A 72,089-nucleotide genomic window follows, 5' to 3' on the forward strand; every position below is an offset into this window, starting at 1 on the left:
ACTGTTAATTCTCATTTAATCATTGTATTTTTAAAGGAATGTGATTTCGTGGTTGAATTATGAGTAGTATTTGCTATAAATAGGTGTATTTTAATTCATGGTAGTTTAGATTAGTAACTAGAATTGTTAGTGGCTGTACTCTCAAAGGGGGTTGAAATATTGTAAAATTATTGTCCTCCTGAGAGGGTACGTAATTCCAAAAACATTCACTGTAAATTTAAGTCTACCAGGTTTTTAATCGTAGTATTCTTGTTGTTTTAATTTTGGCTAGCATTTTGTGCACTCACCAGCAGCTGAAGGGATGATGTAAATCCAGATAGGGTCCATGCAGGTAGCAAAGGTACTGTAAGTCCCAATGGTCCCATTTAAGTGTTCATTTAAGTGTTTTCGTCACGATATGGTTGAGATATTGCCGATGTGACGTTACATAGTAACTCACGCACTCACTTGACCCGAGTTAGGTGAGGGTAGAACAAGAACTCTCCATCGCAATCATTTGTTGCCGATAGTACATTTACATTCTCGTACAACAGGATAACCGGCCCCGTCCTACGCCTAGTGTAAATGGTGACACGTCAACGTTCAAGAGTGATTTGACTGAAACTGAAACCACCTGTCTGGAGGATGACCCTGTCCTTGTTGGTACAGTTCCTGTCTTGAGTACAGACTCAGCTGGATTACTTACAGTGTCCAGTGAAGTTGCACCTGAGTTTACAGTTGTCGATAAAGTTTAACGAGATGGTGACGATCATCTGACTGTTGGACAAGACCAGGGGCCCGTTTCACAAAGCCCTCTTATCGGACCGACCTCGTAGAGCAGGTCGTAGACCATCTCGTAATTTTCTACCCCGTTTCACAAAGGCCTCGTATATTTACACTGTGTCGTAAACAGCCCCAAATTTAGGACCCCGATTGACCTGTCGTAAATGCATTAAGATGTAGTAAATGGTACAGCATGTGATTAAAACCCGCTAACTAATAAGACCTGAGAAATTTTTAGATCATGATTCGAAGCATTATTTGGTATACAGTATAATTTCAAATGCAAAAACTCTGATGATTACTATGATTATTTGATTTAAAAATAACATGCTAACGATCACTGTATCACTGATATCAGTTTTTCATGTTATTTCCATTGATAAATCTGAAACGCAGCCGATGAAGCTTGAATCGGTTGTGATACTTTCGAAATTATACTCACGCGAACGCCTAAGTGCGCTTTCCGCCATATTGGATAGTGTTTACAAAAACTCGTTTCGCGAAGGCCGGTATTGAGATCCTACATCACGAATAGTCCACAGTCAGCTGCGACAAATGCATCACTGAATTACCGATACATGTTAACATGATATTACATCTGGTTTTTGCCACCAATACCAACAGAGACAAAATAAAACGAAACATACTTGGGTTGAAGACAAAGGCAGCGCTAATTTGAAACGTAAACAAATTCCGATTTTACAGAGTAGCACTTTATAAATAAATTCCGACATCCAACCGGCTCTCCATTTCTTTGAATGGCTCAATACCTATATGCATAAAAAGAATAGCATAGCAGGAAATTAAAAACAGATACAATTAAAAGATTTGATACTTCATAAGTAATTGTCAAAAGTTTTCCTGCAGCGTGACGCCATAACAGAAACAAAATTGCACAGAACACAGTGATTATCAGTGTTTCTGGCTTCTTCTCTTACTTACACTGAAAACGATGAAAACATATAACAACACACTGATAGTCAGAGTCATTCTGATTACTTACATATCATATTTATGCTCAAACGATCCCAGAAATGAGGAAAGACTCCTCGCAAACTTCTGTGTACCCTTGTCAGTGAAGCTGTCATTTTGTAAGAAATCGGTCATTAATTGTGATGTCATATGTCAACATTGTTGTACATATTAGGCCATTTCTTGGAGGTGAAGGTCGGATGGACAAGAGTAAAAAGTTTCCGATAACACTTTCAGTACTAGTGTATGTTTTGCGTATGGTCCAGATATGTTTTCATGAAACTAGTATCTACCTTTAGCCTTGTTCAATATCACATCATACGTGGATATAGGGTATACGGTTTTATTCTGTTAACATTTTTAATTCATTGAATAAAAGTTACGAAAGAAGTTGACACATTTAGTGTAACGGACCACGGTTAAACCTTTACACAAGTGAGTGAGTGAGTTAGTATTTCACGTCACATCGGCAGTATTGCAGCCATATCGTGACAAGAACGATTAATTATAAAAATACAAATGAATTACTAGCACGGACATTGTAAAACCCTGTCAACGAAGGACAGTAAAACTGACTAGAATATCACAGAATAGAATATAAAACTAGTCAATAGACCTAAAACAATGTATCTATAAAGGACAGTACAATATAAAAATGAGCTATAGGTTGCCAACAACTGAAGGTAGATCACCATACTAAGGACCATGGGGACTTACAGTACATTTGCTTCCTGCATGGACCCTAGCTGGATTTACATCATCCCTTCAGCTCTTAGCAATTTAGACAAATCTAGCCATAAAGTAAAAACACACTTATTCTACGATTAAAAACCCGCTGGACTTAAATTTACTGTGAATGTTTTTGGACTTACGTACCCTCTCAGGAGGACAATTATTTTACGGTACTTCAACCCCCTTTGAGAGTACAGCCACTAACGATTTGAGTTACTAATTGAATCTTCCAATTTTAAAATATTTATCTATTCACAGTTCGGTTAACAAATTTAATTCCTTTAAAAATGCAATAATTAAATGAGGACTAACACTGTTAAAAAGATCCTTCATAGTATGTGAATACTGATCCCTTGTGATGGAATACTCAACACAGTCAAGCAAGATGTGCTTGACTCTGATTCTTTCATCACAAGGGATGCAGAACGGAGGATCCTCACCTTTCAAAAGGTATTCATGTGTATATCTGGTGTGGCCAATACGACATCGCCGCATAATGACCTCTTCAAATCTGGACTGACAACCCAAGTAGGTGTAACCAATATAGGGTTTTATTGCATGTAATTTATTTATGCCCACTTGGATGTCCCACTTCTTCTGCATAAGATCACGGATGCAAGTTCTAATGCTGGCTTTATAATCAGAGTATGGAATAAGAAGTGGTGTCACAGATTTGTTGAGTGCTGCCTTGGCAGCAAGATCGGCCATTGCGTTACCGGAAATACCTTCGTGGCTGGGTAACCAACAAAAGACGATGTCGTATTGGCCGGTGGCAAGATTATTATACAATTCAATAATTTCTATTAAAAGTGGATGTTTACAAGAGATAGTTTTAATAGCCTGAAGGCAAGAAAGAGAGTCGGAATAGATTATATACTGTTTACGTTTAGGGTGTCTTTGAATATATTTGAGAGCTGTTAATATGGCGTTAGCTTCTGCGGTAAAAATAGAACTATTATCGGGTAATGGAGAAGATATTGTTCTGGATCCAATGACAGTGGCACAAGCAACTGCGCCACCGCCCTTGGACCCATCTGTAAATAAGGATTTATAATTGCTATATTTATGTTTCAGTTGATTATATTCTTGTTTATACTGTAATTCATTCGTTTCTGATTTTTTAAAAGTCGTTAATGTTAGGTCAACATGTGGCCTGACCAACTGCCAAGGAGGAGAAGAAAGAAGACGGGAAGGAGCTATGTTTTCCAGCTCAATGCTGGCAGCAGAAATAAGTGGTTTTATTCTTAAACCAAGAGGCGGAACAAGAGAAGATATCTTTTTGTGTAAATCCTCATACAGGGGATTGAAAACACAGTTATATGCAGGGTTGGACTCATTTGAATATAGTTTTGTTACATACTGTAAAGCTAATTTTATACGTCGCTGCTCAAGAGATGGTTCGTCAGACTCGACATACAGGCTGTCAACAGGTGAAGTTCTACAGGAGCCAAGACAAAGTCTTAGACCTTGATGATGGACTGAATCTAATAGTTTTAAGTTGCTTTTGCAGGCTCCACCATAGACGATGGAGCCATAATCGAGTTTCGAACGCACGAGAGATCGATATAGATGGAGAAGGGTAGCTTGATCCCCTCCCCATTTAGAATTTGAAACCACTTTCAACAAGTCAAGTGCTTTCAGGCATTTAGTCTTAAGTGATTTCATATGCGGTAAAAACGTTAAGTGTGAGTCAAAAATGAGACCCAAGAACTTAGCTTCCTTCACAACTTTGAGTAGTGTGCCATCAAGAGATAGTTCAGGGTCTTTATGTGGTTTATATTTACGACAAAAATGTATACAGTTAGTTTTCGATTTAGAAAACTTGAAGCCGTTTTCAAGACACCATTTATTAATTTTGTTTAAACACAACTGTAGTTGCCGTTCAATGGTATGCATATTTCTACCGCGACAAGAAATATTAAAATCATCCACAAATAACGATCCATCAATTGAATCGTTTAAAACTTTTGATAAACTGTTTATCTTTATACTAAAAAGTGTGACAGACAAAATACTGCCTTCTGGAACACCCTGATCCTGATTGTAAGGATCAGACAGGGTAGAACCTACGCGGACTTGAAATTGTCTGTTATTTATAAATTTGCCAATGAATTGAGGCAAACAACCTCGCAAACCGAAATCATGTAAATCTCTCAGAATGATATACTTCCAGGTTGTGTCATATGCCTTCTCAAGATAAAAAAAGATAGACACAGCATGTTGTTTATTGATCAGTGCATTTTTCACAAATGATTCTAAACGCACTAAGTGATCGACAGTACTTCTGTTTTTACTGAAACCACATTGTATATCTGTTATAAGGTTATTTGTTTCCAAGTACCAAACAAGTCGATTATTTATCATGCGTTCCATGGTCTTGCAAACACAGCTAGTTAATGAAATCGGACGATAATTAGATGGATCCGTATGATCACGTCCAGGTTTAGGTATGGGTACTACTATGGCATCACGCCATGAAGAAGGAAATTTACCGGAAGTCCAAATATCATCAAATATTGATAAGAGCGTCTCTAAACAGGATTCTGGTAAGTGCTTCAGGAGTTGATAATGTATGTTATCAGCTCCTGTAGCAGTGTCATGAGCTTGATCAAGAGCAGTATGGAGTTCATGAATAGAAAACGTTTCATTATAATCTTCCCCGTTATCAGAATTGAAATTAATAGTTTTCTTTTCTTGTTGTTTTTGATACTGCTGGAATTTAGGTAAATAATTAGAGGAGGAAGAGTGTTTAGCGAGGGTTTCGCCCAGTGTATTTGCAATATCTGATTTATCCGTAAGTAACTGATCTCCATGTTTAAGATGATGGACAGTAGATTTAGTACCTTTACCTTTAATTTTTTGGACCATGTTCCATACCTTGGAAATGGGTGTCCGAGAATTTATTTTAGATACATAATTTTGCCAAGATTGGCGTTTGTTCTGTTTAAAAGTACGCCGCGCTTAAGCATTTAAAATTTAAAATTTATTTAAATTATGCACCATAGGATGGCGACGGAAATAATGTTCAGCTTTTTTCCTTGTTTGCAGTCATCGTTGAACCATGGTTTTCTTATGTGTGGAACTGCAGAGGACTTTGGTATACACTCATCAGCTATGGAGTTCAATTCATCAGCAAAACATTTAATAGCATCGGGAACGTCAATAAAACGTTCGGGTTTAAGTTTTTCAGAACACAGTGTTTCATGTAAAGCCCAGTTAGCCTTTTTAAAATTTCGCCTTGATGATGGAGGAACATCAGATGGAGTAACAGCTTTTAATATAGTAGGAAAATGGTCACTTCCACACAGGTCATCGTGGACTGACCATTCGAATTCATTAAGTAGTTCTGAATTTGTGAGTGACAAGTCGAGAGCAGAATAAGTCCCTGTACCAGGGTGTAAATATGTGTTGGAACCATCATTATAAATACATAAATCATTGTCAGAACAAAAGTCCTCCAACAATTTACCTTTAGTGTTGGTATTTACACTACCCCAGAGTGGGTTGTGCCCATTTAAATCTCCCATTATAATACAGGGCTTCGGGAGTTGATCATATAGAGCTTGAAGATCGGTTTTGGCAAACGCCGAAGACGGCGAAATATAAAGAGAGCAAAGTGTAAACGCTACATGTAAAGTAATTATTACTGCAACAGCCTGCATATTAGTAACAAGCGAAACAGGGCTTTGAATAACATTTTGTCTGACAAGAATGGATGATCCGCCAGTGGCTCTATCACCCGGAGGCGAAAAAGAATCATATGCATTAAAATGACGAAGGTAAAATATATCTGTTTGTTTTAAATATGTCTCTTGGAGACATATCACTGAAGGTGTAAAATCGTGGACTAATAGCTGTAATTCATGTAAATTTGTCCTCAGTCCTCTGCAGTTCCACTGTACAATATTATTGGAATAAACTATCTTTTGGGGGGATTCATGGGGGATCTACCCCGCACTCTTTTGGAGGGCAACAAGCTATGTGCCCTAGAATGGACGTTTTCAGAAACGTCCATGTATTCAAGAGACCCGTATTTATTAAACAATTGAACTTTATTTTGTGACCCTTTAGGAGCTCTGCCACTTTGTTGTTTTGAAGCATCAGGCTTTGGCTTCGGTTTACTTTTCACCGTTTGTCGACTATCAGCTGTTGATTGAGACTTTGAATGTGACTGAGATGCTGATGATTTGTGATCAGAAGAAGACTTTGAGGTACTAGGAAATGATTCCTCAGTCTGTGATGATACAGCAGTGCACAAAGGCTGTGGAGAATCACAAATGACCCAAGTCAAGGTAGTTTGACAGCCTGTGGTTGATGTTGTTTTAGAGCTAGAACCCGATGATGTTTTTGCTATTGTAGCATAACTTTCTGGAAGATCAGATCTTTTTACCAGTTTTATGGCCTCAGAGAAAGATATATTTTGTGTAAATTTGATTTTATTTATCTCCATTTGTTCTTTCCAAATTGGACACTGTTTAGAAAATGAAGAATGGTCACCTGAGCAGTTGGTGCATTTTTTAAAGTCACTGTCACAATCTTCTTTTGTGTGTGTCTTCTCACCACAGTGAGCACACACAACAGACAATGTGCAAGTACTAACACCATGACCAAACTTCTGGCATTTAAAACACCTTAATGGATTGGGTATATAGGTGGCTACATTGATGTGACAATAGCCTGCCTTTACAGATCTGGGAGCTGTTGGAGAGGAAAATGAAAAGAGGTATGTATTAGTCTGAATGGTCTCCTGGTTTTTACGTGTTGTAAAACGCTTAACGTATGTGACCCCTTGATCTTTCATTTCTGAAACAATATCAAATTCAGACATGTCGGCAAATAATCCATCTCTATCCCTGATGATTCCTTAGTATTGTGTTAAGTGTCCTATGTGGAGATACTGATACTGGAATGCCGACGACTGTGGTGGTAGACATCAGGTTAGTTTGTTGTCTTCTGTTGCATTCAACGAGCAACGCACCTGAACGCAAACGTCTGATATTTTTGACGTCACCAGCAATTCCTTGTATGCCTTTCTGTATCGCAAAAGGGTTCAACTTCAGTCTGCTGTCATCCTGAGTCTCAATCACGACAAAACGTTGCCAGTAATCAATGGAAGTGGACAGTCTTTGGTCGTTATCATCTGGATCATTGTCAAGTGGACGTTTTTTCTTTGTAATGGGGATTTGAGAAGCCATGGTTATGGTTGAATAGTTCATCATCCGAGCTCCCCACCCACCACGGAGTATCACAAGGACAATGCTAAAAACAAGCGGGTCTCCGGCTTGCAGCACCAAGGATACTCGGATGATATACTCCAGCAGAAAAATTAAAAGATTAATGATTCCACCAGATTGGCCCATGAGCCACCGCCTTCTGGGATACGACTCTAGGCAATAATAAACAGTAACGTTTTCAAATTCTGTTTCGAAATTCGCCAAGGCTAGAAAATATAAACATACAATTCTCAAATTTTTGTGCAACACTACAGAGTTATAGCACAGGGCTTGGCCCTTTACACAAGACTAGAGTTAGTAGATCAAACGTAGACATAACGACAACATGGTTAATGAACAGCGATTAATTCAAACTTTATACTTAATATTAATGGAACCGATTTATGCATTTTATCTTGTAATTTTCAATGGAATTTAGTGAGAGGATAAAATTATTACGATAAGATAATCTGATAAGATAATTACAAACATGGCATTTGCACTGGTATTGAAACTGTGTTCCTATTTTGAAATACTTCGGGAATAACAGGATACGCAGCTGCATGTTTGGTCTCGCTGAATGCGTTGCTATACAACCAAGTACCTCTTAAACGATGTACGACATGGATGTAGGACCCCATGGTACGACATGGATACGACGCCTTTGTGAAACGGTCGTAAAGGAGGTCGGAAGAGGGTCGTAAAGAAGGTCGTATGGGCTACGACCTCGTAAATTTAGGAGGCTTTTGTGACACGCAGTCCAGGAACCCGATAAGGAGGGGGAGGGAATAGGGGAGACAGGATCGCAGATGACTGTCCTAGAAACGGTTGCTCCAACAGTAACGGAGACTGCAGTAACAGAGACACAGACACCTTTAGTAGAAGGTGTGGTTAGCAATGAGACACGAGAGGCAAGAGATTTGGAAGGAGAGGAGCACGTTTTACCCTATCGATCCACCAGGGACAGAAGGAAACCTAACCGGATGACAAGTGGACAGTGTGCAATGTCACGGAGTACAGGTGTTCCTGAGTGGATGGAAAAAGCTCAGTTTTTGGAATCATTGGTTTCAAGGGGTGTCTTCGCGAATCTTCCAGATAGGTTTTCTGATGCTCTTCTTAGAGTTATAACAAAGTCTTAAGTACAAATGGTTGCTACTCATCTATGCAGCTACCGTACATGACGAGGACGTCATTCCTGAAGAAGGGTGTAGCAGTGACATTTCATGTTGTATTTTATATTTCGTTTTATTTATACTGTCAATAAAGAAACATACAAAAACTTTTCCTGGTGTTATACAGTATTGTGGCCAACAGTATTTTCTGCTGGGTAGGCCAGGTTAATCTGCATTTCACGTGAGAATCTTTGCCCACACGGAAGAATGTGATTGGTTGAATGGGTGATCTGCTTTAATAGGATCATACCTCGTGTCTCGTGGTTTTCACTGCATTCGGAGAGCTGATGATGTGAGGTAGAGTTTGAGAAGTCACAGATTTTGTTGTGAAATACTTTCTACTAGTTTAGGTGTATTATTTCAGTAATAAATTTAAAATAAAGTTTTAGACTATAAACGTCTATTATATACAAGTTTGCAGTTAGAATATGTAATTATGTTGCACAAACACGGGTAAGGGTGTGCAATGTATATGCATTTCATAGCATTTGTTATTGTTATTTGTGGGTGTCGAGCGTGTATGCTGTGCGCTCCGTGGTGGTGAATGTTGACACTATGATATTCTTCTGCATGTGCTTAGGTTTTTCTGTTTAGTGATTGTGTTTCATTTTGTCATCTGACTACGGGTCACTCTCGGTCATCATACATCTAGGGGTAGCTTCGTCTTAGAGATGGGTGAGCATTTATTAATTATGAACGTATACGTGTGAAATATATTTTCTGCTACTAATTGTAACCAATAATGACGAGTTGATGTTTCAAGCGCTTTGTGTTCATATTTGTAAAAATAACATTATAAGAAAGTCCTGTTATCAATGCATTTATTATTTTATCATTGTACTGTGCATATTCATGTGACCATGGTTTACATATATTCAGCTGTATCCCTTTTTCTCACAAATGGTGTAGAGATGAATCTGTGATAATATATAGCCTTGTGATAATTAATTACGTATTGTGATCATATTCATACAATGTTTACAGGGTATTTGTCTGATGTCCTCTGAATAAACAAACAGATTCACACCCAACAGCTAGTCGGGAGTTGCATTTCACCGGCGCTAGTAGTTGTGACATCACTAACGTGAAATCATCTACAGTCAGTGGCAAAAATTGAGTTTGCACTTGCGCAATGTCAAGACAACTTGCTAAATATCAAAACACAAAAAAGAGATAATAACGTTTTCGAATTTTCAGTACTCTCAAAACCTGTCGTATTCGGACTGGTAGACTGCGATAAAGTCTTTTGAGATTTTCCCAACTATGCGTATGAGATAATCTGTGGTGTTAATGTCTTGCACTCGCCTCATTAGGCGATATTTTAACACTTTCCAGACATTTGCTATAATATTTAAGTCTGGACTTTGGCCTGGCCATGGAAATGTCATAAAAATACCAACATCCCTAACGTATTTTGTCCAGTATATAAGACATAAATCAAATCATAGAATTTTTGCCCTCTAAGGGAGAAACGACGTATAATGGAAACTAAGAAATGGTTGAAAAAACGACACTTTAGCCCCCCTCGAGGATACAACCAGTTACAAACTGAGTCACAAATTCAAACTTCGAAACATATTTATACTTCATAACATATTTATCTATTTACAGATCAGTTAACAAATCTAATTCCGTTAAAACTACAATAATAAAATGAGAACAGTTATTGGTAAACAGATCCTCCATAGTTCATTTGAATAATGAGTCGTCATATAGAGTACATGCAATAAATCAACGTAATATTCATAGTTAATAATAATAATATGACAAGTCTGTAAGATTATCGATGAGAGAAGCCAAATAGGTGCGGCCTAGATACAGTGATTAACATGGGACCGAGTATAGTGAAAACAGCAGCTAGGTATATACATGCTGATGATGCAGAGATGTGGCCCGGGCAGGTGGTGATGGCGGTATCCATAGTTACAAGAGCAACTAGCGCCTGACGATGGTGTTTTCATAGATGGGCTCTGCGAAGGAGAAAAATATGTAAGTCATTGATGATAGTTAATTAGTGACAATATCTTTTGTCTTAAACTGCCTACCAAACAGATGCGAGCAGTCAGAAAGTCTAATGTGATGCAGAATCCGCCGTTGTGTCAACAAGATAACTACCTTCCGAACTTCAGGGATATCACATACATTCCAGGTCAGCTTTAAAGTGAGCAATTGTAAATAATGTTTTTAAGACAATATGTCGATTGGCCATGGTACAATCTAATTCTACTAGTATTTAGTATTTAATATACTAAATTTAAACATGCTTGAATGAACTATTAATTTCGACTGAAAAAATGCATCTCACTGTACTACTTCCGCTTGATCACAAACATGGTTCAAACTTGAGCAGAACACACCTGATGGAAATGATGATGAAATACTTATTTAAACTCGAAAATACAACTATACGATTGTTTTTCCTTCACAGTTATTAGGGAACCTCACACTTATATTATCTTCTATTACAAGAATATCCCTTCTTAAGTACAATGTATATAGGCCCAGCCGTCTAAATCCACGTTTGTACAAAAATTAGATATTAATCATCCTGGTGTGTAAAAGGTATATTTGCTTTCTTTCAGAGAGTATCAGTTAGGTTTTACAGTCATAGATATATTTTCCCATCATATTAAGTTTGTACCAGGCACCCCTTGGGGAGCACCGAGTGATAGCTGAATTGTAGGATTTAAACAGTGCAGGGAGGTGGCAACAGACAACCTTAGACATTGCGATGTGGGATTTCGTTCATTGTGGGAATATTGTTGTCCGTCCCCGTTGTGTGTAATTCAGCTTCCAGTTCTAATACTGGACGTCAAGCACATGGAACATAGCACAAACATCTTTACAGAAAAGAGTTTGCTTTGTTTGATCGTCATTATTAGAAGTTGATGAGTAATAAGAAAGGAAGATTCGTAATGGTGAAATAACAACTTTTTAATTGCATATGATGCCATATGTAATAAAGAAGTTGCCATGAAGAATCTTACTTTCTTAGAAAAGAGTCCATTGAAAATAAACAACGTATCAAAACAGCATTTTACTAATTCACACTTACTTCCTACCTTTCTACTACTACCCGTTTATTTGCCAATCCCGACACACCTCTTTAATTCTTAAAGCTAAACCTATTGATTCTTAGAACTAATTGTCCCCCTTCCCAACCCAACAATAACTGGTCATAAATACTTAGTTTTCCCGCCCCACTCTAAATACAAAGTCCAGGTTACAAGGAGGGAGTCGTGATGTCAAGACCTGGGGGCCATATCTGTGTATTGTACCGGTACAAGACAACTGACACTGAAAGCCAGGTCACTTAAATAGTTATGCGGTGAACTGATCGTTGACGTGGGACGATGGGGATCGTCATGGAATGCCCGTGCCATTGGACATGCCAAGGCGATGGGCAAGCCAAGTGGCTCAGTCACATACCAGACCACCAGTATGGCCGCACAGACCATGTGGTATACGTATGTCAGACATCCTCTATATCCTTCCAAACGATGCAACTCCAAAATATCCCCGCATAAGTGAGGCAATGGATACCATCAGGTACAGATATATCTATTACGGTTAATTTTCCAAGCTGCCACACATGCTTTTTGCAGTAACAAATGAACCCATTTAAATCGAAATGGAGCCCAAGAAATTCAGAACCTGGTGAAATCTAGACTTGTTCAATGAAAGCATTTGAGGGAGGGCCAAGTAGAAAAGAATATAATGTGGTTCAGGAACTGTGAGACAGACTGGCGGATGCCAAGAAGTACCCCATTGGATCTAATGGTCAGAATTGGTCATGTCATTTATCTATCCGCCATCATCTCACTGGAATGTTTAGTGTGAGGCTGGAACAACGAATTCTATACCTGGATGTTTCTGAGGTATTGAAATAAAAACCACAAGTCAAAGCGTGTGCTTACCGTTATCGTGCGTCTGCGTTTTCGGCGATTGTACTTGTCGCTTTTTTGCTGGGGGAAGAATAGGATAAAACACATGAGAACATATGAAGCACGTTGATCCTGATAACCATGCACCACCGATAAAACAAATAAAAAAAACTGTAGTAGAACTCATAAACGGGACTTCAGTAGAACCTATACTGAGTCAAATAAGAAACTTCACATTCTTTCTTCAGGGCACTATAAAAGAACATGAGATGGTAAGATGGTTAAATTGTTATTATTTCATTGCTGGGATCTGTGCGATGTACTCGATACACTGACAGTGCCACAATCAGTTTCATATGGCTAAACCGTCGTCCCAAACATGGTTATACAGAATGTCAAGTCACAAGAATAAAAATTCGAAATTTCTCAATTCAATATTGTGTATGGCCGCCCCCAGCATTCACCACTGAAAACCACCGTCTCCTCATAGAGTGCCTGATGCTTGTGAACACGTGGTTTGGGATTCTGCGCCATTGCTCATGCAAGTCAGCGCCAAGGTCCTGCAAATTCTGAGGTTGGTTTCTAAGAACACGAAACCTTGTCCCAAGTGCATCCCACACGTGCTCTATTGCTTTACGGTCAGGTGACCTCGATGGCCAGTCCATGACGTTGATTCCAGCTCTTTGAGGACAATTTCGTGTCAAAGACGCGGTATGCGGCCGTGAATTATCATGCTGGAACTGTAGACCTGGGCCATGAGCCGCCATGAAAGGAACGAATTCAAGGGAGAGCACCTGGTCGCGATAAGCAGCAGCTGTGAAGTTTCCACGGATGACCAGAAGTCGGGAACGGTTGTTCCCACAGAAAGCACCCCGCACCATGCACTTCCGTCCCCGAATCTGTCGATTTCATGCACACAACATCGGGCATAACGTCGTCTCCAGACTCTATGTCTGCCGTCCGGTAAACCTGGATTCATCGCTAAAGACACTCGATTCCAGTCTCTCTGGGTCCATCAGAGGTGACGTTGGGCCCACAGCAGTCGCTGACGTTGATGACACGGCGTCAATATTGGCCCACGATATGGACGTCGAGAATGGAGACTGGCAGTCCGCAACCGATTTCGAATGGTCTGTGAGAACAGTCGTGTAGCCGATAGAAATCTGTCAGGTAGATGACGTAGGACGATTTGACGGTCTTCTGCCCGTAGCGTCACACGTGGACGACCCGACCTTGGGCTATCAGAAGAGGTGCCAGTTTGTTGTAGACGACCTCGCAAGTCATACACAGTACCACATGCAAATGAAGAAAACTTCGACGCGAAGATCACGTGATGAACTGCACGTTCCATACCTGATTTGTCGAAACATAGGGACCCCATTTCGAATACATATATATCAGAGAAAAATTATTCAGTACTTTTAAAAAATACATTTTATGAGTTTCTTTTTTGACTCAGTGTATAAACAAGACTTTTGCAGAAATTCCCGAACAGGACTTTAGAACTCATAAACAGGACCGTGTACCCGTGACAGAAAATAAATGCACCACAGTTACATAGGTCCATGTACCACTGGTAAACGGACACAAAGACTGAACCGCGCACTTACACACTATATACCACAGCTGACTGATAAGGATGACTACGTATCACTCATAAACAGTATCATGTACCACTGGTAGGTAGAACCACTTGCCACTGCTAACGAGGATTCGGTACTACTGAGTCCTGTAAACCACCAATAACATCAAAGTCTCATGAACAGCTACTACTGCAATTATTGTAAATAGTTACTGATCCACATGGCAATGGATCAAGTCAGTTCAAGAACAGCTGAGTTCCAAATCATCGCGCGCGGCGGCATCTGTGCCCACCTTGGTAAAACACACAACCCCAGCTGACAGGGTATCTAGATGCAGAGGATAACAAATGGGAGATATTTGCAACTCGACGGTTCGGCTGTTTCAATGCTGTACATCACTGAGCTCTAAATCACCATGGGCCAAGAACTGTGACTGTGCCAAGTTAGAACTCACAACCCGCTGACTGAGGCAGTTGAAGATGTTGCTCTTATGTTCTAATTCTCTTCGATCAAACGAACATAAAATATTTATTTATGTACAACAAAATACTTCGCATGGGTAATGCCTACCGCAGCTCACAGGCGAGCAGGTTTATTAACACAGAGTATACAAAGAGCCGGCAGAATATTAAAATACCATCTCGTCTGCACCTTCAACCTGTACCTGAAAAACAAGCAAATTCAAAACCAGAAGACACTGCTTACACATATATGAAGTATACAACAGACGTTCCTGCAATACTAACTTCATTTTATTAATATTATTAATATATTATTATCATTACTGTTATTATTCATTTGTTTGTGTTTAAATGCAAGACAAAACTAAAATACATATCTCCAATTCCTTACATCCTCAATTTTGGGTCAGGTCCCATCTCCAGGCCGCTCCATGTAATATAAAATCACATCAGGTCAGCCCTCTCCTCCTTACATCCGAACCTCAGTACCTCACTGCTAATACAGATCGCAATACTGCGTAGATGAACCATCCGGCTTGTAATCCAGAATTATCCATACGGATTGAAGGTTCAATACTGAAACCTTCATAACTTCAACAAGTTCCAATACACTCGATTTAAGAAAGCTGCTCGCCGTGTTGTGCGAAGACCTCGAATGACTCAACTCATGCTCAATCTCACCACGTCACCTTCGTCACGTGGCTTCAGCACAAATCTCACGTGCAAAACACCTTCGCTGCAGTAGGCAAGCTCTACCGTATTTAACCCAAAATAAATTCATTTATGTTCTAATTCTCTTCGATCAAACGAACATAAAATATTTATTTATGTACAACAAAATACTTCGCATGGGTAATGCCTACCGCAGCTCGAAATTAAAAGACAGGGCAAAGAAGTGAGAACTATTTATTACAGATCCAGGAAATTATAAGCCTAACATAGAAGTCACGCTCAGTAACTCTTTTATGTCATCTTTAACATATCCATCTTTTGCCGTGTCGGAAACCCAGCGACCATGTCTCTTAAACATACAATAAATCTACCATCTCTGTACACATCCGTCTTACTCTTTTCTATGAAAATACGAACATATCCTTCATGAAAAGAAATATCAGACCGCCTAATAGAGGAAACTTCAGAAAATCTGAAAAAAACAGCATATGAAAGAATGGACATTGTCAGAAACCTTAAATCTACAAGCGAACAATCCTCTCTGCCAAATCTAACAACTAACTTTTCCAAAATAGCAACATCTATAGGCTCTTTCTTCTTGAGAGGGTCACTGTAACATCTCCTTGCCGCTTCTGTAAAATTCTTAATCAGGTCATGTTGACATGGATCTGGTAAACCCGCTACTCTGTGTGCCCATCTTATACCGTAAACTGCATTCATAATAACAGGAGACCTTTTACCCGACTGAATCAATGACGTAAGGTACAAACCTACATGAAAAGAGTTTGCAGGCAAAACAGTTATTTCTTTAAACCTTGAGGCCCATTTTTTCCAACATGTAAAAGCTCTTCTGTATTTTACCACTGTAGCATCTGCTTTAGATTTTAAAACTATTCCAGGCATTTTTGTAGATAAGTCAACTAAATCCTGGTGCACCAGATCATCCTTGTCTCGCCATATACCAACGGAAAATATACCTGAAAAGATATATAATCAGTTGTCAAACCTGAGAGCAACCATGAACCCAGTGAAACTATTGAATATATTCTGCTTGCTCCCTCCTGAAACAGCGTTGCTGCCACTTAACTGAATCATGTCTGTAATGAATTTTCTGGGTTGCCCTTCCAGGAATAACAACGGCCAGTATGGAGCGGAAGGCCACATTGGCACCACCAATGTAGTAGAAGCATTGCATGCTAAGATGAAATGTACAGTTTTACACACCAAATACACAGGAGGAACTACCCAGTTGTTCTCCCCATACCACTGCTGAGTAAATGCATCAACTGCCTCTGTATCTGGTACCCATGACCTGGAATTAAACCTTTTTAACTTGGTGTTCAAATGGTTTGCAAAACGATCTACAGAATGTGGCCCCCATCTTCCATCTAAAAATTTGAAAACTTCATCTGTAACTCTCCAGTCATCCGAATCTTCAAATCTGCTCAGAGCATCGGCCTTTTCATTTTCTGATCTGGGAATCCAGCTGAACTTTAACCTTATGTTGTACTGATTGGCTATCACAAAGATGGAGGTGGCAACTTGTTGTAGATGTTGTTTAGAACTACCACATGAAGCTACATGACAACATGGTTTGCTGTCTGTGAACCACTTTACAGGTTTGCCCATTAGAACCCTGGTAAACGCAATGAGAACTAATTCTATGGCCTTCAATTCTCTCCACGTGGCACTACAAAGTTTCTCTTGAGAGTCCCAGACATATTGAAACACATGATCAGAATCCGCAACATAACCTCCACAACCTACATCACTTGCATCTGAAAACACCAATAGCATAGGTTTACTAACCGTAGACAGCGCTCTTGGTTTTAGATTGCGAAGGTTGTCTCTCCAAAACAGCAATTCATACACACAATGAGAATTATTTAACCTAAGAAATCTATCCCAGGAAGAAGCCTTTTGGACCTCGGAATACATATGCCTTGTGAAAAGTCTACAAACATCACCCAAAACAGGAGTAAGAGCTATGACTTTACCTGCTAAAGCAGCCAAACTCCTTGCTGTGAACCTGGGCAAAACAGATGTGAATGCTGAAAAACTAGACACTATATCTTCTGTTTTCTTGACAGGAATAGAAAGAACACTAGAATCTAAATTCCATGTGAATCCAAGCCACTCTAACTCTGTAACAGGATGCCATACTGACTTCTCAATATTAACAACAAAACCTGATTGTTCTAGAGTGTCTCTAACATTGTCCGAATGGCTAGAGCACAAATCCTTGGATCTAGCATAACCAAAGCCATCGTCAAGATACACAACAATATGAATAGATTGCCTTCGCCAATATGTAACTAGTGGACGTGGACGAATACACTTCGTAAAGATGTAAGATGCAGATGTTAACCCAAACGGCAAAACTGTGAAACAATAGTACCTAATAATGCCATTAGCATTCCAAGCAAAACCCAAGTACTGTTGTTGACTAGAGTGTATGTCGATGTGATGATAACCAGATTTTAAATCAAACTTAAACATGAAACCTGTGTCTCCAAGGCTGTTTTGTAGCCCTCAAAAACAATCTTTCTTTTGTAAACAAACTGATTGACAAACCTAAGGTCAAGGATAAGCCTCTTCTTGCCTGAACGCTGTATGGCTACTGAAAGAGGATTAACAACTAAAGGAGGACTATCAAGCTCAACAATACAAGAGTTTCTTAAAAGTTCTTGAATAGCCTGTACAACAAAAGTACCGTTCCACAAAGCGGATTGGTTATTTTTAGAGAAAGATGTAGGAGGACTATCAATGAAAGGAATGACATAACCGTCTGTTATAGTATCGATCACAAACTGAGGAGCTCCAATTTTAACCCAAAAGGAAACATGTTTCCTTAAACTACCTTTCACAACACACAAAGATTCGGATTCAAACTCGTAAGACCTTAGCTGAATAAACCCAGAGGCGAGGTCATTACCTCCTAAGCCTGCAGAACTATCAATGTCACAGACTGGAGAACAAGTGACATCCTTCTGTTGTGTCTTGGTTTTCTTGACTGATGGCGTCTGAACGTCGGAACTGCAACTTTCCACAGCAACTCGTCCTAAAACAAGTTTTTTTTAAGAATACTCTCAGGAACGATACAAACTATTCATCTGACTAAAGTAGCAACTTCTTTATTAAAGAAACGTGGTTACCTGAAGTGACATCTTTACTTCTTGACAACTGCATCTTGGTTGGACTGGACTGAATCGGAGCAGGCTGACTGGGCTGCACGTAGTGAGGCTGCCGCTGGACAGGCGACCCTCCAGTGGCCGAAACCGCCACAGAAATAACACTGTTGGTTGGGAGCTGGACCTCGTTTGACCATGGAACGAAATGGCTGGCTCTGACCTGTTGTAGTTTCCCTAGAAGTATCAACCATGCTAGCAGAAGACACAGTAGCACTGGGTGCAACATAGTTGGGTCTCCCTCTGGTCCGGAATGAGGACGCACGTCTTTTGCGCAGGGCTTTGTTCTCCGCTTTCTCGAATCTACGTTCTTCCTCGGATCTACGTTCTTCCTCGGATCCAGAGGCAATATCATCTCCCTCTAGTTCAGCCACAACAGCTCAACCAGATGGTGACCTATCCGCTAAACAGATATGCTTATTCCTCCTGGAAATGTCTGAGGAAAGATCTTGGAGAATCCCCACACAATCAGAATACCTACTACACTTAATGTATCTGAAAGCAGTGTCAATCTTGTCCAAACAACCAGCATTAAATTTATACTGAAGTTGGTTGCCTTTAAACCGAAAACTTGGAATTTTTGAATCTCTACGAGCCCTTTTGAACGCTGTGAATGATCTTTCTTCACTCTCTTCAATAATGTCACGTTTAAATGTTTTTAGTTTGCAATCCATGTAATCTTTAAATAATTGAAAAGTTTCATAACCTTCTATGGATTCCTTCTGCTGATTCGTCTTGGATGCATCAGAGTCCTCCGAATGGTGTGAAGGTGAAACCGAACGCTGATTCATAGCAGAGTGTTGATTTAAGAAAGCTGCTCGCCGTGTTGTGCGAAGACCTCGAATGACTCAACTCATGCTCAATCTCACCACGTCACCTTCGTCACGTGGCTTCAGCACAAATCTCACGTGCAAAACACCTTCGCTGCAGTAGGCAAGCTCTACCGTATTTAACCCAAAATAAATTCATTTCTTTAGACCTCTTGAGAGCCCGTTATCAAAACTGGTGCCATGAAAATAGACATCCAGATCAGTGAGTGAGTTAGTTTTGTTTTACACCATTGTTAGGAATATTCCATCGGGTCAGACCAAAAACAGGCTTCACACATTGCAACCATGTGGGAATCGAGCCTCGGCCTTAACGAACGCTTTAAACACTTGACTACCGAACCGTTCCCATCCAGATCAGATGGTAAAGCATATATAGCTATATTGAGTACATATGAACCAGACATGATCAATATCCATTATGTTCGACCTCAGATGAACAAATGGGTTGTGTGGTGTCTTTAACAACGTCTTAGTACCTCTCAGATTTCGTATGTTGTCGGTAAGTTCAAGCTGGATGTCACCGTAGGATGGTCTCGAAGCAGTTTCTGTAAACATGCAAAACATTTCATTCTGCATCGTGAATCAAATTCATATCATATTCTACACACCAGTTTGGTTGATGTCAGGAAAATCCAGCTTCAGCCAAATATCAAAGTGTTATCGAGTATTTCAAGTGGTAGAAATAAAATGCTCACTTGTCACTTGAGGCATGATCTAACAGTCGTTTGGAAGTTTGTTCCTTGTTTAACGTACTCATCTAAATGGCAGTAATCGAGAGCAGTGACCAAATGCACGAGCGTGGTCGATTTAAGCAATTGGGGTACGATGGATGTGCCAACCAGGGTAGAGAGCACGACTACCCTATCGACAAGCAAGGATCTTCACAGGTTTACCCCACAGAGGACATAGTTAATACATTGCAATATATCTGGACATGAGCTGCGTGCTGTCCAGCGTGTCGTCATGGCACAGAGGCAAACATATGGAAGGTGTCGGGGTTGACAGATTTTCTCTGTCTAGCAAAACATCTACATAGGCATACATATCTTTGAGACAAGCATATGCTTATGGCGGGAGCAGCCAGATGAACGTCACCCTTGCTTTGGGAACACCGGTGTGAAACCTATGATGCACTTTGTGCTTAAACATGCAAACCTGGCACTTCTTTAAGTTTCCTAGAGAGACCTTTTCCATCATTTCTCTTGTCTCGAAATTCGGTTTAATTGATGTAGACCTCCTATATACACTTAAATATGATTAATACTCCAAGCAGTCTTATGGAAGAAGGACTCCGACTGGTTCTGTTATCTGATTCGTGTGCTTCAAACCAGCAACAGTTTACCTGTGTCTTTCTGTGTGTTTTCTTCATCTTCAAATGCCTGGTTGCAATAAACACGGTCAGAACCATCAACTGGAACATTGTGTTGTACTTCAAAATACATTTCATAGATGTTTGCACAGTCTGCTTCATACGGCAGAAAAACTCATGTCTCCCTTGTGAACTTTACAATGCTAGTCAGGGGGTCGTATTATAAAAAGATCTAACCTTCAAAACAGAGTCTTTAATTTCTTGTGATGCCAGTATCAACGGGGAATAGTAATGACTCTGCTACGGAGCTGAGGTAGCTTAACATTGCTGTACTGTGTTGTGACACGTAAGTCCTGTCATAGTGAACGAGTTTTACTTCTAAACAATCCATATCCCTGTTTGCCGGATCTTCACGGGTAGTAGAATTCATAGGTAACGTCCAAGGCTAGTTCGTTCACCTTTTGCTGTTGCGGGTCTACATTCCTTGTTTAACACAATCGGTACTGTCATATAAAGATTTCATGTATTAATGTCTTCTTGTCCTGTTAGTGTGTTTTGCCTACCGTTCTATAGCTGATCGATTACAGATGCCGACGAACGATATCTACATATTTACTAAACTATGCTCATTACCTTTCTTGGGCATCATTCCAAATGTCCAAATATAACTTCTTACATTCAGCTTACGAAACAAGGTGCATTGTGTATTTGGCAAAACAACGGTGAAGATTAAATGACAATAATAGCCATGACATATTATATAACCCGTCACACAATATATATATATATTAGTGCTGTACCTCTGCTTGCCAGTTCCTCACTCTCGTACTGCTCTTCTCTTTCTCCATCATTTGTCCTCTGCGTCTGTGCCATTCTGGTTAATGGGAATATTTTACAACCAATGCTCTGGTAGTAATCTCATTTCCGTTTATCAGACATTAGGACATATTAATTCAAATCGACATTTCGTTATTCTGCATTAGCCATTTGTAAGTTCAAAGAGGAGCAGGTTACATGGATTGACAATTTCTTTACTGAAATGAGGGTAGCTTCTACACCGAAACGTCGTATCCATTACACTGCCGAAGATCCGTGATCCTCTTCATCCTAAAATGTCACTTAAAGAAATCCAGTGTGTTTCATAATTGTACAGCAGAGGTCTCTACTAACTGGCACGTAAGCTTTTGTGATTTGTATACAATTTAGATAGCTTATAATTTTAATGGTAAATGCATTGGTAAAATAAACAAATGTTGGGGCGTAACTATATTTTATAAAGGGGAATCTTCGGTATACATCTGTGAGTATTTTTAACAGTTGTATTGGCAAACTATTGATTAAACAATTCTAACAATACACATACACCTACCTCTGTGGATTATCAATGGCTGGAACGAAAATGCAGTTGTCAAGATCACATTTAATGCAATAAATACTATTTAATACTATTTTCAATAGACTCTACTATCATTTGAGAGGTTCTCGGAGTTTAAACATAGTTCAGTTGATATGTATCAAAGTGACTGAGGTAATATATTAGTGAGCAATATTTCAGCTATATTGTGGCGGTCTGTAAATAATCGAGTATCGACCAGACAATCCAGCAAAGATCAACAGCACGGTCACCGATCTGCGCAATTGGGAACCGATGGCGTGTCAAGTTAGCGAGCCTGACCACCCGATCCCATTAGTCGCCTCTTACGACAAGCATAGTCCCCTTTTATCGCATGCATGGTTTGCTGAAGGCCTGTTCTACCCCGGAGCCTTCACGGGGCAATTGTTATGTAGTCATATAAGCCAATGTAAGGTCCTTTGTGTGCAACTATGGGCATATTTAATGTCAATGTCACTATCAAGTTACACTTCAAATACACTTACGTTTTGCAGTCTTCATTCTCCTCCTCTGATAAAAAATGATGATGATGAGGAGGAGGATGATGACCAGGGCAGCGGATCCCGTTGCTATTGTAGTCACTTTATCGTTCACGGTCACAGAGGAAGGATGCGCTGTGACAGAACAGAAAGAACAGATTATCAAAATGAAAAAAGCACTCTATTTGAAAATGTATGGGGAGATATTCCAGGGATATCTTAACTAAAACAATATATAGATTAACAATAATGAAAGATAGATTATGCGATTCTGTCAACGGAGGACAGTAAGATAACTAGACTATCACAAATATACACGTAAAACTAGTAATTAAATCTAAAACATTTTATCTGCAGGCGCCAACACAATATAAAAAAGGCTATAGATCGCCAACAACTGAAGGTAGATCACCATACTAGGGACCATGGTGATATACAGTACTATTGCTACCTGCATGGACCCTAATTGGATTTACGCCATCCCCTCAGTCACTGACGGCTGTAAGAAATGTTAGCCAAAATTAAAAGAACAAGAATACTATGTTCAAAATTCCTGGTATGTTTACATTTGACTTTGAACGTTTTGGGACGTACGTACCCTCTCAGGAAAACAATAATTTTACAATACTTCAACCGCCTTTGAGGTACAGCCACAAACATTTCAAGTTCCCAATCTAAATTACCAATCATTAAAATACATCTATCTAACAAACATTTCAATCTGAATTCATCAATGAAATCAATCTCCTTTAAAAATCCAATAAGTAATGAGAACTAACAGTGTTGAATAGATCCTTAACTGTTTTGACAGTAAAATATTTACCTTTCAAAATCAAATGCTAACTCTCGTTATTATAGAGTGGTGTTTTCATCATGATTACACCTTCTCTGTTAACATGTTTTTCAATCTAAGCTGACCATGATTACCAACATCAGTGTGTGATTTCTGATGGAAAAAGGCATAGCGACCAAACGCACATAAAACGGCAGACGAGTTAAAGAGTTCCGCATAAGTAAGTCATACCCATTTGTGTGAGTGTATTGTAGAAAGGGAATCGTGGAGAGGACCAAACAGCATGGGGTGGGGTGAAATCGATCTGAACTAGAGTGTTCCAGAATCTCGGTCCATAATGAGGAAATGATGTGACACCTGCACCCTATAGTCACCGACTAATAAGAACTCATAAGTATCACATGTTGGATTTCACAGTATTCACAGCTTCAAGCAAGACATTGCTCCTACCCATACTGACAGAGCAACGTAGCATCTAAACCCTGCAATGCCCTTTACGTTCACTGGCACATTTGGGACGAGGTTTGAAGAAGACATTTCGCAGAGAATGGACCCGCACGCCCATGGACTTGATTAACTGGACAATTCATTCCATGTGCAGACGATACAAGGCTTTCACCGATGATCGCTACTGTGCTAAACCAACCCCTTTGTCATAGTGTCAAAATGCTCTACTCTGCAAAACCCACCTCCACGTTATACCATCAAAGCTCGCTATAGCATTTAATTCTTACATGTGCACTAAATGTATCACAAAACATAAAAGTGAAGATTTAAAAACGAAACGATTGCAGAGAAATGGCAATAGTATTGGTGGCACAGATGGTCAAGTGGTCCTCGGCGATGTAAACCTGCAAGACCCCCCAAACATTGTCATAAATTTCATTCAGTATTTACCATGACTACGATCATTGACTGTCAGCAGCATACAAATCTCGTGGAACTACATCTCTCCATTCCTATCAAGCTTCTAGCTTGCATCCTACATCAAGCACACAAGGTGGTCAAGGCGGCCTTAAAGAACGCTATTCTGAATGTCACTGGAAGAATATGTGTTATTTTCCCCCTTTTAATACACTGTAATTTCCTTTATGATCAGAACTATGTCGCGACTTTCATGACTTAATGCCGTGAAACACTCACACCACACGTTGATTCGAGTGGACGCCATCATGTTCTGGGCAGTGCATGTCAATGAACCCGAGCTTCCGTTTCACGGAGTGACAGAACAAGTATAAGCAGAAATTAGAAAGAAATACCACATTGCCGAAGAACGGCGTGATAAGCCACGAGTTGCGCTTAAAATGTTGAATAAGAAATATTTCACGTGTGTAATTGTTCAACATGGGGTTGGAAATGTGAGATCACAACCCAGTGAAGAAATGGGTTTATACTTTTGATGGTGGCGACATTCTATTTTGACATGAAATATACTTTTCGAACAGAGGCGAGGAAAGTACGTTGCTTGCTTCGCTCGCATGTAAGAAGACATTTTATCTATGCTGCGCAACCGTTTTCCGCTACAGTTTGCCTGTGGTCCACCTGAACGACGTGACTGGGGAGTTGGAGTCGACCACACACTTAATGCTGATTGATTGACCGAGAAGGACGTTCAGGACACTACCTGGCGGCTCCAGGTGGATACTTCGACCAGCTGAAAGATGAGATATCTGCGCCATTCAGGCTAAATCGAAACTGAAAAGTATCAAGTCTCCACGAAGACACACCATCCTGTCACTACTGCCTCAAACCTTCCTCTAAGACGTAGCACTGCAGATCACTACTGTGTCAAACCTACCTCCAAACACGTCCCTCAATATTCCAACTGTTCCAAACCCACATCATAGATTGCTATTGTGCTAAACTAACAACCACGTCATACTGCCAAAGATCGCTACTGTTCCAAACCATCCTCCACGCGATAGTGGGAAAGAACGCTTTTGTGATAAAGCCACCTCCATGTCATACTGTCAAAGATCGCTTTTGTCTTTAACCTCCTCCACGTCATAGCATCAAAGAGTGCTACTGTGCTAAACAAACCTCGACGTCAGACTGTCAAAGATCGGTACTGTGCAAACTCTTCTTCCACACCATAATGTCATAAAGCAGTACTTCCTATACCCACCTTCACGCCATATCATCAGACCTCGCTACTCCCTATACCCCTCCCCACGTCATAACATCAAAGAGTGCTACTAGCTAAACTCCTTTCCATGTCATACTGTCAGAGATCGCCACTGTGCTGAAGTCATCTTCACGTCATACTGCCAAAGCTCGCTACTGTGGTAGAACCAACCTCCAAGTCATACTGTCAAAGATCTTCATCGACAGCAACATCAAGGGCTAATCTGTACCTGTGTGTGTGTGCCTGTATTCCTGCTCATTGCAAAGAGCTTTCTCCCTTGTTGTACTTTTACCTCAGCTTGAATATTTGTAAATGTGGGACCCGCTAATCGAATATTACTCTTGATATTGTTAAGTCACTGTTGGTTGTCTTTCGTATTGTGAGTTTTTTCTTTTGCTTATTTCACCTATGGTTCGTATATAACCGAATGTGTAAGCTTGCCAAACAATAGTGAGTGAGTGACTGGATTTATGGTCCGCAGCCATATAGCTGGAATATTGTTGAGTGCGGCGTATAACGACAGACAGACACAATTACAACTTTATCGCATGTCTATGTATAATTACATAAGTGTCAGCTAACTGTCACTAAAATGTATCTCACTGATAGATGAAACTACATCACATCAGCAAAAATTATATACTTACATGCATTAACGATGACCTCTGTCCATACGCTTGATGTCCCCTGTCCATTGGTGGCAGAGCAGGACAGATGTCCGGCATCAGACGTTGATAGATCATGCTTTGTAAACACTGCACCATGACTAATGTGGGTGTTATGTGACCACGTGTATGAGGTGACGGAAGGGCTGGCCTCGTCAACGACACAGACAACTGTTACATCACCACCCCGTTTGACATTGATGACCTGTTGGTTTGGCTCGAGGTGTATTTTCGGTGGATCTTCGATGAATAAAGGTAACATACAACACATGTAAACACAGACACAAGAACACATATCTAGCAAAAGTATAACGATACATCATTTTTACAGAAGAAACATCATGAAATAGGTCAATGACATAGCTTACATCTGACATTAACAGTTGCATCTGCCCGTCCAGGCGCCATCCTGGGCGAATTGTCAGCAGTACAGGTCAGTTGTCCTTGGTCAGACTTGGTTATGTTGCGTTTAAAGAAGATCGGGCCTTTACTTGATCGTCCATTATGTGTCCACCTGAATGTGTGGACATCAGGGTTGGCATCACCCACGACACATTGCACAAGGAGGTCTTCACCGACAGCAACATTAATGGTGTGATTTCTCGGCTCCAGGTGTACCTCTGGCGGGTCTGAAGACATTTGCCATACTGCGACATTGTACATTATTCATGCAGCTATATGCTTCATAAATGAACCTCGATTTTGTAATACGATTGAGCCGATTAGCAAAATGACACCATATAACCTTATTTTGACATGTAACAATCACTCTGTAAATAGATGTGCATTTCTGCATTCGGGCTTATTTGTTATACATTTTACATCAGTTAAACACAGATCTAAATTTTTAAAAGTAAATGTAGTATAATGCAGCACCTGGCGTTTCAGGATTGTACTGTAGAGGTGACTTCCATTGTTTTTGGTTTTCATCCTATGTGAAGTACACAAACCAAACAAGCCATACCTGAATGCAGCCCTAAGACATATCGTCTATTACTTGTCTCAGAAGAGGCTTTTTGTCCTCTTCCAAATACGATTATACGTTCTTATCCTGTTTTTGTTTTCTTACCCTATTCCTCATTCTATAATATGCCTCTACACTTACACCACACGTTGATTCGAGTGGAAGCCCTCACATTCGCTACAGTGCATGTCAGATTGCCCGAGTAAGACTTTAACATCATCGTTCTACTGAAGGTTTGTCCACTATAGGAACGTCCGTTGTGTGTCCACCTGAATGACGTGACTGAGGAATTGGAGTAATCGACCACACACTTGACGCTGATTGGCTGACCGAGAAGGACGTTCAGGACACTACCTGGCGGCTCCAAGTGGATACTCACACTATCTGAAAGGTATGGCATAGTTAAGGAAAATTATTTCTAATTACGTTTCGAAACTGGAATTCCAATACAAACCCTCAATGGATTACTTGCATGTAATTGAAGGGAAGGTCCCAATGAAATATTATTATCTTATTTATAATCAATTATCTTAATCCCGGCACCTCAGTATAACACCAAATATCACTACCTTGTCAACTCAACTCAAGAAAATGTGCACAACCTCACCAACATGCTTAACTATCCAATTTGCCATGTCATCCGACTTTAATAGGGGCAAACAAACCTTTAGGAGACATCAGGCTGTATCACTAATGCCCTAAAACCATCTTTATAAAATAGACATCGATTATTCTTAAGTGGCGACTAACAAGGTCAGGCTCTCTGACACGTCATCTTCATGCTCATGCTCCTGATCACTTGACTGTCTGGTCCAGCGTGGATGATTTACAGGCAGCAGTCATATAACTGGAATTTTGCTGAGTGCGGTGTTAAACTAAACCCACTTACACATCGATTATGTGTTGAACCAATCCCCCTACTGAGGCCACCCATTTAATTAATGAGTAAAACAAAACTATTGTGTGATACAAACCTCCACCACATACCACACCAACATCACTATTGTGAGAACATCTTGGTGCCGTTCCCCAACTTGAGTGTGAACATTCGTCTAGGGACGTCTCTGATCCCGTACAGTCGACGTTACTCAGCCAAATAATTCCTTCACCAGGTCCATAAGACGCTGTCACAAAGGCCCTTGTCCTAAACACGAAAGTCCACAAGGAAATTGGTTAGCTGTTAGTTGGTTAGTTGTTCTATAGTCCTATGGAATTCTTTGCTTTGAATCGTTCCATATGTTTAGAGGTTGTGGCGGAACAGGATGCGCTAGACTTTGTGTGAACTCACGGTATGGTATATTATGTGTTGTGATTATTACTGATATGTATTGCAGCCTTATTATTGGAGGAGGATATTTAAGTGTATTTCTTGGTGATCATTAAAATACAATCTGCAACTTTGCATACACTCCTTCAAAATCACATTTGGTTTGAACTGAGTACATGTCTTTTTCAGCCTTTTGTGATTGGCTATCTGCAAAGCATTTTCGTGTGTTGCTTCTACATATTTCAAATATATGTATCTAAAACCTCTGAGTAATGGTTGGGAAACATCGTACATCACTGCAATGGAAGTTCCTGTGAGTGATATTTCTCTCCTGTGCAACATGTCCTTCACCGTGCAACGGAAGTAACAGTGCAGTTTTTGCATTTGACGTAAAAAAACGGAACTACCTCTACCGGAGGTATAGAACAATGTATTTAATACCTATGGAAAGCTGGGAATCTCTAGTTTTCCAAAACTAACAAAGACAACAGTAACGCTGTGCTTGATCCATATGTGTTAGTGATTGCTTGTTTAACATAAAACTCAACTGTTTACAAATGTGCTCAAGGAAACTGTTTAAAGGTCAATGTCAAGCTCAAATGAACATGCTTTATAATTTCAGACATTGTTTCATCAAAGTAGATATACATCTTTCTAGGACCTATAATATAGCGATCTTCACAGTGAAGATCCTGGTACACTTTTCAAGGAAGAAAAGTGTTTAAGCTGTTTTACATTGACGGCCAGTTAGAATAATGATAGGTGTCTCGATCTAAAGAAAGGTCTAGTGGTGAGAATATGTAGTTACCACGGTTGATTTGCCATTCTGCACACAACTTGTGCCTCCTGTGATGAAAACGACGACCCTCTACAAACAGTTCCCCAGACATTGTTGTGTAGTACTTCTACTCGGCCTCGTCCAGGAGTTGTCGAATTCAAGCGTATTTGAAGATAAGCTGGAACAAACAGTCCAGCAGCACAGGAAAAGGTACAAAAACATAGAGTAAAGCACTTTTTTCTTCAGAGTATTGGCAGACAACATGACTTACCATTAGGACACTGTATTCGGACAACTATTGATGATGAGGTAACTCTCCCCCAAGGGTAATGAATACAGTCGTTCAGAGTGAGTTCAGAGCCAAGACAATGGACCTGTTCTACGATAGCACTTCGGGATCCGTTGCCGGTGTTTGAAGAAAAGCTTACTTGGGCACCAATGCTAAAGATTAAGTAAAGTGTATCAAACTGTTTTAATATATTTGCTGGGTTTATAAGAAAAATTGTGAAATGTTTAACAAAGTTACATTGTGGTAATAGAAAGCCTACTGAGGTGTTCAAGTACTAGCATAAAATGTACAGACTGACGTCTAAGACAAGAAGCATCTCATTATATATCTCACGTGTTGTGTCCCAACATCCTGCAGGCAACTGTTGCCTCTTCAACACCGAAACCAGAGTAGTAGACTCTTCCCCACTGTCCACCATAGTACAACTCCAGAATTCCTTCTCCAGGCGTGTTAGTGGTGGAGACAAGTCTAGCCGCTCTAGCATCTCACAAAGACATCACGATGGCATTACTTGGATAATGTGTATACGTAAGTATCAAATGTCGGTCTGACTATAACACCTGCATATATATATCCATTCCACAGAGACTGACTCGTTCATAAACACATCCTATGATATTGACGACAACGAGATTCAACATACAATAATTACATTTTTATTGTGTTCATTAAAATTCTGCCAATCTGATTGGTTAACTGGGAACATTTCTTTCGATTTCATTTCGCCATGAACCTAAATAATATAAGCCACGCCCACCGAACCGGACTACTTCTGAATCTGAGGAATGTCCGTGAATACCTTTACACAGAGAGGGAATTCCTTGCACTCGGGTACCTTAATGAACTTTGGATACATTGCGGTTAAAATAAACAAACAACTCAAAATTATCCGTGAACGTTAATAAAGTGGTTATTTAATAAAAACGTGTTTGTGAAAATACTTTATTTGACTGGTTACTGTAGTTACCATGTGCAGTCAACGAACAGTCGTCTCCAACTTGTCTTCTTTACATTCCAACAAGATGGCCGATTCCAAATACGGAAGTTTTGATCTGGGAAATTTTGAGTCGATTTTGGAAGATCAATCTTTGATCAATCAAATCTATAGCACGGATGACATTGATTTTCCGAATGATTTAGATCTTGAAGAAATTGAAAGTTTGTTAGAGATAACAGTATCAAACAGATCTGCCCTGAAAAGACACTTAAATGACATCGGGAGAGATACTGACATTGTAAGAGAAATGCAGTTTAAGTCTGCACATAATATGCTTGATGCACAATTAAATTACAATGTACAACATGGCTAGTCACGCCCCACACAACATAAATCAAACATTGAAGCAAATGATCTGATGAACATTAGGACTTGTCTGCATTCGGCATCCAATCCTGTTATACTTGGGCTGTCAGTCCAGATTTGAAGAGGTTATTTTAAGACGATGTCATATCGGCATATCCTGCTTGACTGCGTTGAATTCACCACCACAACGGATAAATATTTCAATGTCAAAACTATCAAGGATCTTTTTAACAGCGTTAGTTCTCATTTAATCATTGTTTTTTAAAAGAAATTGATTTCATTGTTGAATTTTAAGTAATATGTTTCTGTAGATAGATATATCTTAATGATTGGTAGTTTAGATTAGTAACTAGAATTGTTTGTGGCTGTACCCTCAAAGGGGGTTGACGTATTGTAAAATGATTGTCCTCCTGAGAGGGTACGTAAGTCCGAAAACATTTGATGTAAATTTAAGTCTACCAGGTTTTTAATCGTAGTATTCATGTTATTTTAATTTTGTCTAGCATTTCATACACTCTCCAGCAACTGAAGGGATGATGTAAATCCAGGTAGGGTCCATGCAGGTAACAAAGGTACTGTAAGTCCCCATGGCTCCTAGTATGGTGATCTACCTTCGGTTGTTGGATATATATCTATATATCTCTGTATATATTGTTTTGTCCAGATAGTGATATTAATTTTAACTTTCCACGTTAGTCTTAATAAGTGTGATATTCTAGTTCTTTTACTGTCCTTCGTTGACAGGTTTTATAATGTACATATGGTCGTTTTCATTGTTGAATGTTCTCACCACGATATGGCTGAAATATTGCCGATGTGACATTAAATATTAACTCACTCACTCACCCAATCCTGTTATCCTCCGGTACAAAGTATGGTACGACTTGGCCATCCATTTTGTAAGTCGTGGTCTTAAATTTCACCAGCAGCTTACGCCCACTTCCTTTCAATTTGTGGTAGATGATAGCAATGTTGAATATGTCACACTGTCCCACGAAACGAAACAAAAAAACCCATCCAAGTTGGCATCAGCTGCGGTGAAGCGCAAAGCGACAAACGATTGTTTGCGACGAATGATATAAACCAATTATCCCGTCAATGCACTTCGCCAGCTCCTTGACAAAAGTGACCCAAATGCCGGATCACATTTTTCACACTGTAATAAAGACGCACTTTGTTCCCCAGACGCACACAACATTTGGTGTACAGCAACCCCAGTCAAATATACCAGTTCACTCATTTCATGTCTGACATACGTCGCAATACCCAATGTAGTACGTCATACACTGCTCATTGCCTTCACGCCACAGCAATCCATGAACTTCATCACATAATGTTTTTAAGTGGCCATAGGAATGACAGTTAAGTGCGTAGTTATAGTCGTCACGGGAACGCGCCACATTGTGTTACGTTCTGATTCGCTACCCGATGTTAGCTTGGTTGATTGACAGCTGTTTGGGGGTGCTCTATGCTGATTGGCTAATGGTTTGGTAAGCGTGTCATTTTATGTAAATGAGTCACTTGAGTCATGTCACTCCATTACTGAATTCCCATACCGAAAATGTTAACCGGTGGTAACAAAGATATCTGTTTCGATGAATTTGATTGTGTTTAAATAAAATATTGTTGAAGGCCTTTAGTATTTGTTGTTGAATTTAATTATAAGGATTGACTGAGTATTGTTTTCGTTGCATTGAGTTAGGAAATTAAAAACCAATGTGCAAACTGTACAAATCCGCTACAAACTTTTGTAAGAATCCGCTCCGATGATTTATATAGTTTGCACATTGGTTTTTAGTCTTATACCTCAATGCAACGAAAGACATACACAGTCAATCCTTATTTGCCGTTCTGAATTCGATAAACTGGACTTGTATAATTTGATCGTAACGATCGTGACTGAGAGAAATTAGGGTTTTCTGATCCCTTATCCACTTAGAAACGGCAACAACTTTCAGTGCGTCTAGCTATAGGGGCTTCAGGCAGTTATTTTACAAATACTTTCTGTGCGGTAAATTGAGTGAGTGAGTGAGTGAGTTATTATTTAACGTCACACCGGCAATATTTCAGCCGTATCGTGACGAGAACAAACATGATTATAGAGAATATGTATATAATCTAAAACTCGTCGTCAAAGTACGGTAAAATAACTAGAGTATCACAATTCGAATTTAAAACTAGCATATGAAGTTAAAACTAACAGCACAATTTGGACAATAAATGTTATAAAAAGTAGGCTATAGATCACCAGCAATCACCATACTAGGGACCAAGGGGACTTACATTACTTTTGCTACATGCATGGGCCCTGGCTGGATTTACACCATCCCCTCAGCCGCTGGTGATTGTAGGAAAATGTAGCCGAAATTTAAAATGACCAAAATACTACGTTCAAAATACTGGTAAGTTTAAATTTCACTTTGAAAGTTTTGGGACTTACGTACCCTCTCAGTGGGACAATAATTTTACGCTACTTTCATCCCCTTTGAGGGTACAGCCACTAACAATCGCAGTTGACAATTCATACCACCATGTTTAAAAGATCAGCTTTCTATTTACAAAACATATTATTGAAAATTTATGTAATAATTCTATTTCCTTTAAAAATTCAATGATTAAATGATAATTAACATTGAAAAGATCCGTCATTGTTTTGACATTGAAGTATTTCTCCCTTGTGATGGCAAAATCAATACAGTCAAGCAAGACGTGCTTGGCTGTGATTCCTTCATCACAAGGGATACAAAACGGAGGATCCTCACCCTTAAGCAAATATTCGTGAGTGTATCTCGTGAGACATCGTCGCATTATGACCTCCTCTAATCTGGACCGACAACCCAAGTAGGTGTAACCAATAAAGGGTTTTATTGCATGTAATTTATTTATACCCACTTGGGTGTCCCACTTTTTCTGCGTCAGATCACGGATATAAGATCTAATTGTAGCCTTATAATCTGAATATGGAATCAGAAATGGTGTCACAGATTTGGTGAGTGCTGCCACAGCAGCAAGATTGGCCATTGTGTTCCCAGAGATTCCTATGTGACTTGGTATCCAAAAACAGACGATGTCACATTGACCAGTAGCAAGATCATTATATAATTCAATAATTTCAATTAAAAGTGGATGTTTGCAAGATAAGTTTTTAATAGCTTGAAGACATGAAAGAGAGTCAGAAAAGATTATATGCTGTTTATGTGTAGGATGTCTTTGAATGTATTTGAGAGCTGTGAATATGGCGTTTGCTTCCGCTGTAAAAGTAGAGCTGGTATCCAGTAATCTAGAAGATACAGTTTTGGATCCAATGACAATGGCACATGCAACCTGTGCAGTAAAAGGATCAAGTGGTGACTAAACATTATGCCTAAATTTAGCTTCATAACAACTTTGATGGGAATGCATTTTGAAACTAATTCTGTGCCTGTGAGGTTTGTATTTTCCAAGGAAGTGATACAATGTGTTTTTAACTTTGAAAATTAAATCAATTTTTATCTACTATTTATGAATTCTGTCTAGACATAATTGTAACCACATTTCGATAGTATTCACATCGTTTCCCAGACATGAAATGTTCATTCACAAAAAGAAATCCATCAATGGAATCATTGAAAACGCTATAAAAATGCTGAAGAATGGGACTGAAAAAATACTGCCTTGTGGGACACCATGATCAGACATGCTAGATCCCACTCGGACTTGAAACTGTCTGTCAGTTAAAAACTCGGATATGAACTGAAGTAAACGGCCTGGTAATCCAAAACCATGTAAATCTTTTAAAATTCCTTGTATAACATTTTAAGTGAAAAATGATAGACACTACATATTGGTTATTGCTAATTACATCTTTAACAAATGACTCTAACCTAAGTAAATGGTCAATAGTTTTTGAAATCCACACTGAATATTAGTTACAAAATTACTACATTCCAAGTACCACGTTAGTCTTTTATTGACATGAGTTCCATGGTTTTGCAAACGCAGCTTTTTGAGGATACGGGTCTGCAATTCGAAGGATTAGAATGATCCCGACTCGGTATTGGTATTGAAACAACTGCTTCACGTCATGATGGTAGAAATAGTCCAAGTGCCCAGCTGTCCTCAAATATGAAAAGAACACTTTCCAAACGGGGTTCATGAGCTAATAATGACTGTTGTCGGAACTGGTGGCAATATCATGAGCTTGTCCACGGGTAGCATGGAGCTCATGAACAGAAAATATTTCGTGGTAATCTTCCCCAGCTTCTGATGTGAAATTAACAGCTTTCTTTACATGCTGTTTTTGACATTTTTGAAACTGAGATACACAATGTGAAGAATAATTCTTTAGGCAAAGTTTCACCAAGTTTGTTAGAGTAATGTCCTAAAGTACGAAGCTGTTGGGTTAGCAAAAATCAGGATGTTGAATATCCGCTTTGAATGCAAAGGGCGAATTGTAATAACCACACAGGATGCCCCACAAAGCGGCGTTATTAATGCAAAATCATAAGGACGTTTTTCACTAATCGCTAACATGCAGCATGATAATGGCAAATGTTAGCAAATACAGTAAGACTAACTATACTCATGCCACTTATCAGCGATCTCTAGACAAGTGATCCAGTGATCACTGTCACATGCAGTGATCCAAACCATACCTTCAGGAAATGAAAAACACTCGACACCAACAGCTTCAGCTCCCACACAGTCATCCGATCCCCATGGTCTGTGCTTGCAGTCCTTTAGATCTGCGTTCAGCAGCGTGCACTGGACGTCATCCAGCCACATTCTAATGGAACTGTTTCCATCGATTGCCTTTCCTCCTCTGTAAAGATAGAAATTGTCTTTGGGTCTTCGCAATACTCCAGTATTATCATGGCGGGGTAAAGCCGAAATGGAAATCACACATTGTACCTATGAACTGACATCGGCGTGATGATCGAACGCGTTCACTACTAGACTGCCCCAGCGCCCCATGAAGATAGAGAGGAAGACAAACCTGAACCATTTTACTGTGTTGGTAGGTTTAGTATAGAGCTTCAGTCCTATCGAGATGAGTCGATAACTTGTTTGAGTGGCATTTTAGAAGTTGAGGTGTACAAATAGGTGTCAGAGAGACAACGGTACAAGAATCTGCACCGAAACGTCGCAATCACGCAATAAAGAAGTTTCCATACAATTTGTCCAATTCGAGATGAGTCGTTTAGATGTGTAATGAAAGACTGAAGTGTTGCATGTGATCTTTGTGAAAACAATGAAAATGGGGCATGAGTCAGTGCATCAGTTTCACTCAATCTTTATCAGTTGATTAATTTAAATTCTTCAGGTTCTTGTAATCGGCTTGTATAATAGTCTTATTACTTACTGGTACCCCAGAGCCCTGCACACAACTGAAGCTTCAACTTGGCCAAAACCATCATCACACACTGTTCCCCAAGTACCGGAGTGGAATACTTGAAGGAGTCCCCTTTTGTAGCCTGAAAGTTTCATCGTTATGCCACCTGTTGCCGAAGAAGTAGCATAACGATATACATTGTTAAAGGATCAAGCGACTTTGAAACATTGAACCGTGTTAAATTACAAGCGCATACAGAGCTCCTGGTAAGGTCAGTATCTGCCTATTTTACTCAATAGAAATCACATTTACAGAATTAATTACAAATCTGGAGTACAAAACAAACGCGCCAGAATCAATTAAAACCCAAATATATTTACTCAATTAACTATACTGGCTTGCGTATGATTCGTCGTGGCGCACAAACGCTACATCATTAGCTACTGGTACGCGATGCCTATAACACTATACATATACGTGTATATTATTATGTATTATGTATTGTTCGGGGTTTACTCTAATGATCACATGACTTCCATGATGAGTATTTAGAAATGACTGCCAAACGTTTGGCAATAAGACAAATGCTGAAAACTTTCAGTCTATTGAAGTTATTATATCTATATATTTAGAAAAGTTATGTACCCAATCAGGATAAGAAATTCTGTGTAAAAGTGCCCAATTCTTTTGACTAGTGCCAATATACAAAATGCTAGTTACTCCTACAAATGTGAAATTACTCATAGATAAACAGACATGGGAGTAAATACCAAATTGTTTGAAAAAATATCTAGCATACTTTATCTACTGTTATCTACTCTTATCTATGAAACGATTAAACGTAACACCATGATAGTAACATATCCTGTTGACATTGGGCCAGTACTGAGGAGTTGCATCGCGTTAGCTAATCACTGGAATCCCTTGACGCTAGAATCGTGAAAGCGGTCGACAGCGAGATGAAATGTGTTTGGTGAAGGTTCTTATGCTGAGAAAGGGTACCTGGTGGAATGTGTCAGTATAAACCTATTTGATAATGGGAAGACGCGCGCGCGCGTGTGTGTGTGTACACATCTTCTTTATCCCTAAAAGAAATACCCTCACGTTTTGTGAAAGAACTGTTTCGTGTCATGTAATGATACACACCTAGAGGCTCACAAACTGAGGTTATGTGGCAATTACATTAACATGACCAAATGACCATTCGAACGCATTACACACACACGCGCGCGCGCACACACACACACAGACACACATACACACAGATATATATAGTTCAGAAACAACGGATGTCATGAACTAGCTGCAGATGAAACTGTAGGTAAATGATGAATAATGTCTCGTATATTCAAACAAAGACGTGTCAAGCTGATAACTCACTTGGATCACATATGACGCCAACATCTTCATTATGACCACAGTTGTTGACTCCCCATGAATTGTGTGAACAGCTGGCCAAAGATAATTCGGCTCCGTTGCAGTTCACGTCATCCAACCAAATCCTCCCTCTTCCAAAACCGAAAGAGTGAATAGCCCTTGGTGTCACTCTGCTATTACTAACAACAAATTAACTGTTGAATACAAATGTTAAGTTCCATAGTTCAATTTCCCTAACCTGCCTCACTGCATCAGATACATACTATTGTAGGTTGATACCTTTTAGTATCACACGTTTAAGTGTTATTATACAGTAACTGTATCTTTCCTATTACCTCACTACAGTTTAATGGAATTAGTACTACTACAACACGGTGTCCGACTGTTTTCATACATGCCAACTACCTCAATACACAACGCTGCCGTCGCTGCAAGGTGCCCAACTATTTTCATGCATATCTCGATTTCCTCAGTACTTCACACAACTAGCATCATTGCAAGGTGTCTATTTACATGTATATCTCGACTACCTCAGTACACAACACTGCCACAGTCAATGCAGCGTGTCCAGATATTTTCATGCATATCTCGATTTCCTCAGTTCACAACACAGCTAGCATCATAGCAAGGTGTGAAACTATTTATGCATATCTCGATTACCTCAGTACACAACGCAGTTAGCATCACAGCAAGGTGTCAAACTAGTTTTATGCATATCTCGATTACCTCAGTACATAACACAGCTACCATCACTGCAGGCTGACACACGTAACACGGCATTATTCTGTTGCTACACTTCTGAAGACAAATTGCCCCAGAAATACATCTAGAGAAGCTTCTCGGTTCGGATTGTACATTTTTGTACCGTTATTCAGCCCAAATGACAATATCCTCCATGAAAATGTGTTTAGACAGATGCTACGCAAGGTATCTTACTATCGTCCTAGTTGTCTGCAGGCCACTTTAGCTTCATTGGTACCAAAGTCATCGTCACACACAGTGCCCCATGTGCCGTTATAGTAAACCTCAAGTCTCCCAACACCGTTGTTCAGTGGGGACACCAGTCGGATTGTCTGGCCAAACACTGAAAACATACGATGGTTGGTAAATATCAAACAACAATATCTCAACATTGGTCAATATTTTAACAAAGCGCGACACGCGACAATGCGACAACGCGACATTTTGTTAGTTACGGCGGAATCTAAAAACTATCACAAACATGATTATTTTTATGAGCCTTTTAAGAGCTGAGATACCCGTGAATGGAACTCAGAACACTTATAAATGAACGTCCATATTGCCGTGTAGTGTGTTGGTTAAGAGTGCCTGATTAATGGAATGGCGTATTCAAACTGTCCATTTTGCTGCAGAATATTATGATTGAGTAGGTGCATGTTTGAAACGATACAAGTATATAAGTATCGCTGGATATAGTATCCATAAGAGAAAAGTATGAGATATATTGTGTATCATCTCATGTGCAGGGTCAATAAGAGTGAGTGAGTGAGTTTGGTTTTACGCCGCTTTTAGAAATATTGCAGCGATATCACGGCGGAGGACACCACGAAATGGGTCTCACACATTGTACCCATGTGGGGAATCGAACCAGGGTCTTCGGCGTAACGAGCGAACGCTTTAACCACTAGGCTACCCCACCGCCCCATAACGAAAACATCGTAACACATTATTGTTATGAAATGCCTCGCTAATTTCCGAAGCTTCCTAAACCTTAAGAGAGTGGAGCGGCGGGGGAGTGAGGAGTGGTGTGAAGCGGAGAGGAGTCGGCGAGGGTGGAGTGGAGTAGAACGGAGCAACGGAAAGAGTGAAGGGGGACGAGGGGAGAGGAGAGGTGTGGTGTGGAATGGAGTGGAGCGTCGCAGAGTAGGAGGGAGGGAGAGTTGGTTTCTGGCACTTCAAGAGTACGCAACACTACCAAGCGATTTCATCGTTTCTAATAAACCATCCCTCCAAAAGAAACGCATAGGCGATTTGTATTTTTACAACTCTACCTATTGTGTTCACACAATCGTCAAAATATGTAACAATAGTGTTGAAAACATGATTTTACACAACTTACATACTGGCAATAAAAATCCAGATTACTTTCCGAAATTGGCATTCGTTTTAAAGGCGTTTCAAGGTCAAATGACTACGTCACGTCTTGACTCGACACGGAACATCGCCATTGAGAGATGCTGGAGATTACCAATCTTCTGTTGCCAGGCGTCTGAATGTTCGTCAGAGCAAGATATAATGACTTGCAGCTCGTTGCAGCCAAACAGGTATAAGAAATCACCGGCCCCGTGCAGGCAGACCTCGAGTTACCACTGCAGCTCAAGATCGGTACATAAGGTACTACAGTTGAGTGATCGTACTCCCATGGCTGAGAGAACAACAGCCAGCGCACCTGGACTTCAGAGAATGTCAGGTCAAACTTACGGGACAGGTTGAAAAAGATTCGTTTGAGAGACAGAAAACCCGACGTCAGGGTCGTGCTACGTCGTCATCATCGTGCTCAACGTCTTCGCTATCTAGATGTATAATATTTGTTTTATAGACATTGCCTTCTTCCAAGCTCATGCACTCATTACTCATGTAAAATTTCATTCAAGTCTATTTATGGAAGAGTTATACATGTTTGAAAATTTTCGCAATAGATTTCTCCTCTATGCGTTTATTTATTGGGATAGTATATCACAATGATAACAGTCCATTTGTATGGCGTTTTCCCATTATCATGTTCAAAGCCGACCTAAAGTATCTTTGAGGTGTCGGGTGGTTAAGTGATATCTCATTCTACTTGGTATCCATCCACTGCTGGTTGAACAGAAGCAGACCTCAAACAAGTTCATCAGCGTCGGATAGGACTGCACCATGAAACTGTCAAGAGCCACACTATGGAACATAGTGACCCATTCGAGGACATCACCTGATGATTCTGCCAATGTGGCTTGAATTTTAACAATATTTCAGTTTCTCACAACCTGACCATTGAAGTATGAAATAGAGTTTAACTTTTCCTGCGCATGCGTACTATAATTGACTTTCTACGCATGCGCACCGGTAATCGAAAAGGGCGACAAAAGCGACATTTCAATATGTCGCATTGCCGCGTGTCGCGTTTTAGTAAATGTTTAGTTTTTTCTTTACACATCTCAGATAGGGCGACATTGCGACAACGCGACATATTTTGACCTTGAAAAGTGTCGCTATGGCGCGTGTCGCACTTTGGAGGAACAGAGAAAATGTTAGTCAAAACGCGACACGCGACACGCGACACGCGACATCGCGACAATGCGACAAATGGTCCAAATGTCGCGTTGTCGCATTGTCGCGCTTTGATTAATTTTCACCTCATTTTGCTTGTTTTTTGAGAGGGCGACAACGCGACAATGCGACAACGCGACAATGTCCCTTCTCGGATTCCAAAGAATGACCACTGAAAATTTAAAGTTCCAAAGTGGTAGCTCTACAACCATTGAGCTATCATCTTACTGCCTTTACACGGCCAGCTCAAATGACAATAACCTGTATGAAAATGAGTTTAGACAGATGCTACGCAAGGTATCTTACTATCGCCCTAGTTGTCTGAAGGCCACTTTAGCTTCACTGGTACCAAAGTCATCGTCACACACAGTGCCCCATGTGCCGTTATAGTAAACCTCAAGTCTCCCAACACCGTTGTTCAGTGGGGACACCAGTCAGATTGTCTGGTAGACCAGGGTAGTCCCTTACCGAACGAATACGAGTGACAACTCCTGCGCGAGATCGTTTCATCCGGATGACTCATCTATGGAACGAAGCTCAAACAGCAGCAGCAACAACAGCCGTACTTCATGGGTCAAGGAGAGCAGTGTCCAGCTATACGATTAGGTATCGTCTTCGGGATGCTGGAATCGACTGCCGATGGCCATATGTAGGTGTCAACAATGCCAGGGACGTTTACAGCCCTGTCTATCAATGGATTATCTGTCTCAGACCAACATTGGCGTTAACAATAACGTCTATAGCCGTCTCGTTTTCCCGGACAAGGCTCCCATTGAACATTCTGGGACGGAACTGGAGGTAGAATTGCTTCAGATAGACAGCACTCACACTTACACAGTCAGAACAGAAACCGGTGTTTGAGTGGAACTACTTGCCGCAGGCATTCTTTTAGACTCTAATCAACTCAATGAGGCAACGTCTGTGCAAGCCAAAGGTGGCTATATGCGCTACTTAACAGACTGTCACATTTTGCACTTTGGGGTATCTCAATTTGACGGACTGTGATGAGTTTGAGCTTACTGCAATTTAAAACAAACAGCAAATCTCAGCTGTGAAATTGACAGTTTCCTGTAGCATAAATTAGACATAAATTTGGTTGTCTTCTGTTGAAAAACTTGCAAACACAGCCAGACTTGCGTTTCTTTTCAAAAAATATGCCCCCTGAGACAACGGCGACATCGACGTCAAGTGTTGCAATAATGTTCGTTTCTGGAATCACACTTTCTGATTCAGAGCCGCGAGAGAAGAGTGCGTGTCTGTCGACGTCGAAGTGAGCGATTTGCCCCCATTTCTGTCGTGAAGATCGAACAATATGGTGATGGTAATACAATGATATGGGGAGCCGTATCCTATTTGCAGAAATCTCAGTGTGCCATCAGGGAACACATGGTTCCGATCATCTACAGTTCGATCAGGATAGCACCAAGCTTCAGTTTCAGAATAAGAACATATTCGTGATTCCATAGCCTTCCAAATGACTCGTTCTTAGCCACATCAAGCATTTAGTTTATGACCTCTGCTGACGCTTGTACATGTGAACGTGAACCGTCGCCCCTGACGTAAGATCAATGGTCGTGGACATTGTAAGAGAAATTGGCCAGAATTCCACATGATCGATTTCAAAAGGTTATTCAGTAACGGTTTGGGGTTCATTGCGACCACAACAGATTCTGAAGACAGCGCCCAACTGGTCTATACATTTGTATAGCTGTTAACAAACAACGGATCATTCAAACTGTGAAATTGAACTTTAACTGATCCAGAAGTATCGGTGTTATCGCACGCAATTACCTGATTAAATTCGACAGAGTACACCAATGCGTTTCTTTTTTGCGTTAATATTTAGGGTTTTCCTATTAAACACACCCTGTGAAATATTCTATTGTGTAATAGATCCCTAACGTGGCCGTGTTTAAATGTAAGCAGCATGTTCGTTATGTAAACTCTTAGCCTATATTTCAGAAATGTTCATAATAAGCCCAGTATCATGTATCAACATCACCTGCAAAAACATCTTCGGATTACATAACAACAGGTTCCTAACAACAATCTTTCAAATCAGTTGTAAATCAATGCTCACATATTTAAACATACTCAGTTAACGCGCGATTGTGTCATCGTGTTCGGGTCACTAACATCCTACAAAATTTAGTTGGTTTGCTTGCGAGCCGACTTCGAGTGATACGGACACGGTGTCTGATCATATACAAACAGTTATCATTTCTTTGCGAAATAATGTCGGATCCAATTCTAACCCGGGATCCCGTTTCACAAAGCTCTCGTAAGCCTAGGATCTCGTAACTTTTCTCTTAGCATCCGTAGCTCCTGTAATACAGTATGGGAGGCACAATGGCTACGAGCAAGCTAACGAGATCTTAGGCATACGAGAGCTTTGTGAAACGGGGCCCGGATCTTCACGTATAAATCACAGGTGGACTACGCTCACAGAGAAGTGAATAGTTAAATGAATAGAATAGGCACCTACCACTGACAGTCAGCACAGCCAAAACTGTCAAATGAATCCCCGGCCTCTTGTCCATGATGGTGTGTCACAAAGAACCTTCAGATCATAAAGTCGATCATAATATCCTGAACTGTCCCTCCCAGAATCGTCATGTATTACTACTGTTCGACAAGCAGTGAACTGCAGTCAGTGTCTATTTAAGATTCCAACTTCCTGGTTGACAACATTCTTTGTGTAAAAGAAGCTTGCACCTTGGCTTTGCGCAATATACAGTTTTGTCTAACGTCATGTATTATAAACGTGCAGTGTACACATGACACGTTGATACTATTTCATCTCTATGTTTTTACCCGGAAATGATAAGCTTTGTATTAATGTATGACGGCATGTTTTATATACTTTCATTCCAATTCATTTCTTGGTGAGTCGTACTGGACCATATCTCGACGAACTCTAATGCTTGTTGTTCGAACATGTTCAACTAATTGTTGATTCATGTTGTTAAAATAATGTTTCATTTCAGATGATAGCAAGTACGATTCAAAATGATCACTCCGCACGATGAAGTTTGCTAGTGACAGTCATTGCCTCTTCTGTCAACTGCCATCTGATTTTAAAAACGCTTCCTGTGTCTCTGTAACACTCCGATATTTTTTACTCAGCGTAACGGACCTGTGACCTCATCACCAAATAAAAGTCATTCATTCATTCATTCATTCATTCATTTTATCAGTAAATAGTGAGTGAGAATACCACAAACATATCAGGGGGAATTTAAATACCACCATCACAGCTATGGAACACACCCATGGTATGACGAGTACATATATCAGAATAGTTATCATTTAGTCTAACACATTATATCATCTTATCATAAATACTACACATCAGTGTCCTCATTCCGGGGCTATACAATGAAAACAAACCCCACAAATTCTGAAAAGGATTTGCACATAACTTTCCTCCTTTAGATTTCTTTGTCGGTCTATAATACTACACAATATAACACAAACATGTCACAATTTGTCTAATGTCGAAACCCACCCTGCCTCTACAGTATTACCGCGGGACTTCTTCCTGTACACTAAGCGTGCAGTAATGACTGAAACTTTACATAAGATTATAGATGATAAAATAGACACTTTACTTTAATGTGATTGTTAACATCGTCTTCAGATCCATTCCTTATGATTGAGTAGTTCTATAACTATCAGGCGCTATTTCTTGGTAGAATCATCTTTAAATCGTAGCGTAATTAGTTTCATAATGAACACGGTGATAACGACCTAAATGGTGCCCCTTTTGAGCTTGTTATAAACGTAGTATATTGTAAATAGTTATTACTGGTTTAGTAGTGTTATTTAAAGAAACCTTTTTACAAATTCTATAACAGATCAGACCATACCAGGACGCTAATTCTTTTTCAAATTTAAAATGATAATAATAATAATAATAATAATAATAATTCTCCAGGGGGACTCCTTCAGTCCTTTGCTTTTTTGTCTGTCTCTAAATCCTTTGAGTTTCCTGCTCAATAGGGGAAAGGTTACCATCCCGGACCTCCTCCGCACAGATCCCCAACACCTCTTACTCATCTCCTCTACATGGATGACATCGAGCTCCTTGCCAGAGGAGATACCAATTAGAAAGAACAGGTTCTCCTTGTCGAGTCCTTCTTTAATGATATTGGCATGACTTTTGGGCTCGACAAATGTAATACTCTTCATTTGAAACGTGGCAAGGTAACTAATGATGGATCGGTCTTGGAATGCAAGTTCGAGACAAGCTCCAGAATGCCCAGATTCAAGATAAACTTCGGGACGAGTATAAATCTCGTTTAAAGAAAATCTGGAGCTCAGAGTTAAATGCTAGAAACAAGATCAAAGCCACCAATACCTCTCCTGTGCCAGTCCTTTCCTATTCCTTTGGAGTAGTTGATTAAACAAACCAAGACATCCTGAGTCTTGCCCGCCTGACCAGAAGGATCATGTCTGATAACAGAGCACACCACCCTCGTTCCTCTCTTAATCGTTTATACATGCCAATCAATTCTGGAGGTCGAGGTTTGATTAATGTGGAAGCTCTTCATGATAGAATTCTATTGTGCACTTTTGCACATATTTATTTATCGGATGATCCTCTGGTGATGTACTTCAAGACTCACGATGAAAGCAAGGAATTCCACAGCTATTTTAAGCGTGCCAAGGTTGTTGGACACAATCTGAAATTTGAAGTTGATTTTGCTCATGGTGATGTACTGCTGGACGGTACAGCGATGGGAGTAAACCAGGTGAAGTCCTTTACCAAGTCTGCCCAGAGTCGGTCCATTGTGGAGAAGCTGTCTGAGAAGCCATTGCATCGTGTGTACATGCAGTGTGTGGAACAGAACAGCAATCCAACCGACTCCTTCGCCTGGATGAAGTCGGCTGGTCTCAACTGTGAAACTGAGGGCTTCCTTTTTGCTGCTCAGGACCAGTCACTTCCCACTCGCAATCGCCGGAATGTGATTCTTAAAGAAAATATCAATATGAAATGTCGTCTTTGCAATGAATTTACAGAGACTGTCCAACACCTTGTCAGTGGATGCCCTTCCTTGGCACAAACAGCATATCTCAAAAGACATGATGGCATGGCTCGCTGCTTTTATTATCGTCTCCGCCATGCCTGTGGCTTTTACTCCGAGGTCCATCCATGGTACGACCCTGAACATGTCCAGGGCGTCCTGGAAAATGATGCTTTTAAGCTTCTCTGGAATAGGCCAATATACAACCTGAGACGAATTCCAGCCATCAAACCTGATCTTGTTCTTTCTGATAAAGCCAATGAAATTATTTATATCATAGAATTTTCTGTCCCTTTTGACAGCAATGTGATTGGCAAGATTCAGGAAAAGCATGATAAATATGCGGACCTCGCCTCTGAAATGTCTCGCTTGCATCCCAAGTACACTGTCGTCAGGCTCCCCGTTGTTCTTGGTGCCCTTGCTTTGGTACCTCCTGATCTCTTGGCGCAGATCAGGAGAGTGCCTGGGTTCTCCACCGGGAGCACAGCCCTTCTGACAATCTGGATAATGCAGAAGGCTGCAGTTTTGGGGAGCCTTCATATTCTTGTTCTTGGTGGGTTCGACTAGGCAGTGTTTCCTGGGAGAAGTCGTCTGGGCTGCATGTAGAGGGGGCGAGGGCCCTGAGCTGATGATGAGCCTTACTGGCCTGACTGTGCCAGGATCACCCAAACCCTCTCTGCTGCATTTCAATCTTAATCTGTAAATAATAATAATATGTATCTCGTACTACCTCCATATCGGGTATTGAGTGACTTCAGTCTAACACCTTGCCCAGCAATATCCAAACAATATGGCGGCGGTCTGTAAACAACCGGATCTGGACCTGTCATTCCAGGGATCATCAGCATGAGCATTGATCTGCACATTTGGTAACTGATGCCATGTGTCAACCAAGTCAGCAAGCCTGACCAGTAAGTCATCTCTTACGACAAGCATAGTCGCTTTTTATGGCAAGCATGGGTTGTTGAAGGTCTAGTCTTCCCCGGGCCTTCACAGGTCTATGAGATCGAAGTGAGACAGGTGATTGCTATTAGTCCTACAAACTCTTGTTCACTAGACGTTATGCCGACTTGGCTGTTGAAGGTGTTTCTGGATGAAACAGTACCAACAATAACTAGTGTGATCAATGCTTCATTCCGTCAAGCCTGTGTTCCATGTATTTCAACTATAACACCACTGATCAGTTACGTCAGTTTGATTCAAACAGAATCATAAAGTAATCTCAAACTTGCCCTTTACAGTTAAGGTCATGGAGAGAGTGATAGCGTCGAGGCTTCATGATCATATCATCAGAACTGGGAAAGCAGAAACGTTGCAGTCTGCGCAACTAATGTCATCACAGGACGGAAACGGCCCTTGTGCGTGTGCACAGTGAATTGTTAGAGGCAGTTGATTCAGAGGGTGTGGCAGAATTGGTGTTGCCTGATTTGTCAGCCGCTTTTGACACAATTAACCAGTCCATTCTTTGTTAATGGCTGTGCCCTCAAAGCGGGCTGAAGTATTGTAAAATTATTGTACTCCTGTGAGGGTACGTAAGTCCCAAAACATTTGATGTAAATTTAGCTCTACCGAGTTTTTAAGCGTAGCATTCTTGTTGTTGGCTAGCATTTCTTACACCCGTCAGCGGCTGAAGGTGTAAATCCAACAAGATTCCATGCATGTAGCAAAGGTACCGTAAGTCCCCATGGTCCCTTGAGTAGTGATCTACCTTCGGTTATTAGCGATCTATAGCTAGGTTTTATATTGTACTGTCCAAATAGTGCTATTGGTTCTAACTTTCACGCTAGTTCTGATTCAAATTGTGATATTCTGGGGGTTTTACTGCCCTTCGTCGACATTTTTTTTTATAATACACATATATTTCAATTTTTATGTCAAGAATGTTCTCGTCAGGATATGGCTGCGATATTACCGACGTGACTTTAAATGTTAACTCACTCACTCACTCACTCACTCACTCACTCATTCACCAGCTCATTCTTATCAACAGTTAACCAATAATTTCCCGTTCCATCTCTACTCTGACGACGCCCAGCTGTTCCTGGCCTTCAACCCCCCCCCCCCCCCCCCCCCCCCCCAGAATGACATCAGAAAATCAATGATACTACTGTTTGTTGTATCAAATAATTTGATAGTTTTGTGAACTGTATCGAGGACATCAAGGACTGGATGACCCTAATCTTTTTCAACCTCAACATTGAGAAGACGGAACTGCAGATTCTCTCTGCAAAGCCAACAAGAAGCAAACTGGCTCTGCCACTGTTGAATTTGTAGGCTACATCATTGAACCAACCAAAGAAGCACGAAGTCTGGGATTACTGTTTGACTCATCTATGAATGCAGAATCCCATGTAAACAATGTATGCAGACATACCTATTCTAACATTGCCCAAATACGGCGATTTGTTAATCTAAAGATTGTAACACCTTTGTTTAGTACAGTGTTGTGTTCCAATTAGATTACTGCCATGCTCTTCTGATAGGTCTACCAAAGCAACTGAAAGCAAAACTGCAGCGCGGGCAGAATCGTGGAGCTGGACTTGTGACAAGGACAAAGAAAAAAAACACATTTTCCCAGTGTTATAGAAATTTCATTGGTTGTAGGTCGTGGACAGAATCACGTATAAAGTGCTCCTGTTAACCTTTAAAGCATGGACAGGCCTAGCCCCCGTTTATCTCTAGGAACTCCTCCAGGAATACAAGCCCGCAATTTCTCTTTGATGCATGGGGCAAGACATGATGTGTCCTCCACACGCCAGGACCACCACCTATCTTTCGCCAGATCAGTTCCACGACTCTGGAATGATCTGCCATTAGAACTGAGACTGACAAATAAATTGGCCACATTTAAAACCAATCTCAAGATCCACTTCCTCTCAAAGACTTACGCATAGGCTGAGTGGACATTGCTGATGTATGTATTATGCATCCTCTCAAAGTGCTTTGAGCAGTGATACTGACTAGATTCTTGGGCTATTTCTTAGTTGTTGTTGTTGTTGTTGATGGTGGTGGTGATGATGATGATGATATGTATATCATACTGAAAAGGACAACAAAAATTAACAATGATAGCAATGTATTTTGTTATTGTACTGGAAACCGTTGTGGATAACAACGTCAAAACACGCACTGTGTTGTGACGAGGTAAGAACTTGCACTGACGTTTTCTGAGGATAAGAACGAGGCGCGTAGCAAGCATTTTCTTTCGTATATAATAAGGTTGGACAGCTTTGTCTTTAGATAGCTTTGAGGGCTTGACCTTTTTGAGCAACAAGTATGTGTAAACGCGGACCATTTATAGTAGCAGATACGTCCTGAGAGGAAACAGACTCAAAGAGCGTATTTTACGTCACTCTGAGACGTCATTGTGGACCCTTGCTTGAACCATCCAGCATCCTTATGTAACTCAAGAGCAACTGGTCATAGGAGCCGATTTAGCCTTATCAGCTATTACAAGCCTTATTATATGAGGGGTGGAGAAAATACATACGTGATCTTGTTTACCGTTTTTTTTTGTGGCTGAGTGGATCAGACTCTCTGGGTTTTAGAATGAAGCCTGAATGGGGCTCATACCAAAATTACGGTATTCTGTTCTCAGGAAGATACATTCTAAAAATGTACGCCAGTATATCACATGTTACAAATGATAATAGGTTGTTCTCAAAGGCGCCGTATGATTACTTCGCAGTGGATACCATGACAGGTATGCTATTAACACATATGCATGTATTTGTGATGAAAAGATGAAACCAAACACGAATTGCTTCGTATAAAGGGAATGGATGGACATTTACGGGGAAAAACATAAAGAACATCTGATTTGAGTGTTTGCCCACTGCACATGTGAGTACTGAGTAAGTACATAAAGTACATGCAACACATCTGTGTCATTTCGGATTAATGGTCAATGGTCACATCATGACGACGAGTTAGTGCGGTTAAGAGAAATGACAAGTCAAGATAGGGCTGATTGTATTAGCCAGAGGATAATACGAACATTAAAGCATTTACAACTAACGTACATATATGGCAAACGCTAATCGCAGATGCAGATAGGTGCCCAGGTCACGTGATTATATCGATATCCACAGTTGCCAGAAAGGTCAGTTCCTGATGATAGTGTTTTCATAAACGTGCACTGCAAGAGAAAACAGGTGAGAGTCACAAAAATAGTGGAATGAGAACATGAGAACATGAGAATCAACTTGTCAAACAAACAATAATCAGTGAGAAAGTCTTGATCTGATGCATTGTGCTTAAACCAGCCGACCACCCGAAAATATAAAATATTCCTCAATTCCATTTACCGGAATTATTTTACAAGAGTATGTAGACGAAACATCGAGGAATACAAACCACAAAAGATGGGATTTAAATAATTGAACAGCTTTGAACGTTCAGCTACTGGTACACACACTAGTGGACAAGAACATCTCACATGTGCACTCTTGGAGTCGTAAAATGCGGCACATACAAAGCTGTATTAGGTTAGCGAGTAAGTTAGAAGTGTTTACAAGGAAGACCTGTCTTAGAATGTGGTTAAACCCTCTTGGGGATACATGCACTTATATTACTGCACAATGGACCAACGATAAACAACACTGTAGAAGATTTGGCAATTCGTTGTTTTCGGCAATGAAGCCATTAGAGTACAAACCTCAAGTATCATAGTCAACATCCCATCATTAAGCTTTTCTTTCTGTGGCTATTAAGGCACCACCCAATAAATACGTGGCACCACTTCTCATTCCATAATTCTGATTAGAATGTCATGATTACATCATATATCTGAGATCTAATGCAGAAGAAGCGTGACAGTCAGAGACCTTCAGTAACGTCACAATGTCAGGTCCGACAGATTGTGTGCAACCGTCTGCAGATTCGCTTACCCAGAGCAAAGGAAAGAGCACGATAGACCACTGGGACCGATCAATGCCAATGCAGTGCGTCGACGTTTGCGCTAAAGAAACCTTTGCCGTCACCATATTGTAGTCCTGTCTTCACCGCTCATCACCGCCAAATCCACTGCAATGGGCAACTCAGCATCGGAAATGGCATATTTGACAAAGGAGAAGTGTGCTTTATTTCTCATGTAAGTCGATACTGAGTGTCGACAGTCGATGGCAGAGTGAGAATATGGTAATTGCATGAAGAACTGTATTCGAATGAGTATTGGTGAAGGAGACGTGCGGGTGGTCTAAGCACCATGGTGCGGGGTGCAATAAGTCTGATCCTAGTAGCTGGTAGCGTGGTGCTCCAGAATCTTGGTCCAAGTTGAGGAAATGACGTGGCAGTCGATCAATATATTGACCAAGTAATAAGACCCATACCTGAATTTGCAGGTGATGACGGACAATCTGCCGATTTTGCCTGAGTGTTGTCATAGCTGGCTTTCCACTTCGAACACAGCAGGCTGACATTCCAGTGTCTTGGAAGCATTGCTGAAAGATGTATATTGTTCGAACATAAACGGAAAAATGATTTGACACATCTCTTGAAGTCTGATCAGCATTCAGTCATCCTTATGCGTGGTCACTCTGTCCTTTTGATAGTCGTAACATGTCGCTACTGTCGAACAGTGAATGATTCGGTGCATCTTCGGTGGCTCTTATAGGGATGCACGTGCATTGTCATTTTCATGAAATACTCACAAAATCCTCGTCCTATCATTAGTTTATTAAGTGCTTTTCAACATCTTTTGTGTTTCAAATAAAGCGTCTGAAACCATATTGAACATTGGCTACGAAACAGGTCTAGCTAACATATAAAAATTGAAAAATAATTAAAACTATGATGTAACATATCTGGCAAAATGTTTGGTCGGGTGACGTTTCTTTTGCGATGCAGTATATATGCAATTAATATAGAGTATTGCAATACCTTTCCCTTGCGCATATAATTCCCGTTTGTGATAATCTCATGTAGCTGGAATATTGCTGAGTGTGGCATAAGGCTGAACCCACTCACTGCTGATAATCATTAAACCTGCAAACGTGTCCATGCTTGGAAATTTTACACTGGGATTAATTCAATCATTATAAATGGACGAGGCCATCCTGACAGTATAGATTTACGTCATTATTAGTAATTGCACAGTGCCCATGTGGAATCCCATATTATTCGTTTTGATATGTAAACCAAAATTATTTAGCCATTCTTTTCATATGCCTCTGAGGGAAACTCGTAAGTATTCTTCTTCTTTTAGTGGCATATTTACAAGCTGGCGAATCAGATAACGATGAACAGCTTATTCATCCCATCACCGGAACAAAGAAGTTGTTTATCCATAAACTGGGTTCCCAGCAAGTTCTCTTCTAAATCAGACTCGTCAGTGGTGGGGGGAATATCCGCACTGGAATAATCGACATTGGGCTAATGTGCTGGGGTTTATCACTCACGCCTTCCAATATCGGAGAAATTCATTTGGAGCCATCATTTTGTGCGTGTTACAGACGCTAAGGTTATTGAGCATGCTTATGTGGGTGGAAGGTTCATTGGTATTACAATGACATGAAAACCTTTACTCAGAATTACTCATGGCAGAGATAATGGGCCAATGCTATGAAGACAACACTGTACCAATGACGCCAATTGTTCCAGTGCATAATGCATGTGCAAGGATGACAGAGACATGGGGATATGTATCAAGAAAACACTGCACCATGATACCTTTAATAATGAGCATTTAAATAATCCTAAAACCAGAACAGAATTACTCGACACTATAAATGCATTCCATTTGAAAGATCCAAATTTGAGAATAAAACTCATATGAAAAACGCTTCACTTGGAGAAAACCAACCCTACTTGAACGATCTAGACTATTCTTCTCTCACATAACCTTATGCAACGTGCCATACATACAGTATCCCCAAGTATCAAAATAACTTCTGGAAAATAATAATTAAGAGAAATATATATGGAATTAGATACTGAGTCAGATGGTACAAATACAGGAATAATGAAAGAAAGAAATGTACAGAAACACCATCTTGATGTCACCAGCCAAAACACAAGAGGTTTCTACATACGATCCAAAGCAAACTGGATTGAACGATGGGACAAGTATTTCTTGCAACTCGTTTTTAATAAATCAGTAATGCAATTGAAAGAAAATGATGATTCAGTGGCAAAAAAGATCAAACACAAATACTTAAGGAGACTAAATTATTTAATCATTCTCTGCCAGGCTCTAAGGTTCAACCATAGCATACAGAAAAATATTTTGATAGGCAAATATTTTGATCAAGTCTTTGAAGGGCATTTAGAAGTGAAATGCATGAGAATAAAGATTTTATGGATATCAGCTTCTTTATTATGAGTACACAACGTTTCGGAGTTAATGCTTACTCCTTCATCAGGTGAATGAGAGTGGGGTACAGAGCTATATTTATATGTACAGGTAAACAATAACAAAGTAACAAGTGGAATGAGTTAACAAAAGCTGGAAGCCAGCATAAACAAGCACTGATAGGAAGCCGACAGTTCTGATAACAATGATGGAAGCCAATGGTAAGATTATGTTTACATTACACAGATGGGGATTAAGAACGATGTACATGATTGGAGATTAAGGATGAGAGTCAGTGGTGATGACATACACATGATGGGATGAGGATTAAGGATGATGTACACGATAGGGATGATGATAAAGGATGAAAAAGGGCTGGATTGTGTAAACACTAATGAATACACAGATGGAATGTACACAGGCAGAAGAGATTAATTTATCAATAAGTCCCAGGCACTTGGTAGGTACACTCCTTGGTCACGGTTGATTGCTGGTTTCTGTCTCCGGATCTCGATGGCCTCTTGTAGTTTCCTTTGGCGCAAGTTGTTGTTGTTGGTAGATAGTGTCCTAGTGTCCTCCCATCGAATTGAATGTCCATGGTTCTTGAGAATGTGTTCAGAGATGGCCGATTTCTGGTCGAGTTTGCTGACAGAGGTCTGGTGTTCCTCCATTCTGGTGTTGATTGGTCTCAGCGTTTCTCCAATGTATAAGTAGCCACAGTTGCAAGGGATCTGGTAGATGCATCCTCTCGGGTTAGGGTGTTGACTGCTGGGTCCTTTACCATTGGCTTTTATGTGGGTCTTGATGGTCTTGCCATTGGAGAAGGTGACATCAATGCCGGCTTTGGTCTTGATGAGGCGTGACATGTGATGACTGATGGGGCCAAGGCACGAGGGGATGTCAATAAATTTTGAGCCTTGAGCATTTTTCATACCCAGGTGTCACAGCCTATGGTACGACATTGAACCTTGGGGTGTAGCTGATGTGATATATAAGTTTTGGTATCCTACTCTCAGAGACCCCCCTCACGGCAGTGAAAATGAATGAAATTGAGTATGGAGCAGTAATTAAGTTTTTAGTTCTTGAAGGAAACTCGGCGAAGAACATTGAAGAAAGGCTTTCAGCAGTTTAAGGGAAGTCTTCCCCTTCATCTGCTACCATCAAACGATGGGTCGATGAATTTAAGCATGGTAGAGAGCGTCTTGAAGATGATCCCCGTCCAGGTCGCCCAACAACAAGCACTAGTCAGGAAAACATTGACGGAGTGCATAGACTTGTGCTGGAAAATCGTCGAATCACACTCCACAAGTTAGAGGAGACCACAGGCATTTCACACGAATCCATCGAGACAATTCTTCATGAACATCTCGTCATGTCTAAGGTGTGGGCAAGATAGGTGCCAGGAATGCTTACAGATGAAATGAAGCAAACAAGGGTCACCATAAGCAACTCCATGCTGACCAGATGCAACAAGAATCCAGAAGATTTTCACTTTAGGCTAGTAACCTGTGATGAAACCTGGATCCACCACAATGATCCTGAGAGCAAACAAGAATCCATGGAATGGAAACATGTCACTTCTCACAGGACCAAAAAGTTCAAAGCCTCCAGATGAGTGCAGAAGGTAATGGCGACAGTCTTCTGGGATACCAAAGACGTCATCCACAGAGATTACTAACCAAAAGGAAGAACAATGAATGGGGAATATTACGCTAACTTGTTGAGGCAAGTGCGACAGTCAGTCAAGGAGAAGCGCCTGGGCAAGATCAGACGTGGTATTCTTCTACATCAAGACAATGCTCCAGTACACACCTCTTGCATTGCAGCCGTTGCTGTCCAGGAATGCGGGTACGAAATCTTGCCGCATCCCCCCTACTCTCCAGACCTGGCACCAAGTGATTACCATCTGTTTCCAAATCTCAAGACACTTGCGTGATCGTAGATTTCGGGATGATAATGAGCTTATTGCTGCTACTGAGGCTTGGTTTGAGGACCAACATGGCGCTTTCTACAGAGATGGCATCAGCGATTGGCAGAAAAGTGTCTTGACTCACAAGGGGACTATGATGAAAAATACATGTGGTTCATACCAATATTTTGTGTTATTTCTATGCAAGGCTCAAAACTTATTGACATCCCCTGGTAGGATACGATTACCCTGATGGGGGATGGAGAAGGCTTGAGGCGGGGTTCTCGGTCCTTCAGGGTCTTGTTGATGGTTGCTGTGACGAGTTGGGCAGGGTAACCGTTGAGTGTAGTGAATGTCTTTCTGAGGTTGTCCAGGCTTTGGCACGTCTGGTAAGGGATCAAGCCAGCTGTCATCCTAATGGCCAAATCAGATGAGAGGATACTCTGGAGCAACATCACTACAATATTGGAGTAACATTTATTTAATTGTAATCAGATACACAGAAAACGTACAAATAACTGGTTTCATCTTAAGATTACCCATAATATTTTAGTGAGCAAATACAGGTTATACTTTATTAAATCTACTGTTTCTCCCCTGTGCTTTTTCTGCGAACCCAATCCTGAAACAATAATACATTTATTATGTGAACGTCTATATACAGTGAGAGTATGTAAGGAAGCATCCATTTAGTTTGACGTGTACTAAAAGATTACATCAGATTACATATTGAAAGTGAAATCAATAATCCACTTAATATGGTATTTATACCTGTTGAGTATACACTATATAAATACGATTTAACAATATGAAGCCAATTTTTAAATATTTTCAGCGGGAAATAATAAATTACTATAAAGTCACAAAATGTATGGCTTTCTCAAATACATAGCAAACAGAAATTTACACTTCTTGACCCTCCTTTCATAGACACTTCTTCAGTATCATGGATCCCTGCTGTATATTTATAACAATCCTCTGTATACAACTCAACATTTAGCAAAACATGTACAATGTGTCATATCGTATATCGGCTATGCAATTAAAATTAACTTTGAAGGATTCCTATATTGTAAAGTGAAACATGTGTATATCTTGAAAACTGGCGTGTAACAAGTCTACGTTGAAAGATGCAATAATCTTATTTGTTTTGAAATGCGATGTACAACATGGAGGTGGGAAACTGAAATAAACTCTTGGGCAAAAAGAAAGTGAACACTTTTTATTTTGAAGTTTTGGCAACATTGTTCAAGTGAGTAAGATACTTTTAGGCTGAAACGGTTTCTCATGAGTGAGTGAGTGATTGAGTGAGTGAGTTAATATGTAACGTCACATCGGCAATATTGCAGCCATATTGTGACGAGAACATATGTAACATTAAAAAATCAAATATATGTGCATATTATGAAGAACCTGTTGACGAAGGACAGTAAAATCACTAGATTATCACAGTTAGTATTTAAAACTAGCGTGGAAACTTAAAAAATAATATTATCACTATTTGGACAGTACAATATAAAAACAGGCCATAGATCGCCAACAACCGAAGGTAGATCACCATACTAGGGACCAGTTTCCCATGACTAATCATGAACCTGAACGCAGCATGCTGGCTGCGAAGAAGCATGTGAGTTTGTGAAAAATGGCAAAATGTGCATCTTGAAGACTTTGCAAAATGCTTGTTGAGAATTGGTATAAAAAGGCATTGAATCGGTAGCCATTCATCTCAAATGACCAAAATTACGCTAAAAGCGCAAGAGAAAGGGAGGACTATAGGTATGAGACAGATGGCCACCAGCAACAGCCATATTGCAAGGGCCCTGAACTGGACACTTGTTACCATCATGAGACTGTTCCAGCATTACAGGAAGACTGGCAGCATCTGAGACAGTCCATGATCATGCACACCATGTGTGAAGGCCCCACAAGAAGATCGCCATCTGCATACTCTGCATCTGTGAAACCAGGTCATCACCAAAACGGAAATGGCACCAACATCTCCAGAACATTATACCAGTCGATGTACCTACTGCGTCGTGTGCATGCAGCAGGTATCAAAGTTTGACGTCTTCTGCGTGGAATGGCATTTACCTAGAAACATCGTCATCATACATCGTTCATCGCTGGTTGGTATGAAATTGGCCGCAAGTGGATTTTACAGATGAAAGTCAATTCACTATGTTCCATAATGATGACCACTGCAAGTACACAACTGGTCATAATATGTGGAAACTTGAATGCTCAGAGATACAGGGATGCCATTTTTCAACCGGTGGCCCAATACTATTCTCTTCATCAGCAACAACAGGGAACACTTTTGTGGCATGACAACACCAGACCCAAACCACCCAAATTGTCCAGAACTTCTTGAATGGCCAGCATGCTTACCAGACCCCATACAGCACTTGTGGTATCACCTGAATCGCCAGGTGAAAAGACAACTATGACCCCCAGCGAACCAACAAGAACTTGCAAGGTTCCATTCTCAGGAAGGAGTGGAATAGGATTCTGACTGGCATCATTCGTCGGCTGACCTGCTGCTAGAGGTGCTCACACTCTTTACGAATGATGTGTATGTGTGACCAGGGGCTTGAAATAACTGAGAGATTCCATGTTTGACTCTTGCTGTATCTGTATCTGTGGTTTGGGAGTTTGTGTCACAAGCACCACTGTAGGCAGGTGTTGTCGTACAAGTTCTCTATGTTCTGGATGCAGGTGTGGATCTCAATTTTTTTCTGGAACCTCCAGCGGGTGATGATCCTGGGGTGTGTATCGCTTTGTTTTTCCACAGAACACATTTCTTGCTGTGGATGCAGCAAGTCGAGTTGTCAGACAAAAGTACAGCAGATACAGTTCCAGTAACTGACGAAGGATCTGGCAGTACTCCATGGTTTGTTTCTCTTGGTTGGAGAGCAAAGTGCTGGAGCATTTCTTCAGCAGGGCCTTGAAGACATTGGCCATGTCTTTTGTTTGTGTTTCGGGGTCTATACTATCTTGAATTATGGTACATCTGGCTTGCGATGTGTGGTATTTCCTCTTTGCTTCCTGAAGGGACATACGACCCGATCGGATCCCAGCAGAGGCTTCATGAGACACCTTGGTTCCTGGCATTTCTATATCCATGCACCCGCAATATCTCTAATCTGAGTGCACTTCCACCAGTGGAATTCTTAGAGGCACTCTTTGTCTTCCAGAACTAGATTTGCACAAAACTCTACTTTATTTTCGTGGCTGTGGTAGCCGAGGTGGTTGTTTGAAGACTGCTAGGCCCTGATGCAACTCTGCGGTCCTGTACCTCCATTCTGTATACCACTACATCTGCTCTTCATCCGTGATGTGTTTCTCATAGACCCTGTTGGTGCATTGTCCAAAATTCTGGCTTCATTAAATGTATTTTAACTTACAAACGCTCTGTTTTGCTTTGAAGTTATCGATTACTAATAAGTGTGTTCAGTATTTTTGTCCAAAAGTTTACTTTTTTAAGAAAGAAAAAGGCACAGCATTGCACCACTCATGATGCCCTTTGCAAAACGTGTTAGTAGCGTTCCATCTTTCTTTCCATCATGTCAGGATCCTGAACCATTTCCTCCAAAGCCTGAAAATACACATCATGTCATAAGTTAGTCCTGACCTTTTCCCCATTATACTCTTCTGGAACGTCTTTGATAGAAGGTGACGTCAATGTCAAAGCCACATGCAACTCCTCCTGAACTCTGCCAATCTCTAACACAAAACGTAGAGAGTGAGTGAGTGACTTAATATTTAACATCACATCGGCAATGTTTCAGTCATATCGTGACGAGAAGATATTTGACATTGAAATTAAATATATGTACATTATATATGATTAAAAACCCGTCGAGGAAGGACAGTACATCAACTAGACCATCACAAGTAGAATTAAAACTAGCGTGTAAAGTTAAAACTAATAGCACTATTTGCACAATACTATATAAAAAACGGCTATAGATTGCTAACAACAGAAGGTAGATCACCATAGTAGCTATAGGAAGCATGGATTTACATGTATTGAGGTACAGTGGAATATTGTCTGTTCCCATCCTTATGTCATTCGACTCTTCAACGAGACTGCTTAGTAAAGTTGTCAAAATGGTTTTATGGAAAGCATGCAGGAAATTCATTTGAAACACAGGCATAAGAACTTGTGTGCTGTCCACTCAGGGTATGTTCTACTGCATGTACCCACCTCCATGCAACATTTTACGTAATGTATAGCCTTTGAGGTGGTTTTACATTAATACAAGACACTATTATGGATGACAACTTCTTTAAGGTGGTTTTCCATTGTTTCATTTCCGTGAAATTTCCACAGATTGTTAGTTCCAGAGTAAGTCACTATTGGACCAATCAGTAAATCGACTTGATCACATGACATGGACATAGAACAATCGAGAAGTAATTATCATTATTACAGACACACAAATAGAACATACGGCAAACGCACCTTTAGAAGGTTAGGATGCTCGCTTATGATTGTAACCAGGCTATTGCAGCGGTTTCATCATATAGATTGGACAAGAGACCACAGATGACCACGCCTATTAAATATCGTCTCATCCGAGCGGAAACGTTTCGTCACGGTGACGTTAACGGCAAGGACGGCACTGGGACATATGTTACGTCGAGAAACAGGGCGTGTACAGGAGATTGCAGTTGCATCGTTTACTACCGCAGAACGTTCCTGACACACTATCAGCGTCACAACAGATTGGTGTTGGCATTTGTACTTTTACCTTTGACAAGGGTGAGAATGGACACGGGTCATGTTTTCCGACAATCACGAAGGTCGGCAGCATGCATACCAAAGAGTTGGTGAACGTTTGGTGCAAGAATCAGCAAGTCCAGCCAGGAGGTTTACAGGTCAGGGATAGAATGTGCGGTGACTCCAAAACGAGGCTCGTCGTTATTCACAGAAACCTGAATACACAGCGTTGTCGAGATGAAATTCTACAACCATGTTCAGGAGCCATTCATCGAGCAACAGCCTCGTGGAACATTGCAGGTGACAACCTGTTTCACTCATTTTTCAAATGTTCTGGAAGGCTTTCCCATATATGCAAATTGGTGTCATTTGTCAGGTCGTTGCTCATCTAATACTTGTCAAGATAGTCATATGTGACATTAACTTACGACTATCTTAGCGCTAAGAGAGCTTCGTAAATCTAGAACCAGGACGCCAAACACTAAATCTGAGTTTACAAAGATGTAATATGTAATGTCAACGTTAGAGAATTACCTCTCTCGATTCGTTTCAGGGAGAAGCAAAATCGTGACAAAAATATGTAAATGGATTATTTTCAGTTAGCGTTAACAACATGTGTTCGTATGTACACGGTATGCTCACCAAGGGACGTTGTGGAATACATACCTCCAGTCTCAATGCATTTAGCACCGCGAAGTCTTGTTGTCAGACATTTCGATCCATTCATGCAGGTTTGTTCCAGGCACCGATTCCATTTCCTCTGTAATGAAAATATAAACAATACCGGATAATCCTCAGATGACTCTGACAACCTACGCTAGCAAGGGAATTACCTTTGCTCGTGGTAATTCAGGAGATGGATGGAATTGAAAAAGTCAAAGTTGACCACGAACACACGGCAAGTTAGAGACCACATGTAACGTAAAGGCAAGGCGCCAGGGCAAACACAGTCAGTGGACCACTAACAATTATTGACGGTCAGTCCCAGTCCCAGAATGTCTTGAAAGATATACTGTTGCATGTCGAATGTGTATCCAAATTGATTTCCCATCTGACCTGAAAACCAGTACTGCAACCTGGAAACCTTTAGTCATAAAACACTCCGAATTGGTAAAAAACATTTTGAACATTTTGACACTTTTTTATGACAGTTTTAGTGGATATACAACTTCCTTTATTCTGTGAAGGCGAGGTTTCAATGTAAATACTAACGGCTTTATACAAGCAAGTGACTATTAGAATCTATGTGGAAACGTGGCCTTCACAGAATAAAAGAAGTTATATATATATATCCATAGAAATTGTCATTGTTTTTCATCAACATATCTTCTAAAATGCCCATCCAAGAAGGTATAACTGTATTAACTGGAAATGGTGTGATGTGATGGATAACAGACAGACAGATATACAGTATTTATTCAGGAAAGAGGACCTCGTCCACAATACAGACACTGTGTTTAATGGCTACGCAAAATAACTTTGCAGCTACAGATCCGGGAGTCAATTTCTGTACATGATGTAAGGGTCGGCCAACACTGTATATAAGAGCATCTAGGACAACACTTTCTAAGTAAGCTTTACTTATTCTGGATGTTGAGTGGCATCTAGGACACTCGGAAACTCACCAAACCGCCAGCATACCAACGCAGTGCTCTAACCTCCGAGGTTTCTACTTGAAAATGGAAGTCTGACAATTGTTTGCCACGGATCCATTGTCAAAATTGTCACTGTGGCTATTAAAGGATGCGTTTGTGAAGTAAGATGTGTATAGTATTCCAAGAAATTATTGAGAAACGTTTTAGCAAATATCTATTACAAGTATATACGCAATGCCTCACTTAAATGAATATGTTGACATATGATTCTATGATTATACCTACAGTCTAACTGTCTTTTCTGGACGTTGTGAGACCTCCTTGCCCTGCAGAGCACGGCTGAATGCTCCCCACTGGGCGCTGGGGTAGGCTAGTGGTTAAAGCGTTCGCTCGTCAGGTCGAAGACCCGGGCTTATTGCCCCACATGGGTGCAATGTGTGAAGTACTTTTTTGGGATATTGCTGGAATATTGCTTAAAGCGGTGTAAAACTCATGACTTAATAGGGCCTGAATTTGAATGGTCGGTCCATGACGGAAGTGACCATTTCCCCACAGTTCTCTCTGCTATAAATCCGACTGATGATCCACCGGCAACCTGGAATTTTGCGAAGGCTAACTGGGATTTATTTAAGACACTTTGTACTGACGAATTAAAATCTGATTACTTTGTCAATGCTATTGACCCTATTCAGTTGTTCTCTGATAAACTGAATCAAATAGCTGATGAAACTATTCCTAAGGCCTCTGCGACACCACACATTCATAAACCACGGTTTACTGACGATTGCCAACAGGCCAGAAAGTGTAGGAAGAAGGCAGAGAAATGCTTTCGCCGGCACGATACCGTTCACAATTTAAATAATGTAAAAATGAATAGTGCCAAGGCTAGACGTACTTTTAAGCAAAATAGGCGACAGTCTTGAAAGAACTTTGTTTCAAAGATCAATTCACGTACGCCTATGGGGAAGGTGTGGAACATGATACAGACAATCAAGGGTAAATGTTCCAGATCTAGTGTTCATCATCTGAAAGATGGCTCCAATATAATAACCAATAAATCTGACATTGCAAATAACTTTTGCTGCCCATTCTTCATCATCTAATTATAATCCTCAATTTCAAAAACATAAAAATCAACAAGAAAAACAACCTTAATTCTAATTCTCACAATGGTGAAGATTATAATGAAGTATTTTCATTACATGAGCTTGATACTGCTTTAGCACAAGCTCATGGTACAGCAACAGGAGCTGATAACTATCAGCTTTTAAAACATTTACCCAACTAATGTCTTCTAACACTTTTAAATATTTTTTATAATATTTGGACAAGTGGACAGTTTCCTCCGTCGTGGCGTAATGTCACTGTTGTTCCCATTCCTAAGCCTGGTCGGGATCATACTGGTCCATTAAACTATCGGCCTATTTCATTGATGAGTTGCGTTTGTAAAATCATGGAACGCATGGTCAATAATCGACTGGTGTGGTTTTTAGAAACGAATAATCTTATCACGAACATTCAGTGTGGTTTTCGAAAAAATAGAAGTACTATTGACCATTTGGTTCGGTTGGAATTATTCGTTAAAACTTCCAGCATGCTGTATCAATCTTTTTTTACCTGGAAAAAGCTTACGATATAACATGGAAACATGGTATTTTAAAAGATTTGTATGACTTTGGGTTGAGGGGCCATTTACCTGATTTTATATCTCAGTTTTTAGCAGACAGGCAATTTCAGGTTCGAGTGGGTACAACACTGTCTGATCTTTACAATCAGGACCAGGGTGTTCCACAAGGCAGTATTTTGTCTGTCACATTATTTAGTATAAAAATAAATGGTTTATCAAAAGTTTTAAACGATTCAATAGATGGATTGTTATTTGTGGATGATTTTAATGTTATCATGTCGTGGTAAAAATATGCATACTATTGAACGGCAACTGCAACTGTGTTGAAACAAGATAAATAAATGGTGTCTTGAAAATGGTTTTAAGTTCTCTAGAACGAAAACTACTTGCATACATTTCTGCCGTAAATACAAACCACATAAAGACCCTTAACTATCTCTTGATGGCACGCCCATCAAGGTTGTCAAGGAAGCCAAATTCTTGGGTCTAAGTTTTGATTCTCATTTAACGTTTCTTCCACATGTAAAGTCCCTTAAAACTAAATGCTTGAAGGCACTTGACTTGTTGAAAGTCGTTTCCGATTCTAAATGTGGAGGGGATCAAGCTACCCTCCTTCATCTATATCGATCACTAATCCGTTCTAAACTTGATTATGGCTCCATCGTCTATGGGGGTGCCTGTAACAGTAACCTAAAAGTATTAGATTCTATCCACCACCGAGGGCTAAGACTCTGTCTTGGATCGTTCAGAACCTCTCCCATCGATAGTCTCTATGTTGAGGCCGATGAGCCATCCCTTACCCAACGACGTATAAAATTATCCTTACAGTATATAACAATACTTAATTCTAATGAATCAAATCCTGCATTTAACTGTGTTTTTAATCCTCTTCATGAGGATCTATACAATACAAAGTCTTATCTTGTTCCGCCTTTGGGTGTAAGAGTGAAATCTTTCATATCTGCTGTTGGCATTGAGCTAGAAGCTATAGCTCCTTCCCGTCTGCGTTCTTCTCCTCCTTGGCAGTTGGTTAGACCTGAAGTTGATCTAACACGGGCAAAATTTAAAAAATCAGAAACAAATGACTTACAATATAAGCAGGAATATAATCAATTAAAAAGTAAATATAGCAGTTGCAAATCCTTATTTACAGATGAGTCCAAGGACGGTGGCGCGCGCAGTTGCTTGTGCCACTGTCATTGGATCCAGAACAATAACTTCTCGATTACCAGGCAACGGCTCTATTTTCACAGCTGAAGCTAACGCCATATAAACAGTTCTTAAACATATTCAAAGACATCTCAAATGTAAACAGTATATAATCTATTCAGATTCTCTTTCTTGCCTTCAGGCTATTAAAAGTATTTCAACATCCACTTTTGATTAAAATCATTGAATTGTATAATGATCTTGCTGCTGGCCAGTAGGACATCGTCTTTTGTTGCTTACCAAGCCATGTCGGAATTTCAGGTAACACGGTGGCCGATTTTGCTGCCAAGGCATCCCTCAGCAAATCTGTGACACCAACTGTTATTCCATACTCGGATTATAAAACCACAATTAGGTCTTTTATCCGTGATCCGATGCAGAAGAAGTGAGACATCCAAGTGGGTGTAAATAAATTACATGCAATAAAACCCTATGCTGGTTATATACACTTGGGTTGTCAGTACAGATTTGAGGAAGTCATCATGCGATGATGTCGCATTGGCCACACAAGGTATACTCATGAATACCTATTGAAAGGTGAGGCTCCTCCATCCTGCATCGACCTGTGAAGGTTCCGGGGTAGAATAGGCCTTCAGCAACCCATGCTTGCCATAAAAGGCGACTATACGTGATTGGGTGATCAGGTTCGCTGACTTGGTTGACACGTCATCGTTTCCCAATTGCGCAGATCGATGCTGATGTTGTTAAACACTGGATTGTCTTGTCCAGACTCAATTATTTACATACCGCCGCCATATAGCTGTAATATTGATGAGTGCGGCGTAACACTAAACTCACTGACTCATTCACTCGTTTCTGCATCCCTTGTGATATTTTGCTTGACTGTGTTGAATATTCCATCACAAGGGATAACTATTTTAAATCACGAACTATGAAGGATCTTTTTAGTAACGTAAATTCTCATTTAATTATTGCATTTTCAAAATAATTAGATTTGTTAAATGATTTGTAAATAGATATATATTTTGTGATTGAACTAAGATTGTTAGTGACTGTATCCTCGTGGGTGAGTTAAAGTACTGTAAAATTATTGTCCCCCTGAGAGGATGCGTAAGTCCCAAAACATTTGAAGTAAATTTGAACTTACCAGGATTTTTAGACGTAGTATTCCCGTATTGTAAGTGTGGCTAGCATTTCTTACAATCGCCAACAGCTGAAGGGAAGGTGTAAATCCAACTAGGGTCCACAGGTAGCAAAGGTACTGTAAGTCCCCATGGTCCCTAGTCTGGTGATCTACTTTCGGTTGTTGGCGATCTATAGCCTGTTTTTATATTGCATCGTCTAAATAGTGATATTAGGTTTAACGTCCCACGCTAGCTTTATTTCAAATTGTGATAATCTAGTTGTTTTACTGTCCTTTGTTGACAGGTGTTTATAATATATAGTCCTGTTCATTGTTAATTGTTCACGTCAAGATATGGCTGCAATATTGCCGAGGTGACGTTAAATATTAACTAGCTCACTCTTCTAAGTTCTGTATACAGAACTGCTAGCTCTTTTGCATTTGTCTCACAGAAAACCATCTAGAACACCTTTCGTTTCTTTTCTGTCATGTCAACACCGGAAGCCGTCCGCTACACCAGGGGAGACAACCCTCTATGTGGAAAGGTTTAATCTCAAGCCTACAAGAGTTGACCCCCATATTAAACGATTAACTACACAACGTATCACCCATTCTACAATTCATTTATCAGTATAAGGAAACAAGGACTTTCTAACTAATTTCTGGTAAAAACTATAACACATACCTCCAATCTCTTTATGTGGCCTGTTAGTTCTCCTTCTCTTGTTCTCCTAACAGCACTGTGATATAGACAACAAGTCAAGCTCCTCTTCACAAAGGTGAAGTACTTACACCGTGCAGTATTGCTGCACTCCTCTGCACACATTCGAATGCCAATATTTCTAAGTGTTGACAAAGTCTTTTTAACTATAACCACCTTAGCTTGGTGCTTCAATGTTGTCACTTTGGTGTGTTTCGTAAACAGTAGTACGATAAAACACGCTCTGAGTACAATGCCAACCCCCATTTGTGACATCTCGAAAGAATTGAGCGTTTGAAACAATAACTGAAAATCTTACTTTTTATGTCCCTTGGCTATCGATCGCCTATTTAACCTGATATATGTTTGGATCTATGCTTGCTTGTAGAGATATGCCATTGCAGTACCATGTAGATAACAATGCATCACATAAATTGATTTATGACATTTCTAAAGGTCTGATATACATCTTGACCACAAAATGTCGTGAATGTCTATTTTAGATAATTTCGCCGACTTTGTGAGTGAAAAGGTGGTTGATTTGTTTTTACTGTTTTCATTACAAATATTACAGGGGCTTTCTTAAAAAATATGCCCCTGCCTTTACAATATATTATAACGCGGAGGACTTAGATATAGACGATTCATTTTGACGTAACGGAATTCGACAGTTATTTGTAGTGTCTGAATCAGTCGCACTTGGAAGTGTTCATTTCTTGGTAGAACTAAGTGACGTTATCGTTGCCATGATAAGGTTCAAACTTGCTCATAAACAAAATTAATATTTGCGAATTACTGAAAAGCTGTGATAAGACTTATGACCTATCAGTTGGCTCCAAATCAGTGAACAGTGATAAAAGATCTCCGGCCAGATGGGTAACCGATTGAAACGGTGGAGGTAAATTTACAACTCGTTCGAGAAACTGATACACATTCTTTCCGACTGCAGTAACATAATGTATGGAAGTTACTGTCACTCTCCCAATCTTATCTCACACATAACTGTCGTTTTCTAATTGTCTGAGCACCGCTTACAAGCGAGTAACATTATCTGTGGTATCCACAGGAAATGCCTGTGGGAATTCGTTGTGCTCGGGCTGCGGCCCAACTCATGATCCAACAGCTTCAAACAGTTCAGAATTAACATTGAGGTGTTAGGTAAGATAAATATGTTATTCCCTGGTTCCTCGGGACCAATGGGTTGACGCATCCTCTACATCATGAAATGTTTGTTCATATTTCCTGAGCCCCTAGTGACCCATGAACAACTTATACCGGTATTTCACTTTGTGGAACGGGATCATATCCTGCCTGTCCACAAATTTCCAGATCAGATCAAAAGATGAACGAGCCAAACTTAATCATATTCAGCTATTTTCATGGCATGTTAACCCGGTCACTCGTGAAGAGCGAAAAATGTCTATGTAAACATACAAAACAATATAAGCCTCAGACATGGACTACTTACGTCACAATAAAACGTATGCTCCAAAGGAGTGTTGGTAAGCTTTGAATGATCGTAAGAATAGCAACAATGTAAATATTCGTGGTGTTAATCCATACTGACTAAACTCTTTAACTTAATACTATCATCTGGATATACACCACAGAAATGGCTAATAGGAGTGATTAAACCATTATACCGGAAAATGGTGATAACTTTGATCCTAACTCATATCGCCTCATTTTATGCACTATACTATTCTTAGTTGTTTTGGTAAGCTGTTCACAAGTGCCCTAAATGTTAGACTTCGTGTTAGACTAAATGTTACAGTTCATGGAATCTGAAAACACCATGATAGGCCTCGGCAGGGTGAAACTTGGGGGAGGGGATGGTTTCGTCGTTACGTCCCTTTCCTTTTATAACAATAAAGGTTAAATCCTCGAGGAATTTATATCAGATAATAATCTCTGTATTTTCATGATGATTCAGCCACTTATTTACGTCCAGCTATGGGACCATATTCTTCCCTGGATTTATTACCCACTGATTCAACCTTATATAATGAATTCGAATGGACGGTCCATGATGACCCGGGTTCGAGTGATCCCTTTCCCCACCATTCTCAAAACAATCATCCCTGGTTTTGATCCAACTGCATCAAGAAGAAACTTCGTCAGGGCTGATTGGTCATTATTTGAACACTTGAAGCATTACCTTTTAGGGAACAATGATGATCCTATACATTCATTTCATATATTCTTAATGACATTGCAGACAGAGCAATCCCCCTCAACCACCAGGCTCCCGTCCTTCTCCGACACAGGGATGCAACCCATGACAAACAGGTTGCCCAATTTGGTACCCTCTTTCCTGAGACGTAAGTCCCAAAGCATTCAATGTCTATTTAATCCACCTATTTTCTTACTCGTAGTATGTGTGTTCTCTTGATTGTGGCACACGTCGTCAGTTGAGTCCAATTTCTCACGACTCACGATCGGCATGGATTCTCTCAAGTAGGGAGAGGATTGAGGCACAGTTGGGATTGAGATTAAAGATTGTCAGAGTCTTGTGAGCTCCTGTGAATGTCACGTTCATAATGTGGCAATACAATGTGTGCTAGCCTTCCTGGTACACGGGATCCATGTCCATCCAAGGGCGGTAGTGGTAGTAAGACACACTTTAGTCTTTTGTGGCAGCAGGTGTTTGATTGTAAGCTCACGTTGCCAATTTAAGCAGAAGTCCACTACAGTGCCCACACTCCAATACAAACCATGTGCTAGTTTGATGACTGTAATTCCTGCTGGAAGTCCCTGCCACAACTCGACACATCATCTAATCCAGTTCAGTCTAAAAGTCTGTACTCAGTACTAATTCCGACCTCTTCTGGGCGGGCAAAAACGTCCATTGCTTCGAGCTCATCAAATGCGTGATGCAATTCAGTGAGCTTGTTACTGGAATATTGCGGAACTCTTCCCTTGCGTTTTGGAGTTTGGACATCCTCCAAAATCATAGTGGCCTGGAAACGTCCTGATGCACCATTATAGCCATCTGTAGTGGAGTTGAATCCAAAAGTTGTTCAAACCTGGCTTTGTCATCGATTGATAGCAGACAGTCCAGAGGACTGCTGCGGAGGAAGAGGCCACGTTGACGGGTGTTTGGGTACAGTCACTGGCCGGTGAAGAGTCAATCCACTACCATGATTGCATGGGTCTATAAAAAAACGTTGATAACTGTGTAGGGTACCTGGTTGGTCAGCTATGTTTTGAAGACGTGTGTATCCAGCAACTATAGACACAGTATCTGGGGTGACCATTCTGGCATCAAGTCATTGCAAGGATTCACTGCCAGATCACAATCAGACTCTATGGGGCACTCTGGGAGAACTATCCTCCAGGTATTCCCCCGAGCAGATTGTGTGGGTCTTGCCTGGAGCTCACTGGCATCAAGTGACAATGTATATCTCATGTTCTGACGCCAATTCTCCAAAGAATTCGCCCGTGTGGGCCCGGGATAGAATGTGTCCACAGCACCCCATTGCTGGTCGTAAGAGGCGACCAAATTGGGCAGCCTGTTGGCCGTGGGTTGCGTCCCGTGTCGGTGGAGGAAGGGATCCTGGTGGTTGAGGGCAATGGGAGCTTGAAACCGCGTTCCTGTTGCTCAACACACCACTTTGGCCCCGACTTCACCTAGACGGGTGGTAGAACTGGCCCGGTTCTAGCAATCGGCTGGTCACGCCATGCCCTGTGCGTAGATAATATTGTTTGCACACTCGCTCACTATTTGGGTCTTGGCCATTTCGATCTCTCATTTCCAAATTATTGATATATTTAATTCCTAGAGTCCTATGCCAGAAGGCGGTGGCTCATGGGCCAATCTGGTAATGTTGACCGCTGAATACTGTCTCTCTATGAATAATTGTTATGGGCAGAACCAGCCTAGCAATTAATTTATTAGACTAAGATGGCTATTCAAGTCATATTTACTGGAGTATAGCATCCTCATATCCCTGGTGTTTGCATCTGGATATCCGGTGCACTTTAACACTGTCTTTGTTGACACTCGGTGGCGGGTGGGGATGTCGAATACTACTTACTAACCATGTCACAACACACTTCTGGTTCCATTCGAAATGGATTCGCCTGGATTTTGATCATACACATGAACATGTTTCCCAAAACACAGACTCATGGGCTCGATTCCTAGTTATTGAAGCGTCTGACCATGAACCAATTAAATTGAATCCATTTGCCATATCCAAAGCAATTCAAGGAATATGTGGTGAAGTTAAGAATGTTTCTCGTCTGCGTGGTGGTTCCCTTCTGGTTGAATGTGCACGGAGGCAGCAGTCTTTGAATCTATTGTCAGTTACTAAATTCGCCAATGTTGATGTTGCTGTGTCTGTGCACAGGACATTGAACTCTTGCCGTGGCATTGTCCGGGACAGAGCTCACTGCCTCCTTGACATGTCTGAACAGGAAATTGCAGCTGAACTTGAAAGTCAAGGTGTCACATCAGTCAAACGTTTCTCCACAAAACAAGATGGGATCATCAGGAAAACAAATACTTATCTGCTCACTTTTTCCCGGTCAACACTTCCTCAGTTTATCAAAGCTGGTTATTTTAATATCGGAGTGGAGATGTACATCCCAAATCCACTTCGATGTTATAATTGTCAACAATCTGGTCACGGCTCACGCTCCTGTTCGAACTCTATGGTATGTCACCGTTGCAGTGGCAACCATGATGGATCAGACTGTGAAAATGATTTTCACTGTTCAAATTGTGGTGACAAACATATGTCCTCCTCAAAACTGTGTCCTCAGTGGCAAAGACAAGCTCAGATTATGAAGATCAAATGTCAGAACAATATTTCATTTGCTGAAGCAAAAAAGTTAGTAACCCACCAGTCGACACCTTCTTCAAGCGTCACATATGCAGCTGCTGCAGCACGCCCTGTCGCAGCTGCATCAGTCATGTGCCAGACTGAAATGACATGGATTAGGTCAGATCAGCCAGTCAACATCAGCACCGTTACTGACGCTTCTACAAAATGCACTTCAGAAACACAGACTCAAACTCAAAATGAACTTGTTGAGGAGACAGACAGTCAGTCCGAACTAACAACTAAGAAACCAGGCACTACTCACATGTCACAGAAAGACAAAAAAAGATTTAAAAAACAGCAAAAGGCCAGGTCCCCTATTCCTTCGGAGGTACCTGTGCGTAACACTTTTGATCCTTTGGATATGGAGGTTACTCCTTCTACAAAGGATAACAGGAGGGATCTCTCTTCCTCCCGTTTACGAGAGCGATCGCCTATTGAACCACCGTGATTCGATCGCCAAACTTGATCCAGTGGAACTGCAGAAGACTTAGGAAAAATTATAATGAGATTCTTTTGTTAATACAGGATTTTAAGCCGTCAGCAATATGTCTCCAGGAGACATATCTAAAACATAACGATGTTTTTAACTTACGACAACACATTGGCTACCATTCATTTTTTCTCCTGAAGGGGGCAAAGCAACTGGAGGATGTAGTGTCTTCGTCAGACAGGACATCATTCACAGTGCTATTCAGCTGAATACTCCTCTTCAAGCTGTTGCAGTCCGACTTACCTTGCACATTGCTCTTACGTTGTGCTTTTTATATGTGCCTCCTTCGTCATCTCTTCGACAATCTGACCTTCAATGTTTGTATGATCAACTGCCAAAACCCTGCATCATCATGGGAGATCTCAATGGGCACAACCCTCTATGGGGTAGTACAAATACGAACAATAAGGGAAAAGTTATTGAAGATTTTATTTCTGATAATAATTTATGTGTTTTTAATGATGATTCACATACGTATTTGCATCCAGCCACTGGATCATATTCTTCACTTGATCTAGCTCTGACTGAATCAAACATTTACAATGAATTTGAATGGTCTGTTCATGATGACCTTTGTGGCAGCGATCACCCTACTGTCCTCAAAGCTGTAAGACCAGATGATAATCCTCCTTTATCTCGTTGAAATTTTCTGAAAGCAAACTGGCCTTTGTATAAACAATTATGTGTTGAAAAACTAACACCAGAGCACTTCAGTAATGTAGCAGATCCCATCCAGTATTTTTCAGCACAACTGAATGAAATTGCTGATCAAACGATTCCTAAGTCCTCTGCAACTCCTCATATTCGTAAACC

General features: G+C 40.4%; 2 protein-coding genes across 2 annotated transcripts; both read right to left on the reverse strand.

Moving 5' to 3' along the window:
• Positions 1-10,103: 10,103 nt before the first annotated feature.
• Positions 10,104-43,443, reverse strand: LOC137291352 (deleted in malignant brain tumors 1 protein-like). Its single transcript, XM_067822667.1, has 19 exons — positions 43,278-43,443; positions 38,459-38,606; positions 37,526-37,701; positions 36,176-36,311; positions 35,469-35,635; positions 29,865-30,015; positions 29,514-29,683; positions 29,273-29,420; positions 28,172-28,341; positions 27,339-27,581; positions 26,602-26,862; positions 26,216-26,473; positions 22,657-22,785; positions 22,148-22,166; positions 21,579-21,652; positions 20,812-20,880; positions 19,946-20,014; positions 12,769-12,816; positions 10,104-10,821 (listed from the first exon to the last, which is right to left on the reverse strand). Exons 1-19 carry the CDS (start codon positions 43,330-43,332, stop codon positions 10,787-10,789), a joined length of 2,526 nt encoding a protein of 841 aa, XP_067678768.1. The 5' UTR covers positions 43,333-43,443; the 3' UTR covers positions 10,104-10,786.
• Positions 15,191-19,111, reverse strand: LOC137291389 (uncharacterized). Its single transcript, XM_067822714.1, has 3 exons — positions 18,607-19,111; positions 18,387-18,512; positions 15,191-16,428 (listed from the first exon to the last, which is right to left on the reverse strand). The coding sequence occupies exons 1-3, from the start codon at positions 18,992-18,994 to the stop codon at positions 15,743-15,745; spliced, it is 1,200 nt and encodes a 399-aa protein (XP_067678815.1). The 5' UTR covers positions 18,995-19,111; the 3' UTR covers positions 15,191-15,742.
• Positions 43,444-72,089: the final 28,646 nt, after the last annotated feature.

The sequence above is a fragment of the Haliotis asinina genome, chromosome 1, assembly GCF_037392515.1.
Source record: "Haliotis asinina isolate JCU_RB_2024 chromosome 1, JCU_Hal_asi_v2, whole genome shotgun sequence".
NCBI classification, from domain to species: domain Eukaryota; kingdom Metazoa; phylum Mollusca; class Gastropoda; order Lepetellida; family Haliotidae; genus Haliotis; species Haliotis asinina.

Coding starts and splice junctions, on each gene's coding strand:
- LOC137291352 (XM_067822667.1), bottom strand. CDS start 43,332: ATGGACAAGAGGCCGGGGATTCATTTGACAGTTTTGGCTGTGCTGACT. Junction 26,863..27,338: donor CACTCGAATCAACGTGTGGT/GTAAGTGTAGAG, acceptor AAATGTCTTCAG/ACCCGCCAGAGGTACACCTG. Junction 10,822..12,768: donor AACGCAGACGCACGATAACG/GTAAGCACACGC, acceptor TCTCCTTCGCAG/AGCCCATCTATGAAAACACC.
- LOC137291389 (XM_067822714.1), bottom strand. CDS start 18,994: ATGATATTGCCTCTGGATCCGAGGAAGAACGTAGATCCGAGGAAGAAC. Junction 18,513..18,606: donor AAGTAAAGATGTCACTTCAG/GTAACCACGTTT, acceptor AACTTGTTTTAG/GACGAGTTGCTGTGGAAAGT. Junction 16,429..18,386: donor TAGTTCTGCAGGCTTAGGAG/GTAATGACCTCG, acceptor ATATCTTTTCAG/GTATATTTTCCGTTGGTATA.